General features: G+C 48.7%; 2 protein-coding genes across 2 annotated transcripts; both read left to right on the top strand.

The window, feature by feature from the left end:
- The first annotated feature begins 16,143 nt into the window (after positions 1-16,143).
- Positions 16,144-17,882, top strand: LOC114700430 (interleukin-3-like). Its single transcript, XM_028880061.1, has 4 exons — positions 16,144-16,311; positions 16,408-16,449; positions 17,585-17,623; positions 17,745-17,882. Exons 1-4 carry the CDS (start codon positions 16,144-16,146, stop codon positions 17,880-17,882), a joined length of 387 nt encoding a protein of 128 aa, XP_028735894.1.
- Positions 17,883-32,520: 14,638 nt separating this feature from the next.
- Csf2 (colony stimulating factor 2) lies at positions 32,521-34,730 on the top strand. Its single transcript, XM_037201369.1, has 4 exons — positions 32,521-32,718; positions 32,791-32,832; positions 33,543-33,659; positions 34,360-34,730. The coding sequence occupies exons 1-4, from the start codon at positions 32,551-32,553 to the stop codon at positions 34,465-34,467; spliced, it is 435 nt and encodes a 144-aa protein (XP_037057264.1). The 5' UTR covers positions 32,521-32,550; the 3' UTR covers positions 34,468-34,730.
- Positions 34,731-71,266: the final 36,536 nt, after the last annotated feature.

Here is a 71,266-nt window from a genome sequence, read left to right as displayed (position 1 = left end):
ATAAGGTTTGAATAACACACCAAGATCACCTGGTCAACGAATGTGTATAAAATGCTGCATCCAGCAACAAAAGATTGTAGGCTATTTATAAATATACGTAGGACATTTATAAAAATTGACCATACACCACAAACCTTAGAAAACTTGAAAGCATGGCATTATCTATCATTCTTCAATATGGTAACTATTAGGCATACACCAGACACTTGGAATATGACTTGTCCTAGGATGGTGGTGCATGTGGAATATATACACTGTATTTTGAAGGCTTTGTCCAAGGAAGGAGGATGTAAATAGTTGTGTAAATACACAACACACATATTTTAGATCTGTTACATTAAACTGAATAGATTATGAAATTAATTTCTTCTTGCTCCTTCTTACTTTTTTAAAAACTAAGCATGTGTGTATGCATGCACATACATACACGCCCACACCCACACACACCAGTGCATGTGTGGAGGTCAGTGGACAGCATGCAGGAAGGTAGTCTAGTCCCTCCTTTCATCATGTGGTTTCTGGGACTTGAACTTGGGTCCTCAGGCTTGTTTCCAAGCATTCTTATCTGCTAAGCTATCTCATTGACCCCATCCTTTTTCATTTAAAAAACACAGCTATTAACAAATTTAAAATGACACATGGGTTTACATTGTGTTTTCATTGAATAGCACTGACATGGGGCACATTCTTTGACCTTAATGCAATTAAGTAGGACTCAGTAGTGAAACATACGACTCAAAAACAAGAAAACTAAGAACATCCAAACATTGTTAATGAAAAACATACTTCAAAAGTTTGTCTGATACAAAGAAGATATAAAAATGAAGCTCAGAAAATGCTAGAATTGAATAATAGCATATAACATATAACATCACATTTTGTGGGATGCTACTGCATAGAACACCATTCACAGCAAGGGCTACAAACTCCACCCCAGTGGCCAAATCGAGATCACACATTTAGTTTGTAAATAAAGTTTTACTAAGACACGTTCTGTCTTGTTTCTTGAGACAAGCTCTCACTCTAGCCCAGGTGGCCCTTTAACTCACTATGTAGCTCAGACAGGTCTTGAACTTGCTATGATCTTCTTGCTTCAGCCACCCAAGCATGGAGATTACAAGCATAAGTCACCAATTCTGGAAAGACACACACACATTTACATTGATTTGTTGCCTACCACTGCTTATGTTCTGCACCAACAGGATTGTGTACTCTAGCTGTGGGAGGCCTGACATGCCAGATATATTCACATCTGCCCTTTACAGAACAAAGCTGACTCGATACCATATATATGGCATGATAGATATCTATATACACACATGTATAGAGATATGAAAAATAATAAAGGATGGAAGTTAAAACATTAAGAATCTATGTTAAGAAATTTGACAAAGAACAGCAAATCAAACCCAAAGAAAATAGTAAATAAGAGAAGGCAATGAGGGAAAATGTTGTGTAATAGAGGAATGACAAAGCTCAACATTTTGTTGAAGAAACGAAAACAATGACCATGTACGTCTCCAGTGGAGAGACGGAACTAACAGGGCCTTCAAGCATTACTACACGGGCGACACAGATTAAACAGAGAAGCTCCTGTTTTCTTTCCCTCCCGGTTTTAGTCTTTCAAGACAGGGTTTCTCTGTGTAACAGTCCTGGCTGTCCAAGAACTCACTCTGTAGACTAAACTGGTCTCGAACTCACAGAGATCTGCCTGCCTCTGCCTCAGAGTTCTAGGATTAAAGGCATGTTGCCACCACCACCTGGCAAAGCTCATATTTAAAATTTTTATTACATTCATTCATTTGTATGTGCAATGTGTGTGTGTGTGTGTGTGTGTGTGTGTGTGTGTGTACAAGTGCACACATGCATGTGCACACACATACATGGGCGTGCTATGGCACATATGTGGTGATCAGAAGACATTATGGGAATTAGTTCTTTCTTTCTACCGTGTGTACCCTAGGGATAAAACTCAGTTCATCAGGCTTGGTAGCAAGTGCCTTTGTCCACTGAGCCATCTCTCTGGCCTAAGAAGCTCCTATTTCAAAAGCTATATACTAGCAAAACTGAGAAATAGGATGTCAAAGTAACAGAAAAGTACAGTTTCAAATTGGTATAAGAAAAAATGAAAATAGACGAATAATTGTATAACCTATATAAACATTGTATCCAGTAAGAGCGCTCTCACCCCCAGATGACTCCAGCGCCGCATGCTATCAAATACATCAGAAAGATATGGTTCCTGTTCAGATAGACTCTTCTGGAAACTACAGCATGAGGAAATGGAGCCATGACACCAAAACTGGGAAGAGAGAACAGGACACTACAACCAGAGAGACCGGAGACTGTACTGTCCCACCCAAGGCACGTCCGGAATGGAAGAGCTATGACTGAAGAAAGGTTCAAGGCAGATGATGCTGCACTGCCCAGCACAGCTCCCTCACTCAGCAAACGATTCTTCCTTGTATGAATGAACGAACGAATGGATGGATGGATGATGGATGATACCAGGATAACATGTGTAAACTGAAGTTTTCCCAGGCAAACCAAGATATACAGCTCCCCAAACCTCACATGTGAAGTCCAAACAAAACCTAAAAAATAAGATATAAAAACTAGCAGTACATAAAAGCGGTCACAGTGGATTTATCTGGACTATGGATTATTTGAATAACTAGGATTTGTGTGATCCATTACATTAGAAGATAAAAGAAGAAAATATCTGTGATGGTCTCACTATATGTGGAACAATCAACATGTGTTCACCCTAAAAATTCTTAGCAAACTTAGGAATCAAGGGGAACTTCCTTAATCTGATAAAACGTATCTGCCATCGCCTGAGAGGAAACATCATGCTTAATGGTAAAACGATGAGATGTTTTACTCTGAAGTCTGTAATGAGACAAGGATTCCTGAACACATGACTTCACGCGGCAAAATGCAGGATCCTGACCTGTGCAGTGAGGAAAGACAAGGAAGTAAAATGTATGAAAACAGGAAACGTTGACAGAAATCGTCATAGATGGATGATCTATGAATGTTGTTTTCAGTAATATTCCTAAATGCCAAATTTAAATCCGATGAACGTTGTATAAGCCTTGTGCTGAAAAAAAAAAAAAAAAACTTTACTGAGAGAATTTTTTCAGAGCTGAGGACCGAACCCAGGGCCTTGCGCTTGGCTAGGCAAGTGCTCTGCCCCTGAGCTAAATCCCCAACCCTGATGTAATTTAATATCTATTTATTTTTATCTTAGGTGTATAGCTGCTTTGCCTGCTTATATGTATGTACACTATGTGCACATCACAGAGGCCAGAAAAAGGTGTCAGATTTCCTGGAACTGGAGTTATAGGTAGCTGTGAACTGCCATGTGAGTACTGGGAATCAAATGCAGGTCCTCTGCAAGAACAAATATGCTTAATTACTGAGCCAGCTCTCCGGTTCCAATCGAGAGATATTAAAGAAATAAAAACAGATGTGTAGCTGGAAGTTTCTTCAGTCCTTCCTAGCCCTGTGGTCGAGATGAATATCTCCCATCCGCGTCTAGCAGCCGCGTGGTCCCAAGTAAACACACAGAGACTTATATTATTTACAAGCTGTATGGCCTATGGGTCAGGCTTCTTGCTAGCTAGCTCCTATAACTTAACTCAACTCATCTCTATTAATCTGTAAGTTGCCATGTGGCTGTGATATTACTGGTCTGCTGCCATCTTGTTGCTCTTTGGGCGGCGGGCTGGTGCCTCCCTGCTCTACCTTACTTCATTTGTCTCGTCTTTAGTTTGAGTGTACCGCCTAAACTTATCCTGCCCTGCCATAGGCCAATGCAGCTTTATTTATCAACCAATCAGAGCAACGCATATCCACAGAGTACAGAAAGACACCCCTTTCCGTACTTTCTTTCTAAAAAGATAGAGCATTTTCTTTCTTTTTAGTTTTTTAATTGCAGTTATCTAGTGCATGTGTTCACACATGTGTGCATAGGAGCACCTCCCCCCCACACACATGTGCATGCACAAATGTGCCTGTCACTATGTACTAGTGGTAGTCAGACAATTATTTGTGTGATTCAGCTCCCTTCTTCCACCATGTGGTTGCCTGGGGTTGAATTTCGGCCATCAGGCTTGGTGGTGAGCACCTTTACTCACTGAGAATCTCATCTGGGCAGACAATTCAGTGGGTGAAGTGTTCGCTGATCATGGATGAGGACCTGAGTTTGGAGACTCTGCGATGCATGTAAGAAAGAAAAGAAAGACAGCTGTGGAGTCACAAACCCGTCACCCCAGAGCTGGAGGGGGAGAGGTGCAGAGGCAGGCCGACTTTTGCAGCTGTTGGTCAGCCAGTCTAGACAGCTGAGCTCTCAAAAACGTCAAAAAAAAAAAATAAAAAACAACGACCTGCACCACCGCACACACACACACACACACACACACACACACACACACACACACACATACAGAAAGAAAACCTTGAAGGAAAAAGACAAAAATGGGATAATTTTCTCTACCATACACCAAGATGTATTATGAAGACATCTGTGATGCTGTAATGTTAGTTCAAGGAGGGATGCCTGGAACAGTGCTAACAGACTAGAGAGCAAGGAAAGACCCACACCCACACCCTTGAACCTTTGAAATATGACAGAGGCAGCAAGGCAAATCAGTAGAGAAAAGGCGGCCTTTGAGACAGTAAAGGTGGAACAAATGAGCATTACTATGGAAACAATTCAATCAAAGGCTGGTTCACACAGCCCCGAGAGATTAAAGGTGTCACTATGAAAGGCAAAACCACAGAGCTTTCAGACAGTTCAGAAGAAAAAGGCCTCAGGACTCCGAGGTTCAGATGGAACTCCTTCACAAGATAAAGGGGCCCATAGAGTTTGAACTACCTTAAAATTCAGAACTTCAGTTCCTTAAAAGATGCACAGAGTGAAAAGACGAGCTGAGTGGGGGCGGGATGGGGGGGGGAGATGCTGGTGACGGAGATAATTCACAGTTTTAGCATCCAGGGTGTTTAGAGTATTCCAAGAAAGGAGATGACAAATGAGTTCCTAGCAAGCCAGCCAAACCCCTGAGCACCGTGGAAGTTCAACTGGTCGGTCAGTGTGTGAAGAGGCTGGGGAGAAGGCCTAGTTTGATTTTCTGAGGCTGCGATAAAACAACTAGGGAAAGACAGGGCTTGTAGATCACATTCCATGATGAGGGAAGCCAGAGCAGGAGCTGGAGGCCGGCACTGAAGCAGAGACCACGGAGGAGTGCTGCTTACCAGCTTGCTCCCCTTGGTTTTTTGTACAATTCGGAACCACCTGCCCAGGTGTGGCACTGCCTACAGTAGACTGGGCACCCTCCCTCAGCCATTACTCTAGAATGATCCACAGCCATGCAACAAGTCAATATGACGGAGGCAACTCCTCACCTGAGGTTCCCTCATCCCAGGTTTGTGGGGATGTTTGTGGCAAGTTGACAAAACCAATGGCTTAGCTCCTAGGAGCAACTGGAGTTTGGTTCCCAGCCTATGCCAGGCTCTCGTAACCATCTGTAACTCCAGCTCCAGGAGACCCGACCCCCCTTCTGTTCTCCTCAGGCACCTGTACCCATGCACACATACCCATTTACAGACATACAGGATAAACATCCTTCAAAAAAAATTTGAGGCCTGGTGGGTGGTGGTGCACGCCTTTAATTCCAGCACTCAGGAGGCAGAGCCAGGCGGACCACTGTAAGTTCAAGGCCAGCCTGGTCTACAGAGCAAGATCCAGGACAGACACCAAAACTACACAGAGAAACCCTGTCTCAAAAAACCAAAAAAAAAAAAAAAAAAACAAAAAACCAAAACAAAAAACAACAAACAAAAAAACCCAACCAATCAAAAAAACTTTAAAAAGAAAAACAAAAATCTTGGAAAAGGCTCTCAACATTGTTGGTAATCAGCACAAAACATATGCAGGCCATCATGAGATATCATCTATGACCAGTATAAATAAAAATAATTTGATAACTTCAGACAGTTTTACACATTGACAAAGGATGTTAGGCAAGAGGGGTTCTTAAATACCACTGAGCAGAGTATAAATTATACAAGTTGGCGAGACTGTTTAACATCACGCAGTAACACTGAACATATTATGTGACATATAAGGTCAAATAATATATGACACATAATATAACATATTAAAATATATAGTAAACAAAGGCTTTGCCTTCCAGTCCTAGAGGTGAGGAACCCTAAGGTCAAGGTATTGGCGGAGCTGCATTATTTAGGAAGAATCTTACACACAGAGAGAGGACTGCAAGGGTGGACACTGGCACAGGGGAGAACAGGCATTGCACTCCCGGCAGGTGAGAGGCCAGAGGTGATGCAGAAGAGGGAATACCAGCTGAGACTCAAGACACGGAGGAGCTTGTCAGACTAGAAAGCAGCTGAGGGTCCCCAGGTTGAAGATGATGATCCAAACCACAAGAGACTCCTGGCCTCCAAAGCCACTTCCCATTTGCTATTGGTGACTTCATGACTCTGCTGACATGGACATCCAGACAGAAACAAAGTGTGGTCTTTCCAGACCATGGACTCTTACTAAACATAGCTGGAACCTCGCCCCAGCCTCATTAGAGTGCTTGACATTTATTGAATATGACTCAGTAGTTCAATCTGAAAAAGTTCTCATTGCTGAAAAGGCCCATTGTAAGCCTGTGAGACCCAGCACACGAGGCAGTGCCTGGGCCACATTAGTGCATGGCAGTTAGGCAGATGTTTTAACACTGGACTCCTGCAAACCGCAGGTGAGCCCTAGAAGAGGTCACCTGAGCCCTTCCCTGACTGTGACCGGCTCATTCTGGTTCACCTGGGATGCTCTTCATTTTCTAAAATTGAAAGTCGAGCCTGTGTACCTGCCCAGCCTGGTGAGTACAGCTCTCACCCCTCACCAAGGCAGCTTCGTTCTGCAGCAGAGTGGGATATAATCACAGAAATCCACAACCGGTCAAATGCAGACAACCGACTATAGGATGCCCGGCCCCGGGGCTGAAGCCTCCAGGTTCCGGACTGCTCATCACACATCCCCAGCTGCTGCAATTCACAGCTACCCACCATCTGCCCTGGAACCTAAGGGTCATGAGTGGAGGCCACTCCTGACCCTCAAAACACCTGAGCTAGATCGGCAGGCCTGAGCTAAGCTGGAGTCCTTCCTAGGGGTAGGTTCAGCCCCCGCAAAGGTAGAGATTCTGGCAACTTCTTGAACAGAGTCTGGCAGAAGAGGGGGTCTGAAAGAAGGGCTTTCTCTGAGAAGATGGGGACAGCCTGGGATCTTCCATTTGATGCTCTCCTATTAAATTGACATCTTATAATTATACATACATGTGGGGCTACAGTGTAATGTTTCTACTGACACAATGTGTTATGTTAAATCAGGGTCACTAGCTTAGCCATGAACTTAAATATCTATCATTTCTTAGATGGGTTATTAAAAATCCTCTTTATTGGCTGAAAAAAGATACTACTGTCTGCCATTTATGACTCCCCCACTGTGTGCAGAACATTAAACATCTGCTAATGACTGACTGCCTTTTGTGTCTCCCAGAGCAATAGATCAGGTCTCAGTCAGCATCCTGTTAAATTCTTATCTAGTCTTGAGGGGATGGATTAGCACCAGCAGACAGCCTCGGGCTGACAGCATCCTTGAGAGAAGACATCACTGAGGTCATCCAGTGTCTGTCCATCAGAGCTGTTTTATATGGAGCTTCACGGGACAGCTTCAGAACATGAAAAAATGGGAGCATGGTTCACGCTTTGTGATGCAGGCTCCTAGGAATTAGAGGTGTGGCTCCAGACTCTGGCTCCCAGAGCTGGAGAAACTCTTCATCGGAGCTAAGGGAGTTCGGAGAGCAAGATTACACAATGAAAGGGACCAATTGTTCCCTAGACCACAAGCAGCCCTATGAGTCCTCAGTGGGATGTTCATAGGAAGAAAGACTCGGCTAAGCTCTTGGGGCCTGGCCTGGTCCTGGTGGACCAGCCGTAAGTCACTGAAAAGGAAAGAACAGAACATAAGAATCTAGAAAGCTGCCGGGATGGCTGAAAGAGGCAGGGCCTGAGAGTTGTGATAGGAATTTGGGTGGGAAGCCTCGGTCCACAATACCGGGTGACTGAAGGAACCACGGGAAGCGGAGCAGAGGGGCACTAGGAGGCTGGTATGGCCGTGAGGAGAGGCATAAGGCAGGGTGGGGCTGATGGTGGTAATGGAGTCTGGGACAGGGCTGGGTGAGCCCACTGAGGAGACAAGACAGAAATACCAGGAAATACTGGACGAGAAAGTCCCAGAAGGAATCAAAGAAATTAACTGTGGAGCAGAAAGCATGACCTTGGCTGAGTCAAAGCGAGACAACTTCTGGAAAGTCAACACTGAAGACGAAATTATTCCTTACAAAGCTTGTGAAGGTACACTTTAGCTATCTGAAATGCAAATTAAAATGGCTATGTGCTTCCTCTGAGAGTTCAGAGCCTCCCCAACGGGCAACACCACTAGAACAAGTATGAGCACAATGCGGGGGGTGGAGGGGTGGGGGTGGGGTGGGGGGGGTGGGGATGGGGGTGGGGGAGTGGGTGGGTGGGGGGGGTGGGGGAGGTTCACAATAAACAAACTACTACAAACACTGAGACTGCACTCGAGGCCTCTGAAGCCAGGGCCTCAGGCACGTGTGATCCGGCATGGCAAGGAGGAAGACTAGTGCCCACATTCTATACCCGGCTCCAAGCTAGGGGACCTCAGAGGACAAAGTCCTGGGCGAGTTGCTCAGTGCTTTAGCAAGACTGGGAGATAATACGGAGTTTTCAGAGAAATACTCGTTTCCCTGAGTAAGCTGAATACACTAGGAAGCCAGACAAGGTGTGGAGAAGGGGGAAGGGCAGGTGCCGGGTAGGGCAGCCTATCAGAGGTGTTCATGCCATAGCTGACCCAAATATAACCAAGTCCAAGCGCATGACAAGGGGTACCATGTAGGGATCTGGGGGTGGTCCCGGCTCACATCTTCCCCAATAAGCCCAGTATGGGGGTGTGGGGACATGGGGAATGGTGAAGCTTGAGGAGAAAATTCAGAAGAAGGAATTGACATCTTTTCTCGGTGTGTAATTTTTCTGACAAGGACATTGGTGTATGTATCATTTTCTGAAACTTACCATGGGTAAAAATTTATTATTATTATTACTATTATTATTGAAATAGAATGGCATCAGTTTCTCCTTTTCCTCCTTCCAGCCTCATGTTTCTCTGCAAGGTGATAGCCTTTTTCTTTTATTATTATTGTTACATATATTTGTTTATAGAAATATATATATAAAACACTTGCTGAATCTGTTTTTGTTGCTTGAATATATATGATTTCATGGCTGATTACTTTGCATTAACCAAAAAGGGGGCCTGGAAGAGGTTAATTCTTTTCCTAGAAGTCATCAGTTGCCTATAGATCCTTGTCTAGAGTTGAACCCCACAAAATTTCCCCCCTTTCACATTCTCATGCCCAGTGATACTCCAGTTGTTCCAGCCTTGTTTGTGTGGCCACTGGAAACCGAGGCAGCTTTGCAGGGCTAGTGAGGTCTTGGACCTTAGAAAAGAATCTACCACGGTCACTTGGCTAGACAAGCCTATCTCCTTACTATGTTCTAAATCGTATCCTTAACCCTACAGAAAAGTGTAGCCATCAGCCCTCATCAAGGAAATTGCTCTTTACAGCAAATAGAGGTCATCATAGAAAAACCACAACTGGGCACAATGCAGAGATTATGGGTAGCCGGCCCCAAATGGATACATTCACGCCACAGCTCCCGTATCTGTGGCTCAGGGAACATCACGGAAGGCAGATGGAAAGTCTGTAAGAGCCAGCACAGCAGAAGTCTGCTGTGAAACAGTCTCTCCATGGGTAAAATTTGAAAAGGTGTTTGGAAAGGTTTCCTCACCAAGGAAAGGGAGAGTTGGCTATTTCCAGGAAGAATGGGCACCGGTGAAGGGCAGCCAGTGTCTATGTTCACACAGGCCTGTCTTTGCCCAGACTCAGCCAAGTTCTGGTTCTGCCATCTTGAAAGGAACTCTGACCTGCAAGCTGCTTCTTCTGTCTCTGCCCGAGAGGCAGAAAGAAGTTTGCCTGGCAACGTCATCTACACAGCTACCTGGACGAGCATTTGCTGAGGGCCTGAAATTATGAGTCATTAGCTTGTAAGCCTCAAATTTTTCACCCTTTGAGAACGGAGAACTCAGAGCTGAGGACTCTGCATCTCTGCTCCTTCCTCAGCTCTTGGTTTTGTGCAAGATAAATATGACAAACCCAAACAGAATGTGTGTTCCCAATGTTCGTATCCCAGGTAGGCACCAAGAGAATGACAGTCACCGTCAAGAGAGTGTCAGGTCCATCGGTCATTACGGACAATAGGAACAAGGCGGCCACTCCCAGTTACCCAAATCTTAGAAACACCTGCAGCCCTAACCCCACCTCTGCTAGGGAGCACGTCCTCTGCCTTGCTCCAGCCATCCTTCGGGGGTCAGTGGTCTCTTCTGCCTGTCCTCTCAACAGTCGAGGCTCTGCTCCATACTTGAGACACAACGACAGTGGCCAGCAGGAAGGTGCTGAGCCCCAGTATTAGAATTTTGGGCTTTCCTGCCAGAGAAGCTTTTGTTCTTAGACTCCACTTTCTGTAGGGCCAGAGAAGAACTCAGCTATGCCCTGGCCTGGGTGTAAGTCAAGTTGTCTAAGCGCATCATTCCAAATAGAGATTATGCACCTGTCTTCACTACCAGTGGTCAAGTACTAGGATTAGCCCAGGGCCTGTGAAGCCTGTGTCTCTATAGCATGGGATGGAAAGCTGAGGGAAGATGGGTGAAGTCTCTGGGGGAAGGCTGCAGAGCCTTGTGGGGCAGCAATCTAGGCCTTCCTGTCTGGACCACCCAATGGGCCGTTTCCTGAGCCTCTCACTCAAGTGGGCACAGGATACCTACCTGGTGATGCCGCTGAGCCATCCAGGGGCCCCAAGCTGCCTACTGTAGAGACAAAACCAGGCCATGTGGTCAGGGCCACCAGCGGAAGCACAACTGAGGTCATGGGCAGACAATATCTGTCATGTGATGCCATGGAGAGAGTAGCAGAGGAGCTTGTCATAGCCACTGAGGCCTGTGAGTCCCTGCCAGCGGTGGATACCTCAGAAAATTCCACTGGCCTATGGGGGCGGGGGATGACAAGAAGCAGGTGTGACTCTCTAGTCACCCGGGCCCCTAGGGTGATTACCCTGACCCTGTACCACATAATGGACCCAGTGAGGCCAGAGGAGATTGTTCAGATGAGGCCCAGAGACCACAAAACTTCCAGGGCCTCTGTGCCACATTGCTGGCCTTAGCCTAGCCAGGCAGTCTGTCAGGCATGCCTTAGCCGAGAGAGAAAGCGCGAGAAACTGCAGCCTCTGGGAGATAGTCATCAGCCCGCCTGTGGAAGAGACTTCCCGGTTGGGCTGACGCAAGTATCAGGGGTGGAATAATCACTGTCTTCCAGGGGTTTAGACACCAGCAAGGCCCACGGGGAAGGGAGGAAGTGGGTTTCTGTGATTTTACCAAAGCTGTTTCTGTAGATTAAGACCTCAAAGAAGACTCCTAGGGAGGCACAAGTTCCGCTTCTTGCTAAAATGACATCATAGAGGTGACAAGTACCCAGTTACCTGCAGTGGGGGTAGCTGGGTGGCCCCCTGACAATCACGCTGGTTGTATAGGACTGGGATTTCTCATTGTCCCTGGTTCCCTGGGCAGCAGCAGGTATCAAGTTGCATACAACGGGTCTCTCCTGGGACCACATCTGCCTCCTTTGAGGCAGGCCTTTACTCCCTTCAAGCTTTTGTGGCCTGCTCTCTTGGGCCTAGCACCCTGCCTCAGGGGTGTTCCATTCCTCTGACCATCAGAGGTGTGGGTCTTCCCAACTAACTCACTCTCTTGACACTAGGCTATCAAAAACCCTCAAGGTCACCTCAGAAAACAAACTCAGGCCACTCAACCCTACTGTCCCTCCACCTCTGACTCCATCTCCTTCAGGGTCTGACCTATCTCAGAGAAGACACAGAAGCCATTTTTCCCCTCTTCACATTAAACCTGGGACCCCAACACGCTATACCTTCTGCACCAGACAGGTGGGACCCTCACAGGCAGCCTTGTCCTAAGGTCTCTGTCAAGGGGATGCTGTGACCTCTGGTGAGGGGGTCCTTCCTGTGTAAGTCCCATGAGGCATGTGTTCACCCGGCACCCAGGTGAACAGGCGTATCTTGTACACTGCCAGCCGGTTTGTCCCTGTCTGGCAAGGTCCTTCTCTAAATCTCTGACTCTGCTAGCTGCCCCCATGCTTCAGAGACTCTTGTAGAGGACCTGGGTTCAGTTCTCCACACCCACATGGCGGCTCACAACTATCTGTATCTCCAGTTCCAGGAGGACCAACACCTTCTTCTGGTTTCTGCAGGTACTGGGCAGGCACATGGCACACATCCATACATGCAGGCAAAACACCACACGCACAGAGTAAATATACAAAGTGAGAACAAATTTTAAAAAAGACACACTTGGAGAGTCTTCTGTTTTCTTGCTCGTTCCTCAGCCCAAGGCCACTGGCTTCCACCCAACATCACAGTGTGGCTGTTTCCAGAAGCTTCAAGACATCGAAATAAGACACGTCCTCCTCATGCTACTGGCCCCTCCAGCCATGCCGCATCATCTCCTAAATCCGCCCCTTTCTGTGCTGTGGAGGGGACACCTGCCTCTGGGGCCAGACTGACCTATTCACATTCAGTCCTGGTGATGTCACCTCAGCCCAGACTCTCTGAACCTCAGTGTCCTCATCTGTAAAATGGAGGTAATGATAGCCCTGCCTGATAGGCCTATTGCTGTCACTTCACCATGACAAGGACTTCGCTCGTGACACCTCCTAAGTGCCGCATGATAGACTTAGCTACGACAGCCCTGAGCACCAGCCCTGAGCACCATCTAGATCTCCCCATCCCCATCAGAACCGAGTCCAGCCTCTCCACTCTTTAGGCCCAGAGGGATCCCCCAAGCCCTCCTCTGACTGCTTCCCAATGTCTCAGCCATCTCAAACTAGACAAAGCTTCCTGGGACACTTGACTGTATCCTCCTCTTGCTGGTAACCAACATGTTTTAATGCTATAGCATGAAGAATCATTCCCTTTCGATAAACTTTATAATTACTTTTATTGATTGAAAGTGTCGTTATTAGTATTTGAGATAGCTTCTTGTCACATTGCCCAAGCGGCTTCAAACTCCTGTGCTCAGATGATCCTCCTGCCTCTGGGCAGCTGGGACTACAGGTCAGCTACCATATCCAGCTTAGTATCATATTTCCAATAAGAAATAAACCCAACTAATGCCAACGTTCCCTCCTTTCCCTTTTCTCTTTAAAAACAAAAAGCAAAAAACCTGGTTTCTTTCTTTGTGTGTGTGCGCTAGATGTGTACATGTATATATGCATGTGTATACATGTATGATGTGTATTGTATGTGAACGTAAGTGGTGCATGCATATGTGTGTACATGCATGTGTGTGCACCTGTGTGTGTGCATATGTGTGCCTGTGCAACTGTGTACATGTGTGCAGAAGGTACCTATGCCAGTACACACACATGAGGCCAGAGGAGGACCTCTGGTGCCCTGCTCTATCCTCCCCACCTTAAGAGGATATCTCCCACTATACCTGGAGCTGGGCTGGCAGCCAGCAAGCCCTGCAATCCTGTCTGTGGTTTGCCGTGCTTGGATTACAGGCACACGTGGCTGGCTATGCCTGGTGGCACACGTGGCTGTGCCTGGCTTTTTATGTGGGCGTTGGAGATTCAAGTGCTCTTACACGCTAGGCATCTTCCTGGTCCCTGCCATTTTTTTTTTTTTTTCTAAACACCAGTGCGGATTCATTGTACAAAAGGAAAGGTCTCATTGTGGCATTTTCATAAACCTTGCTCGTACCCTACCGCCCCCACTGTCTCTACACGTCCACCAGTGCTGTCGGCAGGTCTTCATCGCTACAACACAAAACCAGGACTTTTAAGCAGGCAAACAACATACGGAAGAATGCTTTGCCACCACAGCTTTAAAACTCTTAGTTTTGGAGCTGGGCATAGTGGTGCACGCCTTTAATCCCAACACTCAGGAGGCAGAGGCAGGCAGATCTCTGTGAGTTCAAGGCCAGCCTGGTCTACAGAGTGAGTTCCAGGACAGCCAAGACTAAACAGAGAAACCCTATCTCGAAAAGCCAAATCCCTCCTCCCCCCACAAAAAAGTTCATTGTTTTTGTTTTGAATTCTCTCTCTCTCAAAAAAAAAATCTTACTTACATAAAAACAGAGATTTTCCTCAGTGAGGAATCACACTCTGCATGCTCCAGTCTCCAAAGCGCTTATACCAAAAGTAAGAGCAAGCAATGGTAGGGAGCCCAGGGAACAAAGCCCAGCCCTGGAGCACTGGGGACCTGGCCTGAGTTAAAGTCACTGGTAGGTTTGAATCAGAGCTCCTCAAATGCCACCGAGGGTCTCACCAGAATGAAAACCTTTGGTTCTGAAAGCCGAGGGTGCCATGCTGACATTGCAGTCCTGAGGACCCCAGAAAGAGGAATGGGGCGTTAGTCCACCTTTCCTCGAGGCTGGGGTCTGTTTTATCTACGGTGCCTGCACACAGCAATTGCAAGTCATTTGGCTGGGTAATGCCTCCTGGGCTCTCAGACTAGTCACAAGACTCCCCCATGCTGCCTACTGAGATTTCCCTTAGTTATGGAGCATGCTCTTATCCAGGAGTCAAGGCCCCTAGCACAAGCTCTGCTTGGCTGGGCTGGGAGTTCACGGGCCATAGACACTAGTCCCCTCAATCGAAGCCTTTACTTCCCTTGCCGCTACATCCTTATCTTTCACCATAGTTGCTTCTGCTCTGAAGACAGAAGCACTCAATTTCCCCTGCCTCAGCACAACGTGCTAGTCTTCATCTTCATCTCCCCATGCTGATCACATCATACCACATCCCAACCCAAGGCCTCGTTTCTCCACCGGATTCCCCGTAGCCCAGCCCGGTTATCTTGAAGAAACATTTTTCTAGCTCCATCACATACATCTTCTTAGCAAAACTCCAGCTCCCCATGTGTCATGGCCTGTTGACATGCCTCATGGGCAAGGGAGCCACCTCATCCTTCAGGGACTGTTCCCTGGCTCTCTACCCTTCTGGCTTTCCCACTTTCTGAATGTGGTTTCTTAGGTCCTTTGTGGACTCCCCCATAACTGTCCCTGTTCGCTTCCCACCTCTGCAGGCCAGCACCTCTGCATTCATGCTCCAGGGCAGACTGGAAGGTAAAGCCCTCACTATAGCTTTCCTTCAGGGAGTTGCTCTCCTCTCTCCTCTCTCCATGTACCCCCCTCGCTCAAACTTGTCAACGCCACCTGCTAAGCCTTCCAGAACCATGCTTCCTCCAACTCCCAGTGACATTATTCTTGAGGACCACCTTCGTCCTTAAGTCTCCAAGGACTTGTAGCCATATCTCCATCAAGGGCTTTCTCCTCTAGACATGGGCCTCAGCACATTGTCCCACTGCACTGTCCTGACATTAGATTAATTTAAGAGAAGGCTGAGCTCCATCTGCCACCTGCCAGGAATAAGGGTCAAGGGAGAAGCTGCCTAAAGACCTAACTAGCTCTAGCTACCACCTGCCAGAGTGCTTGACTGTGGGTCAGAACACCCACCAAGCTCAAGTCTTCTGCAGTGACTCCGGTGGTCACCTCCACCAGGTGGAGCTCAGTAAGGATCGGGTTTGTACAAGGGATGGTAGGGGAGGTCCCACTGCACAGAGGGCCCGAGCTGGCTCAGAGCCAGGCCACTGCCACCACCCTTTTCCACTCCATCCATCTCTATGACAAAGGAAGGCGATGGCCTTTGAATAAGCAGTCTTGCTTCCCATGTCGATGATCTCGAGTACTAGAAAGTGATGAATAAGTCTGTGGTTTGCTATGGAGGTTCCATGTCAGATAAAGCTCCTTCCGATGCCTACCCCCTCCCCCCACCGCCCCGCCCCTACAAGTTGTAAGCGCATATAAGGTGGAGGCCACTGTGGCTTCTTCAGAATCCGCTTGAAGGACCCGAACGAGACACAATGGTTCTTGCCAGCTCCACCACCACCAGAGTCCTCTCCATGCTGCTCCTGCTCCCGATGCTGTTCCACGGGGCACTCCAGACTCCAGTCGGTCCCTCAGCTCCCTCGGGCACAGCCAGCACGCTGAGCTGCTCCTCAATTGCCAAGGAGATTATGAAGAAGCTCAACGTGAGTATCTGGCTGAGGTTGGCCTGGTGAAGGCTGGCTCCAATGGGTGCCTCAGGCTCACAAGCTCCTTGGTTCTTTCTCTCTGTGTCTCCACAGGCATCCAGACTCGATGACGTGGATGCCAGATATCGACTCAGGGTAAGAGCTTGGCCTGGCTTTGGGGCATACTTGGGTCGCATCCATCTCCTGCCTGGGTGACTTCAGCCATGTCACACTCCACTCTGCCTTGTTCAGTGTTTGCATCTGTCTCAGTGGGGCTGTCAAGAGAACCGCCAAATGACTCTCTAGGCCTTACCCTTAGCTGGGGTTCAGAACATGCCACAGCCTTGGCTGGAAAAAGGAAAGTTGTATTTTAGGATATACAATGAAATGACAGCTATGGGTGAACCTGTCACAAGCCTCTGGCTCCAGGTTCAGTGGGGAGAGCCATGGACTGGCAAATGGGCTGTCCTCTGTGACCCTGTCTTGTGTCCTTCGCCCTCCTTAAAGCTGTTCATGTTTTCCACTTCCACCAGCCCCAGACATTACGTTCTTAGTTCCAGCCAGATGCAATGGCTCTGGCTTGTCTTCGTTTGCTTGGACCTAACATGAAGTCCTTTCCAAGCCTGCTGGATGTCTACTGGTCCCCTCCTTGGGGGCATGCTAGGGTCCACAAGGGTTTTCTTCTAGGTGTCTAGAAATTCTTGTTTGGGTTGAAGCGTTAACCTTGGCATCTGGCATCTTCGGCATAAGTATTTCCCCTGGCCAATTCTCTGCCTATTCCAGAGCTTGTCTGGGGAGGTGTGTTTTCCTCAAGTACAGACAAATCTGCCCAGGCTCTTCACACAGCCCACAGACAGCCAGGGGTTAGGACTTGGTGCCTGGGAGGGGCAGGTCCTTGCCTTGGGACATGCACTTGCTCTTGGGTCCCAAGAAGGGACCAGGAATGAGGCTGTTCAAAGAAACCTCTAACAGCAGGCTCCGCTCCCTAGCTCTCACACTCCTTAGCTCTCACATTCCCCAGCTTTTACCTCCCCAGTCCGCCCCCGCAGCTCTTACATGGAGGATTCTTTGCCCTCTCAGAATAACGCCTCGCAGAGAGCAAACCTGTGCGAATTCCTGAAAATGAGAAATCAATTGAATATAAAGGATATCAAGACCAATCTTGAGGTGTGTGGAACTGCTAAGGGCTTAGGGGATCCCTGCCTTCCTTCTTCCCAGCATTTGGTGCGGAGGGAAGCAGGGCCTGCTCCTTTTTTGAGGGATCTGACTGTGTCTTGGTGTCTCTCCACAGAACCTTGAGCGTTGCCTGCCGGTTGTGAATACCTCCGAGGTAAGCTGCTCTTCTCTCTACATGCCCTGTAGCATGTCTTTACCCACAACCAGACTTATAGCTTGCTATGGCCCTCAGCAGCCTGTTTACCTCTAATGCCATTTTCTCCGGTCCTTCACAGAAGACAGAAATCATCCTTGAAAATAATCCAGCTGACTTCCAGACTAAACTAAAGTACTATGTGAGCCAACTTAGGAATCTGCAGCGAACACCTCGTCCAACATCTGACTCTGCTTTCTGCCCTGAGTCCAAGGAATGATAAAACAACAGATCGACTGGAATCTGAATGTCCCTCTTGGTCCATGCCAGGAGGGAGATTTCATTTTGCCCAGTAGCATCAGATGTATGATCAACTTATCTACTCCCTGAATTATGTTCCCATTTTATTCCATCGAGGCTATTTATTTATGTATTTATGTATTTATTTATTTATTACCTTCTGCAATGTGAAGTATATCTATTTTAGCTGAGGAGTGGTTTCTCCATGTTTTGAAAGAAAAACATGACTCCAAGGGAGATGGGGACATGTCCCTTTGTTCCTTGTGTTTTAACAGGCTTTTAAACACTTGTGGAAATGAATAATAAATTATTATATAAATAATAAATTATAATAAATAATTTTGAACAAATGAGCTTTTTTTGGTCCAGTGTCTTAGTTTGGCTTCGTCTCTGTGACAGTCTGGGTGAGACTTGTGGGTCATGATCTTTGGGTGCAGGATAGAGCCTGCCCCCTGAGCTCCTTCTCCTATCACCTTCCTGCCATCCCCTGCACAGAGGAATGACCTCAACTCCCACATCACAAGCAGCCACACAGCATGCAATGTGTGCCAGATCTTGGTCTGGACATTTAACCTGTGCTATTGAATACTTTCCTCATCCTAAACCAGAGTGTGCGATTTCTGTTTCATGGGAATACTGAAGTCCAGTGTGGCAAAGCAATGGCCCAGTAAACACAGCTTCTAAGAAGTGCCCCAACTCTAGGACTCAGGCTTGGCTCCTCTGGATCATTATGCTGAGGACTGAAATCCCATGGAATGCCACCCCTAGTGGTCACGCTTAAAACTGCAACAGTACCCGCAACTCCTTCCCTAATGGAAACCTGGTACCAGTCTCTGAATTCCCACATGGCGGTGCCCTCTGAGGATGCAGGCTACTCAGACTCATAAACTGTACTCTTTCCAGAAGTTTCCATGCCTGCCTGGGCTTCTGGCTTCTCTTGGCTGATTTAGTTTTCCTACCTCCGTGCCTGACTCCAGACTGGCCCTGGGATACATGGCTTAGTGAGCCAGACTGAGCTTTCAAAATGCATCTTTAACCATTAACCCCAAATCTTTGGGGCCTTCATGGGCTTGTCCACCAGTCTGTATACTCCTTCATCTCTTATACTTCCTCATGTTTACGAACCTCTTGGGATCGCCAACAAATGTGGCTTCCCAGACCTTCCCCCACCTTAAACCCCTCACCCACCTTAGCTCGGTCCTACTGTAGGACCAACACTGCTACTTCTGAATTGTCCAAGTTGACTCGTGAGGGGCTCTTCTCTGAAAGGGAAGGGCAGACAGCTTATGATATCCGGTTCTAGAAACCAGCCTGGATGGTGGAGACTTGGGATTCAGTCTGCCGCCTGACTTTTTGGTCCTGTGTATCTCCCTGTCTGGCTCCCTGAACCCTGCTTGGCGAGTCCTCAAGCCTAGGAAATGGGCTGGGATGGGGGGCGCGGGGGGGGGGGGGGGCGGGGGGGGGGGCAACAGGACAAGAGGCCAGATAAGCCTTCCTCCTCTGTCACCTTACTAGGAAGTAGTAGCCTCCCTGATTCCTGAAGAGTCCCCTAAAGGCAGCTTTGGGGACTGACACCAGACTCTGGAGCTCATTCTGCTTTATTTTATTTTTCTTTTCTATCTTTATCTCCTTAAGTTCCAAGTGAGGAACAGCCCAGTTGCTTGAAGATGTACGAGGATGTGGGCAATTTATCTGCTACCAGCTCAGAAATGTATTCTTCTACATCCCTCCTCCCAAATACACTTTTAAATTCCCAAAGAAATAAACCTCTTCTCCCTCCCTCCTCCTCCTCCCCATCCTGACATACCGGTACTCGAAAGCCTTGGGGTGCTCAGAGGGCAGAGAAGAGACATTACTGCAGTTCTTGAAATGACCACTAGGTGGAGATATGCCCCTAGTCTTAGGGTGCACCTAAGAACTATGGGGAAGATGGGGTCGGGGGTGTCCAGTTAACTTGGAATCTAGACCGGATTCCCCAATTCAGGCCACTTTTACCCACTTGCCTTCACTCACAGATTTTTTTGGGGGGGGGGGGTCTGGTTCTATTTTCAACCTGAGACGGTATCTGTGCTCCCCTCCATGTCCCTCTGATGACTCATAGCTTGCTTTCCTCTGTGGTCTGCTACCTGCTGCCTGCTGCCCTGGTCAGCCATGTTTCTCCCATAACTAGTCCACAGGGCCAGAGTCAGTGGTGATCTGAGATCAGCTCATACTGGCTCATGGAGCCAAGTGTTAAATGTTTAAAAAATAAATTCTAGAACTTCAGGGTAAGGTGGTAGATTAGAAGCAGCATGTGTATGCAGAGATGAAAACTAGATAAAACCACAATAGATCTATTCACATATGAAAAGGAGCTAAAGAAAACAGAAATAAGCTGACTAGGAGTTTCTTCACAAAGGAGCCACGTCAGCCATAACTCCGCTCCTGCTGGCCAGCTGCAAATTGAGGGTAGGTGGAAACCCCAAGAGCTAGAGAGAGGTGGAAACCCCAAGAGCTAGAGAGAGGGGGCCCAGGCTCTGGAAACATAACCAGAGGTTGGATAAAGCATGCGTAGATTGTGGCTGGTGCAACTCAGAGACCAGAGGCTGAGACCAGGAGATACCCACCGGAAGAGACAACATCCCCTCCCCCACCACTGCCTGTGAGCTGCACTGGACTATGAGAGTGCTGTGGGACCTTGATGGCACACAAAGGTAAGCTCATGTGTGCAGGCCTCACACCCTCTGGAACCTGCCACCCAAAGCCCCGGGGCCTTAAAACACCAGAGGCAAGATTGGAGCTAACAAGCAGCAGGCCTCAGAGCAGGGGATGCCGGCAGAGGGTGGATTTTAGTGGCTGAGATCTTCCTCACTTGGAAGGACACACTGACTTGACTTGTTGAGACTAGCAGCCCCTCCCCACTTGTGGAGACTGATACACTCACAGTCCTTTTTCTGCAGGAGTTTCTCTGCTCCTCACAACTCAAGCCTGAGGCTCTCCTTCTCATTCCTACCTCTCACTACCTCTTTCCTCTTTTCTCCATTTCTTCCCCATTTCACCAGTTACACCTTGATCCCCTTAGCCCTAAAAGAAATGATAAAACACACTTTATTAGGGACACCCCCCACCTTCAAGTGCACAAATGTCTTCTGCATGCCAACACCAGGACAACTGTTAACTCATGTACGTTACCAATGTTGCCTCCCTTCTTAATAACAGCAGGTGTAGCCAGCTCACCAGGAAGACTCACATTAAGTAAAACCAGGAACAAGAGTAGGGGAAAGTAAAAACTGAAGGACATATCTATCCTGGCAGATTCATAAAAGACAACCAAGAATCACCCAAACGATGAGACTACACCCGTTCCAGCTCACAACTCCTCTGTCTGAAGAAAATGAAACAGCTGAAATGCTAGAAGATCACAGAGTCCAGCCTCATCACGGATAAGTAACTACATAAAGCTCTCCCCGGCTCCCACTGCCCAAAGCAGTGAAGAAATCAATGCAGGACTGAAATAAAACGACCAGTAACTCGGAGGAGAAACTCAAAACCACGGAGAAACAAAAATCCAGCAAGGACATTGCAAGACTGAAAAAGAACCAAACAGAAAAGTTTAGAAATGAAAGAATCAATAAATCAAATGAAAAAGACAGTGGATGGGGCGGGGAGACGGCTCAGTGGACAGAGGTGCTTGTGTGAGGGTCTAAGAACCTAGGTTTGATCCCTGGAACCCACCCACAAGGTGACAGGAGAGATCCAACTCCCAAGAGTTGTTCTCTGACCTCCGCACTTGCACTGTGGCACACATGCGGCTGCATTCACACACACACACACACACACACACACACACACACACACACACACACTTTAAAAATCAGAGTGGACAAGAAAAAACAAGCTGAAGAATGAATTTCAGGGAGAGAGAACAGGTCATGATAACACATGCAGATATACATAAAGATGACATGAGAAGACATGGCCCAAACTTCCCAGAACTCAGGTATACATTCAAGAGAGCAAAGACTGAAGGGGCAGTAAAAATTCTCCCAGGAAAGAAAGTCCCGAACTTCGAGGGTTCACTGTCAAATTCTCCCAGACCCTTAAAGAAGCGCTAACTCCAATCTCCTACAAACTGTCCATAAAACAGAAAGGAACAGTTAACAGAGAATAACAGCACTACAAAATTCAGTACAAACCCAGGATTACCCTGACATCAAAGCCAGATAAGGATACAACAAACAGTTCACTGGCCAGTTTCCCTAGTGAACACACACACACACACACACACACACACACACACACACACACACACACACCTGTATGTGGAGAAAGAGAAACTCTTACTTATTGGGAGTATAAATTGGCACAGCCACTATGGAAATCGACGATATGGAAGCCTCTCAAAAAAACAAAAAGTGGAACTACCATGTGACCACGTCCATATCTAAAAGACTCTAAGTCCTACCGCAGAGACACTTGCACATCCTTGCTATTCACTTTAGCCAGGAAATGGAGCAGGCCTAGATGTCCATCAACAGAGGAGTAGACAAAGCAGATGTGGTTTACATAGTGGAGTTTTGTGTAGCCATAAAGAAAAATGAAATCATGAGATTTCCAGGGGGCGAAAAAGCATAGAATTGGAAATTACTATATTAAGAGAAGTAATCGAGACTTAGAAAGACAAATATCACTTACTTTCTCCCTAATGAAGGTCCTGTATTTTAATCTTTATACGTGTCTATATGTGGGTGTGGTTATAGGTCATGAATCTAGAAAGGGGACCATAAGAGGGACACAGAGGTCTTACGAGAGGTGAGAGGGGACAGTGGGTAATAGAATAGCTTCCAAAGCAGAATCAGGGGAAGGGGACCAACAGGAGCAGCATGGGGGAGGCTGAGGGCGGGGATGGGGTTTCAAAGAAAGTGTGCTTGAAATCTCATAATGAAATCCCCTACCTTGTGTGCTAATATTTTAACCTCTAAAAAAGACATAATAATTGCCAGACAACAGTCAGTGATCTGTAGCACGACAGCTATCAGTCTCAGTGATAGAATCTACAACCGTGCCGACTGGGAAAGGTTTCCTGTGTTAGTTTACTTCTCTGCTGTGGTCACGCACTGGCCAAAAGCAACTTGCGGAGGAGGAAAGGGTCTCTTCATCCAGCTGTCACCAAGCGAGCCCAAGCAGGAACTCGAGGCAGGAACCTGGAGGCAGGAACGGAAGCAGAGACCAAGAAGGAATGCTGCTTACCGGCTCGCTCAGTCTGCCTTCTTATCGGACACTGACCATCTGCCTTCTTATAGGACCGTGGCGATCTGCCCACCTACAGTGGGCTGGACCCTCCCACATCAATCATTAATCAAGAAACCCCCCCTCAGACCCGCCCACAGCCAATCTGATGGAGGCATTTCTTCAACTGAGGTTTCCTCTTCCCAGGTGACTGTGTCAACTTGACAAGAAGCTAATTAGCACACCTTCCCAGAGACTCCTTCCTGGAATTCTGCTTCCCTTTTACCAGCTGCCAGAGCCTCCCTCATTGAGAGTGGGGCAGCAGTCCATCCATCATTTTAGTCTTGCCCAGTATCTCACTGAAGGACCCACTTCATGAAGCTCCTGTCCCATGGCTGTGAATTCTCTCCAGCTGAAGGGCACTATGTTCCCACAGTGCCTTGCAGTTCATGGTGCACACTGGCTAAGCACCCGTGTGGGAGGCTCTGTTCTAGCCTTGTGGACCTGTCAGTGAACTAAATAGAGTGACCTCTGGGGGATTACTTTAGATTGGTTTGTGAAAGTCTCTGTGAGGAAGCTGACATATAAGTGGAGACCTGAGTGACAAGAATGTGCCAGCTGTGTGACTATCAGGGGGGGTGGGAAAGCTATGGGCAGAGGGAACAACACCCCGGTACCACAATGCGCAGAAGGGCCTGGGATGTCTGCCATCCCCCAGCCTCTCTGCTTCTGTCCCCAGTTCTGGGCTGGGCACTGGGGTACTCCAGGTCTGTACTGCTGAGGAAACTAATGAGCAGAAGTTAGTGACTGGGTCAGACACAGACCCGGTGCAGGAGGATGTGCAGGTGTGAGGAGAGAGGTCAGAAGCACAAGGTCCATTAGGTCCATTACAGGCATGGAGTGGCAGATGGAGGTGATGTTCCTGAAGTGGGAATGAGCCTTCGCAGACATCCTGTGGACACATTAATGTCCTTCTGGAATTGTCCAGTCTGCAGCCTACAGCCAGCTTGAGTCAGGAACGACTCAATGTCTCACTTAAGTTTACTTTTGGCCGCAAACCTCAGACCCTATCTGGGGACAGCACAGCCTGGCCCAAACATAGCCCTGGGTTGGAGTCCAGAATCGAGTTGTGGTCGGTTCTTGGTAGGATTTGGGGAGTGTCTATATGCTTTGGATTTAGATTGAATGTGTACTCCTAAGTACTTGTGTAACGGTATTTGCTAGTGGGGTTTTGAAAAAGAGATCAAGTGCATAGGGGCTCGTAAGTGGGAATGATGTCTTAAATAAAGGATGTCTGGGCTAGAGAGACACCTCAGCAGTTAGGAGCATGGACTGCTCTTGTGGAGTTCATGTCCTAACTCCTATGTCGGGTGGCTCACCACTGCCCGTGGTGCCAGCACCAAGGAATCTAGCGCCTTCTTCTGGCCCCTGAGGGTACTTGCACTAATATGCACGTAACCCTCCTCCCCCCCACATAATTAAAAACAAATCTTGAAAAAATACCCCTGGAAGTTCCTCAAGTCCCCCTTTCATGTGATGACAGTGTGACAGCTGCCTGTGAACCTGGAGGCAGGCTAAAGAGCACAGAGCTGTTAGTTCCTGCTCTGTGGACTTTCCAGCCTCCACAGCTATGAAAGGAAGAAAGAAAGAAAGAAAGAAAGAAAGAAAGAAGAAAGAAAGAAAGAAAGAAAGGAAGAAGGAAGGAAGGAAGAAGAAGGAGAGGAAGGAACGAAGACAAGACAAGACAAGACAAGAAAAGAAAAAAAGAAAAATCTCTATTGTGCCCAATCCTTTATAAGGCCAGACAGACAGGCCTTTGCCATGCCCAGCCACTGGCAGGAAAGGTGCTGACCCCCTGATCCAACAGGAGGCAGGGCTGACTTGCATCCTCCCTGCAGCTGTCATGGTACCCAGACTGTCCTCTGTGCTAGGTCAATAAGTCCAAAGGGCAGCAGAGGGCAGCAACAGTCCATGGCAAATCCTAGAGCGGGCCACCTTCCTGTATCTGAGGTGCCCCTTCTGGGGAGTAGGTCACACCAGCTAATCAGGAGTTTCACTTTCATCTTTTATCTTAACTTTACAAGTACAGCTTTTCACTGGGGGGGGGGGGGGGGGGGACGGGGACGGGACCAGATGGAAAGCATATCTTTTCTTCACCAAAAAAATAAATAAATAAATAAAAATATGGAAACCCAGAAAAATGAATCAAAGGGAAATTTCCAGAAAGGCAAGTATCTAAGGGAGGTAGAAATAGAGAACCTGGTTAAACTCACCCCACAATTCAAACCCTCCTAGACTAGGAAGAGTTCTTCTCTCCCTGGCTTTGAATTCCCACTTGAATCAGTTGCTGAGGCTTCCCCAAGCAGAGACAGGGTTAATGAGATACAGGTTAGAACCTTTGGGGGCCTCCAGTCAACCGGCATGATCCAGGGACGGGGGTCAGTGCAGGACAAAAGGGATGGATGAATGCTGATCTCAGGTGCTTCCCACTGGAAGGGATGTCCAGGAGCTCACCCAAGCAGCAGGACTCCACCAGGCACGAGAGGATGGGCAAGCTGCAGGGAGGAGTCAGGCAGATGGCACTGAGCATCACAGGTGTGGGCATCTAACAGCGTAGGATGAATTAGGCACAGGGGGCGTCTAATCACACTGGACCATTCAGTGGGACTGAGTACCAGGTGACCAAGGTGGAGGTCGGACCCCTTCTGGCCTCAACTGGTCCCTTCACCTCATTCATGCTTCCCCACTCCAGGATGGTCCAGCCAGCATGACAACCATGGAGAGGAGAAAACGGGATGACCAAGGCCTGGGGTGTGGTAGGTGTAGAGGTGCAGAGAGTTAGGATGGGACCTTGAAGATACTGAGCTCACACCAACAGGAAAGAGCCAGGGCAGAGGAAGGGAGCTGCAGGCAGAAGCAGAGACAAGCACTGAAGAAGGGAGGGGGGCGTCTTCCTGCGATGATGAGGGCACATGGCGGAAAGCGACATCTGGGCTGAGGGGATGGAGTTCTCATGGGGTGAGTAGGGTGACCTTTCTCCTTTGAAGCCTTGAAGTTGGGCTGGTGGATGTGGATGTGTACTGGGCAAAGACGCTGTCTTCCTGGAGTGAAAAGGGATGCAGACAATCCCCACAAGGACTGAAGAAGTCTAGGATCACCCCTACTATGATGGTGGAGAGACCGAGGCAGGGTGTAATTCAGACAATGGGACTCACAGGCTGCTGAAGCCCTAAGCCACAGTGTGTCTGCTGGTATAAGAATACAATAAGAGCCTTTCACCTGACCCAGGGCCCTCCTGGGGTCTCCCCCTGTCTGGACATGGGCCTCCACTGATAGCTTGTGATGTACCACATTCTCCAAGATGCAGCCTGAGTGTGCACCTGTCTGCATTCGCCGAACAGCTGTCACTCAGCTCTGTCTGCATTCGCCGGACAACCCCCATATACACTTTAACGTGGTTTTTGATCCCCTTTTTCTAGTTCCCTGCCTCCCCTTACACCACCATAGTTGAGATCCCTCTGTGACTGCCTCTGTGTCATCAAATCCCGCTTCGTGCCTCAGAGACAATGTTCATTAGCTCCTCGCAGTCCCCACCGTCACTGGTGGTCATGGCTTCCTCTATTTCTCACGGCCTCTGAAGACCCCAGGGCCACCTTCCACTTCCAGCCTGGGTCATGCCAACATTTCCACCTCCCTGGGCACTCCATGATCTCCAGAGTGTGTAGAGTTCTAGTCTCGGGACTTCTTACTGTCCCCCTCAGATGGGAGGCTTCAACCTTGGCTCTTGGGACTTCCTTTAGTAGATTCTCCGGTTGAACCTTGCTAGGAGTGCCCAGGGCTGTCCTGGAGACTAGTCTGGACAGCACAGATGGCTGATGTGGAGACAGGGTGCCTCTATGAGCAGGGAGCTCGGGACATGTTAGAGAAAAGGCTGGATGCTAGGGGTTCATGTCTGGCAGCAGGACATGGGTCTCCCTTCTTTTCCTCTTCCAGGAGCATACGCTGTGACATACTTTGTGTCCTGGCCCCATGTGCTGGGGTGAGTGCGGTAATAAAAATATTGAACAGCTAGGCCAAATGAGATGGCTTGGCGGCACCTGCCATCCGAGTTTGATCTCTAGGACTCGCAACAGTGGGGAAAAGCACTTGCTGCCACACCTGATGACCTGAGGTCTATCCTGGGCACTCATGGTGGAAGGAGAGAGCTGTCCTCTGACCCCTACACACAAGCCATGGCATGCATGCACCACACCAATAAATAAGTGAATATTGGAAAAAATTAATAAATAGACAGCCACTGCTAGCCTTCGGCAGGACTATGTGCTTCGAATCCAGAGGGGCAGAAAGCCACCTGGGCCGAGCAATATTGCTAAATTTGATATCCCTGCCCTCCTCAAGCAAACAGAGTTAGGCTGCTTATGCCTACAGGGCATCTACAGGGCATGGCCCTGGGTGTCTGATCACCTATAACTGCCTCCTCCTAGCCAGGATAGGGGGCAGGAATAGGGGAGACGGTCTTGTTTCCTAATTGGCTCTTTACAGGAAAATGGGTGCAGCCCAGCCACTTTGCAGCCTGCCCAGATTCCTGCACAGCACTGCACAGGCTGCCTTTGCCTCTTGAGGGTATGCATGGGGACATCTTAAAGCAGGCTGCATGGGGATTATATTTCTCCATCGGGGACAATTTAATCTATCTGTCCTTCATGCAGAATGCCGACCTGCCCAGATCCCGGTGATGATTTCCTCTCTTTGACAGTCTGGGAAACTGAGGCTGGAACGGAGTCCTGCCAGCTAGCCCAAACAGAAAACCGAATCAGAAAAATCTTCATCCACTAAGCGCTTGGCAACATTTAGGAAGTACCTTTGGTGCCAATCTGCAGGCATCTCCGCAGTGGCCTGCAGAGGTCTCCATCCCCCTGTGAAGATGAAGAGTGGGCCCAGAGAAGGACAGTGGTTCGGAAGCACAGTGGCCAGGCTCTGCACCCACGGCCGTCGAGACTGCTGCTTGCTAGGGGGTGCATCAGGGACTTGGCACCCCCTCCCAGGACACACATAGTCTAGGAGTGTGGGAACTGGTGTGTATTTAGAGGGGAGTAGTTAGGAAGCTGTGGTCCTAGGGATGGGAGGTCCCCAAGGACGCCTTCCTGCCTCCAGTAGGCACTCCCAACTTATGGGTACCTTTGATGACCTCTGTCGGCCTTCAGCTGGGCCTTGCCCATGAGAGGGACCATAGAGACTGGGGGGGGGGTTGCTGAAGGGACATTGACAGCAGCTGGGATGGGGGTGAGTACCCAGAAACAAGGACCCTGTGAACAAAAGGTCAGAGCCTTCTGGGACCTGAAATCCTGAGAGGCAATTGACATGCTGGTCCAGACAGGGGCTTGGGGAGAGTGAGGGAGCCTGGAAGATCCAAACACTCCTATGAGTGGCTCCTTCCGGGACTCTGTCCTGCTGAAAATAAAGCAGCAATTGCCACTTCAGTTGTGACCCCCTCAGTTCCTGAAGCTGGCAAGTGCCAGAGCCAATCCAGGGTCTGTGACTCCCGCTGCACCTAGAGCGGGAAGAAGGGCCCTCAGCTCGCTGGGATGCTGTAACGGCTTCTAGCCTCATTTCTCCTCCTTTTTTTTTTTTTTTTTTGAATATGTATTCCCAATGATTCTTTCAAGGAGGGCAAATAAAGGCAGTGTCCCCTCTAGGTGCCCGATGATCTCTCAGTTGGCGATAAGGCTTGGGGCAGAGATTCAGGGGTGGGGCACGATCCTAACCCTGGAGGGAGAATCCTGGGTAAAGGAAAGGCCAGGCAGTGGCAGGGCATTGTGGGAGGCAGACCTGGTGCTTTCATGGGTTGTGTGCCCACAGGACTTACCTGTCTGTGTGGGGCTGGCATAGTTGCTAGGTCCTGGGGAGGCAGCAAGGAGCCCTAAGAGCAAGAAATGAAACCAATAAGGTCTTATTTACCCTTGATCCATCCTCAAAAGCCAGCATCCCACTGGGACACCCCAGTGCCCTTCCAGGGTTAGGCCTTAAGCGCTGGACCAAAATATTGACCAACTGTTTTGGGATATTATTGGCTTTCCCCTTGCCTCATGTAGCCCAGTATGGCTGACATCCCAAACCTTACTGCTAGTTTGTATTTCCCCCACTGAAGCAAATGATCCCTAACTCAGCTGGCCGACCTGGACCCTGAGCTTCAGAGACACCTCCTTCGCCGACTGCCCCAATCACTCCCACCACGGCTTTCTTCATGGCTGTTTGATTTTTGTGCATATCTTTGTTGGCACTCTCAGCCACGTGCCTGTGAATGGAGGCCTGGTGGTCCCTGTCCTCTGTCCCCTAGGGACACAGACACAAGCTCTCTGAGAGCCAAGAGCATATTGTACACCCTCCTGGAGGCTTGGCTGAATGGATTTGTCAGGATTCATCAGTGCCAGGGGCCTGAGGATACCCAGGTAGCTGGGACAGAACTAGAGGGAAATTTGGCCTTTTAAAATGTATTTGGGGAGGCAGGGGTCAGAGAATGTGGGAGGGGTCATCTTGGACCGGAGACACCAAAGGCTGGAGTTGTGGCTCTGTGTGTCTGGTGTGGCAGTGAGGGATAAGACCACCTTCCCAGGGAAGCACAAGCCATCCAGGGTGTTGTATCACAGTCTCAGAGTGGGCAAAACTCCATAAGCTTTGACCTGGATGGAGGCTATCTCCCTACCACCTTCACCACATCTGTCCAGAAAGATGCTCCTGGGGACTGGGACAGGACAAGGCCCAACAGTCCTCCAACATTCCAGAAATTCTGGATCTTCTGCAAGGTTAGGACTTCCCCAGGATGGGGAAGGTATCAGAATGCTGCCCCCCCACCCCTCAGGAAAGTCTTTCTATAAACTTTCCAGCGGCAGACACAGCATCCATCAAGTGGATGATGCAATGGAAGTCAGGGAGCGGTACTTTCCTGGGATATTCCAGAATTCACGGTGGCTGAATAGAGAGACAAGAGTCCAAGCCTGGGGCATAGCAATGTCTAGATAGATGGCAGAATCTGCTGGGAAAATTCTCCTTCAGCTCCAAGATGTCCTTGGGACAGTCACAGGCCACTCATGCCTTCCTGCCAATGTAGAAGTGTCCCTTTATAGCTGCTCTGATGGACAAGTGTGCTAGGCCCACGATTTTCTGGACCAGGCAGGTGACCAGAATTTCCTGAGTTACCCTCCAGGGTAGTAGAAAGCATCCGAGTGCAAGAATAGGTGTGAGTTCAGGTCCTGGCTCTGCTGACAGCCTTGCCTGTGGACCGAGCTGAAAGTGGTCTCCTGGACCTCAGACCCCATTGAGGACAAAGACCTCCCTAAGGAGTGTCCGTCGCGAGGATGAGCCAGACCATCTGAGATGCTCATGTGTCTGTCCTGTGGGATGTGAGGGACGTTGGGGCCCATTTCCTTCCCCCAGTGAAGACTTCCTCTTGTGATAAGGATCCAGGGGCAGCCACTGATTCTGGTTCCCCCAGGGCCCATGTCAAGGGACACTCCCAGGAAACTCCTTTCAGAGGGTTCTCTCCTGGCCTTGTGGGTCACTCCACCCATCTGGTCCCCACCTCCGCCCCGCCACGGCCCCACCGAGGCCCTTGAGTCAGCAAGGCTGTCTGATGTTATTGCCGCTTCTTTCCACGCATGCAATCTAGGAATCCCTGCCCGTGTTACCGCCTCCACCCTGATGTCATCTTTCTAGGAGAAAGATACGTATCTGCCCACAAACTGCATCCCCAAACCCTTGGAGCTCTGCCCGTATGCACTGACTTTGGCTTTTCTCCCTTTCTGCTATTCCCCAAGGCTTTTGGCCACCCTGCCACGTGTTGGGTCCGGGGAAACATGTCTTTAGCAGCCGTTCTGACCCTCGGTCTTTCTTCCTGAATGACTCTGGTGGCCTTGTCCTGAGTTCCACCTGTTATCTGACCCATGAAAGTCCTCACTTGTGTCCAATTTCAACAGTCCACTGAATCAGCTCCTTGGGCCTGAAAACACCTTGCTTAGCCCAGAGGCCTCCTCTCCTATCAAAAGGGCACTGCCAGAAACCCAAAGGCTCTCACAAAGCAGGCGAAATAAGTGGGGCTCACATTAGAGGCACCTTTATGTAGCACCTCCTCTATCTTGACACGTTCCTGTGAGTGCATGCACATCTAGCCCCACCAGCAAACCCAGAGAGACCTATGCAGCGCCATGCCCTCCGACTTCCTGCACGGGAGGTGTGGGCCGGATCCCTTGTGCAAACAGAAACACGTGCTGTCTTCTCCAGAACCCATTGTGAAAATCAAACACTTGTTAGCCCCTCAAGAGCCTGCCGCTTTTCCAGAAGCAGTTCCTGCTTCCACAGAAAGGCCTCCTGAGGGGGAGGTGGGCTGGAGCAAGGGGCTGTTCAGGAAACTACTAAGCCCGGGAGAACTTGCTGGAGAAGCCAGAGCCCCCTGTGCCCGATACCCGGCAGCTACCATCTTGCAGTCAGCCTCAGAGGCTCCAGGTGGGACCGATAGCAGTGGTATGCCCTCTTTGAAGGGGCAGGCTGACCTGAAGAGGGAAAAGAGGCTCACATAACTCAGAGGGCCAGAATCAGCAGTCAGATTGGGGGGCCTGACCTGCCCCAGCCGGGAGCTCCAGCCACGCTGTGAACCTTTAGGATTGAACATGCCTTTGTAAACTGGGATTGTAAGAAGTCGGTTGGGATGGCACCATAAGAGAACGTGCTGTAGTCAGGGGCTGGCTTCTATACCCTTCGATGCCATTCCCTCTGCTCTCAAGGTCAGGGCGATGGGGGGTGGCGAGGAGGCTCGGCTGGGCCGAGTTTGCCCATGACTCTGTGTCCTCAATGGGAGTCTGTGGAGACCATCCTAGAACTGTGCCATTTGGCTAGACTTTATCTAATTAGATAATGGGATGGGCTTGTGAGAGGTCCAAATCTCAGAAGAAGACTGGGGAGAGAATGGGACAGGGCTGGGGCTGGAATGAGCCACCATCAAAGGTACGGCTTGCCTTGAGGCCTCCAGGGACAGCAGGCGGGATGCAAGCAGGAGCCCCACTCCGTGTCTCCCAAGCCCCGCCCCAGGCACTCCAGGCCAGGAAGTCCAAATTTGCCTGGAGGCCTCTCAGAAGGGGAGGCTAGCCAGAGGATAGCTGGGTCAGACTGCCCAGGCAGGGTGGGAGAGCCCCCCAAGGAAGCCGGCAGGTGGGTTGCCAGTTCTTGGAAGGGTTCATTAATGAAAAGCCCCAAGCCTGACAACCTGGGGGAAGGCTCACTGGCCCCATGTGTAGCTGATAAGGGCCAGGAGATTCCACAACTCAGGTAGTTCCCCCGCCCCCCTGGAGTTCTGTGGTCACCATTAATCATTTCCTCTAACTGTGTATATAAGAGCTCTTCTGCAGTGAGCCCAGTACTCAGAGAGAAAGGCTAAGGTCCTGGGGAGGATGTGGCTGAAGATCTTACTTTTCCTTGGCATTGTGGTCTGTAGCTTTTCTGCTCCCACTCCCTCACCCGCCCCTGTCACCCAGCCCTGGAATCATGTCAGTGCCATCAAAGAAGCCCTGATCCTCCTGGACAACGCGCCTGACATGGAGGTGAGTGAGGGAGAGAGAGTTTGGCTGTTCCCAGACCACCTGCTGGCCCCCTGCCTGTCAGCTTGGTAACATGGCACTTTCCTTTTACAGGACGAAGATGTCGAAATTGTCTCTGAAGAGTTCTCTGTCCAGGTAAGCTGCTTCTCTCTGATGGAGCTTCCCAGGGTCCCTGCAGAGCTGTTTTAAATAGCCCTTTGCAAGGTTGTCTTAACTGCCACCAGCTGACTGCTGGGCGGAGGGGGCAGAGTCTGGGTAGTCAAGATGTCCATAGCCATTCCTCTGCGGCAGTCATGTGCACGCTTTTATCGTCCATAGCCATGCCCCTGTGGCGGGCAGTCATGTGCAGTCTTTTATCAACTGAGCAATAAGTTTGGGCAGAGCTAACATTCAAAGGTCAGGGGACCTGCAGGGGATGATGGGAAAGTGAGAGTCACTTTATGAGATGGTCTTGTTTACCTTGAAGTCTTCACTGTGCCTTTTGGCCATGGAGAGAGGATATTGACGACAGAAGGGGTACAGAGGGGTTTGTGGAACAAGGCTTGCCCACAAAGAGGCTTGGGGGATTTCCCCACTCTGTCCAGCCCCTTCTCCTAGAATAGTAGCAAGCAGCCTTCGCTTGCAAAGTTAGGGGGCTTGGAACTGGGAATCTCTTGAGGTAACAGGCTGTAGAATGTGGCTGGGACAGCTGAGAGTAGCCTGGGCCAGGCAGGGAGAAGGGCAGTGGTCAGTGTTATGACTAGACCCTGTACCACTCGGTGGGAACATAAAGGAGTGCAGAGAAAGTAGCCTGTATTCTGTGAGCACTTGGCCTTTGCTTATCAATGAATGGATACTTCTCGCAGAAATGTGTGCAGGAACGCCTGCAGTTATATGAGAAGGGCCTACGGGGCAACCTCACCAAACTCAAGGGCACCTTGAAAATGATGGCCAGCCACTACCAGAACTGCTCCACAATCCTGGTGAGTACACAGCATTAGGGTCCCAAAGCAGGACTGTTTCAGTCTGGGAGGGTGAGGCCAGTGAGGAGGGATCCTGACAAGTGTCATTGGACAGGTCACAGGAGCCCCTCAAGAACAGGCCATGGCTCCCGTTCATCCCCAGAGGCGAAGCGGAGGATCAGCAGAGCCTGCTGCTCCCGGCAGGAGCAGGAACCACCCGCCCTTGTCATACATGTCATTATCAGTCGTGAGGTCAGAGGTGAGGCAAGCCCGAGGAAACTCAGAGCCTGTCCAAGCCCAGAAGAGCTAGCACCTAGGCACCACTTCCTGACAGGGCTTTCCTGTGGGGTGCCCATATTCCATGGATACAGGGATGGGGCTCCTAGAATGGGCAGACACCCCAAATATTCTCCTTTTCTTTTCCTCATGGAAGAGTAAGTCCTGTGCTTTCTTAAGAGGCAAGGAGATGCCTCCAGCTGGCCGCCTGCCTCTCACCTGGAACCAAAGAGGCCGCCCCATGAATCTACAGACGGGGCAGGCCTTCTGTCAGGGCACAGTCCCTGGATGCCATTGGCAAATCTGTGCATGCCCTAGGCAGCAGTATAGTCACCTGATCCTCTGAGTTCTCAGTGGTACAAAGAACTACACAGCTACTTCCTGTGTCATCCACTCACCTGGACTCAAGTGCTTTTGTTTTTCTCTTCTTCCTTATTCCCTTCAGAGAAGTGACTGTAAGACACACATCACCACATATGACGACTTCGTAGACAACCTCAGAGACTTTCTGACCACCATTCCCTTTGACTGCTGGAAGCCAGTCCAGAAATGAGGCGGCCCAGGGCAGCTCGGATCCAACCTCTCAGATTGCGGCTTTTGCTCCTGTAACATGAGCCAGGAAAGCAGGAGTTCTGCCTCGAAGGGACCAAGGACGGGCCACAGCGACATCTGGGGGCAGTACAGACCTTCTCTGAAAATACTGACTCTGTCACAGCAGCCAGGGGCAAATGAGGGATATTTTCTATTGATAGGGACCAGTAATATTTATTTATATATTTATACATTTTTTTAAAAAAATATTTATTTATTTATTTATTTAAGCTCACAACTGTATTTATTCAGGATGTCTATTACCCTAATAATAAATTATTCAAACTTGTGTTTGTGTGGTTATCTGGTTTATTTTTAAGAGGGGAGGAATTGGGGTGGTAGGGGGTGGTAGGGTGGCTCCTGAGGTAGGGAATTGATGAGGGCCAACGCTGTCATGGTCAGAGGGAGGTAAGATCAAGGCCTGGGAACAGTACTCATATGCCTTGGTAGAACTTCTGGGGTGCTCAAGAGTTTCTGCTCCAGAGAAAGGACTTAGGGTTCACCAGGAAGTCGAAGTAACCGGTTCACAGACCTGGCCCAGAGAAGGGGTGTCATCCTTTCTAGGAAATAAGGGGCTTCTGGGGCTGGTGGTCACTGCCTAAACAAGTCAACCCTAGCATCCAGCAAAACTACTGTCTCCCTTTGAGACCATGGACTCGGTGTCCCTATTCTGTCCTCACACTTGGGGCCTCAACCACTTAAAGTAAATCAGCAAATAGACTAACTGTTCAGAGAAAAGAAACCAAACCACAGGGGTCAGAGCTCAGCATATTCACCCAACTTTCCCCCAAATGGGTGATCTTAATCTTTAGCAGTCAGAATGTCAGTTTGGTGTATGTTGAGGCATAGCTATAAGGTGACACTTTTCTTAATAGGTTTTTATTTTGCCATTAAATTTTGACTCTCACTGGTATTTCCTACTAAAATCCACAGCCTTGGGGCTAAAAAAAATGTAGTTATCTTATCTTGGCTTGACAACCAGGCTGAAGATCTTATCCCAATTTGCTACCCTGTGTTTCTTCTAAGGACCACCAGGAAGTGAGTGTGTGCCCAAAGCTGGGGATTGGGCAGTGGAACCAGCCTTCTTCCTGCAGTGACCTGAGGAAGCTGGCTGTTTAAGGTCCCTGCAGGTGCTAGGATGCAGTGATCACCCACCGATCCCTGTGCTCCAGCCTGTATAGCATGATGGCTCCGTTCCAGCCAGACATCTGCTTCAGGCAAAAAGACCATGACACCATTTGCAATGCAAATAAAAATCCTTAGAGCAATCCCAAATCTCAGCAAAGAGAAGAATCCATGGAGCAATAAGATCCCCTCTGTCTTCTTCAGAAGCCATGGATAACTGATAAGCGGCATCTACATTTCATTAGACTCATATGCGCATTTGAAGGTGCCCTTCCACTGAAAGGCTGGCAGCGAGTCACCTCTGAGACTATGCATCTCTGTGTGTTCCTGACTTTTGTACTTTGGGGGTCAGAAAGCCATTGTGCCCCAACGAAGGTATTGCTCTCCAGAGCAACTGCCATTGGCTCTCCAGAAAAATCACATGACTCTCTGTGCTGATATTGAGCAAGAACTGCCTGAGGACTAGAAGACTTACCACGTAGGTCTGTCTTTCCATCTATCACTGCACACTCATGCCTGTGACCCTTCACAACCAACTTCTCTTATTTTCGGGGCTACTTCAGTAGACCCCAGAACACCAGTAAGGTAAGAAGCATCTAATGCCTTTGACCTTTATGACCACAGCTGAATGGGGAGAGAGGGATTGCCTTGACCAGCAAATAGGGTGGAGATAAAAATGAGAAATGCTGAGGACTGGGGAACAGAACCTCTGGCTTGGTCAATAGACAAGCCAGTGGCCAAGTGCCAAACTTTGCCAGGCTCTCCAGACACCATCCCAACATAGCCATTCCAAGGGAAGATGAAGGTATCCATTGCCTCCACTGCACAGCCTGCAGATCCACAAGTCTCCTGTAAGGTCTTTGGTCCAGGGTGAGCAGGGGTGGGTGAGGAGGGTGTCTGTTAGTATTCTTCGGTGCAGGCCCACCACCCCAGGGCCCCTACCTGTTTCGGGAGCTTTGCTATGGAAAGTTTACAAAGGACTTTACCTCTGCCCTGAAGGAGCTGTCTGATAGATATGACAAGCAGGACCCACACTCAACAAAAATTTGCAAGGACATGAAACTCCACACAGAAATCTGCATAAAGCTGGAAGTTGCTGCTTGCTTTTAGGGGAACCCGAGACTCCGTTTGCTTGCACAACAGCGCGGGATCCAGAGAGACAGAGGTCTTTGAACATTACTTGCCTCTTCCAAGGTGGGGGAGTCAAGCCATACAGGTATCCTTTGGGATCATCTCAAAAGCCAAAAGAAATCTCCTCATTGACAGGTTGAAGAGTGAGTAGAAAACTGTATGGAGTTGGGGGAGGGGGTCAGTTCAAGGATACTTCTGGGGGGCCTTTGCCTGTGTCCTATCCAGGATCCATGTGGGACAGGTCTGAGACAGGTCAAAAAGGTTGGTCAATAACTCAGCTGGACAAAGGAAAACCAAGCCCGTTCCAGGTTGCTACACCCCTGAGGAAGGCAAGTTTCCTTTTTTTGTTTTTCCTGTGAAGAAGATGATTTTAATCATGTGTTTCTCCAGCCTCCAGATCCACCAGAAGACTGTACTACTGAGCAAAGTGATTTCTCAAAGTTCAAGGAAGCCTTAAGAAGAGTTGTCAGCCAGGTGGTGGTGGCACACCTTTAATCCCAGCACTCGGGAGGCAGAGCCAGGCGGATCTCTGTGAGTTCAAGGCAGCCTGGGCTATAGAGTGAGTTCCAGGACAGGCACAAAGCTACACAGAGAAATCCTGTCTTGAAAAACAAAACAAAAAAAGAAAAAAAAAAAGAAGAAGAGTTGTCATCTCCATAGAAGGATGGAAATCATGTCAGAAGACCAAGGGCAACTTCTGGGGCTCCATCTTTTCCCGGGGTTGGAGGGGGTCTCAGAAATGATTTGCAATGGGTAGAGAAGAGATGGGACTCTGGTGCTGGGCTGGGAGACGAGGCTGTAGGTGAGCCATAGTGGAGAATACCTGAGACTACACATCTGTAACTTATCTGTTAGTGCCTGCTGCTTCAATAAAGCCTGAGTGTGAAAAAACTGGGTACAACCTTGTCTGGGGCCTCATGGACTGGGAGGGGGGAGGGAGGAAGCATGAAACACTTTCAGCATGAAGCACTTGACCTGGAGTCCTCCACACAGGAAGTACTCCTTTGATTGCTTCCTGTTCCCTCATCTGATCCAAATCTGATCTTTTCCCAGAATCCCCTTCTCAGCCCAATACCTACCCAACTCTAAGACCCAAGCATGAAACACATGGCTTAAATCACTTCCTCCCTTGTTCTCAACCACAGCTCCTGGGCAGCTCCACAGATCCACCTCCACTTGTCCCTGACCCAGAGTGGGGTCAGAGGGACTTTCATGCTACCTACTGAAGACTAGGTACAGTGTAGGACATGGCCAGAAAGGATGCCCACAGAGCTCAGGAATCCTTACACCCCCAGCTCTCCCAGCACCAGAAGAGGGTTATCTACCCACTGAGTAAAAGCCCCTCATCTGGCCTATATAACACTTCCCAACACACCCTCCCAACACTTCCTGGGTGTCTGGTATGACATCTTATCTTTGACCCTTAACACTTTCATCTCCCACACTCACAGCCAGTTTTGCTTAGGTCTTGAAGTGCTGGCAGAAAGAACTCCCAAACTCTAACCTCCACCCTCAATACCAACCCTCCCCCTAATCTTTTGGACAGTTCATTGGGGGTGCCTGGGATTACCCTACAATTCAAACAGCTCCCAACAACCCAAAGCTCTGAGACCAGAGCTTCACCAAGCGGGGATAGAAAAGGCTCTGTTTATCCTGAAGTGCAATTAGCTGCCATGAGACAATATCTGCCTCCTGACAGGCTGTGTCCAGCTATGGAGGCCATCCGCACACCTGCCATCCCTGCCAATGGACGCTGGGCCACAACTTCTCATCTCTGTCTGAAGATACCAGATACCACAAAGGCCAGGGATCAGAAGTGTGCCCAGGCAAAGTTGTCTAGGTATCTCAGAACACAGGAGACAATTCTGTGGCTCTGGGTCAGGTGTCAGGAGCTGCTGCAGGGGCAGGGGCCAAGGCTGGTTTCAGCTTGGAGAAAGACGTGGTCTGACTCCTAAAGGCTGTGAGCTCTTGAGTGAATGGCATGGATACTCAGCATTCCTAAGGCCACTCCTCTGTAACTAACAGTCAAGTCTGGCTAGGGCTGCTGGGACATCCTTCCAGGACCCACTCCTTTATGTCCTTAGCTTCCTGTGAGTTGGTGTATGGGTTCCCTGACCTTGAACTCCTGACAAAGCCTGAGGCACCTGTAATGGAATTGCGAACTTGTCACCTCCACTGTTTACTAAGTGACCTTGGATGAATCCCTTAGTCACTTAGCTACAGAGTTCACAAAGGTAGGATGAACTTCGGCACTGGAGGCCACACCTCAGCCTGAGTACAAGGGCTTCAGTCAAGCTGAACTGTTGCAGAGCATCAGGCTTACTCAGGGGACACTGAGGTCAGAGAGGCTAACAGCACGTGGAGCTGGGAAGAAGGCACAGGCACAAAGGGGATGAACTATCCCAAGTCCTTAGTCAAAGTCACCAGACAGCCACCCACGAAGACACAGGCCCTGCAGTGAGGGTCTCCTGGGTTTTCTATGCTCCACAGTTTTCCCTCTAGGTAGGCTCAGCTCTGCATGTGGTGGTGGGAAGTATCCTGGGGCTGCACACACACAGGTACTGTTCCCGAGAGCCGTGTGTCCCAGTCCACAGCTCCCTGCACTTGGGTTTAAGAAGACATTGCTCTAGTGAAAAGCTGGGACTCTGGGATGGATACTCAGTCCACAAAACATGGCCTTGACCTGACATGGTCTGGGTTAAGCCTGGGGCACTTCCTTTCCCTAATAGGCCAGGGACCAGGATGAGATTGTAGCTTCTATAGACAGCACCCAAGAGTAGGCCTGGCTCGGACGAAACGTGTTTGGCTTCTCTGAGCGCATTTCGAGCCCAGGAGGGACAGTAGGGCTGGCTGGCTGACAGACTCATCCACTTATCCTGACTTTCTAGAATACCGGAATAGCCCCACTCATCCTAGAGGCCTCCTGGGTATTTTTCCTCACAGTTATCAACAGGACTCTAAGAAATCTTGAGAGAAGCCATAGGAGCCTTGCTCATGATGGGCCTGAGAACTGGACCAGCCCGTAGACAGCCCCATGCAGGCTTTGAACACAGTGTGGTCACAGAGAGGTAACACAGGAGGGAAGATTCACCCACAAGAAGGGACAATCTGTCTGTCTAGGATACAGAATGATAGACTCTATAATGGCTAGCCTTGGTTGCCAACTTCATGCACCTGGGGAAGAGGAACCTCAACCGAGGAATCGTCTCTCTCAATTTGCCTGTGGGCATATCTATAGGGTATTTTCTTCATTGCCCATTGATGTAGGAGGTCCCACCCCAGACAGATGATGCCAACCCCTGGTTGGCCTGGGCTGAGAAGAAAAGGTAACTGAACAAGCCAGTAAGCAATGTTGTCTCTGCGCCCGTTCCTGCCTTGGATTCCTACAGTGACGGGCTTCAACCTGTAAACAGGATAAACTCCTCTACCAGGTTGGTTTCGGTCATGATGTTTATCACAGCAACAGAACCCCAAACTAGAACAGACACCAGGTTACCATGGCAACTCGGAGAGACTGCTGTGAAAGGCCCAACATGGTACCCACGCTGAAATGACCCCACATGGGCCAAGAGATGGAACTGGGACAAGATGTGAGGAGAGGTGAAGAGAGACCTTTCTCCGTGACTGCCTGCAGAGAGATGCTGCATCCAAGGTCAGTGGACATCACTGGATCACTTTCCCTTTGCTGATGATAAATTTGCATTTTCAACATCCCTGCATAGCATCTGAAGAGTCCCCCAAGGAGTCATTCAGCCAAGATGCCGCGGTGAGCTTGCAATGGCTAATGGAACAGATCCTCCCAGAGGACTGGGGCAGGAGACAAGACGCCACTCAGCCTGGACCCTGAAGAGGTTAATTGGCTCTTCACTGGTAGTAGACAGCACCATCCCTGGAGTGTACCTGGAAGGGGGGGCAAGGTATCATTTGGCATCCTCTACCTCCCCACCACCAGAATCTTAGGTATTGACAGCCCTCAGGCTGCCCATGTGGCCTGTGGCACCAGCCCCTAAATGTTCTGGACTGGCCCTGGAAACCAGGTGTGCCATGTTCCTGAGCCCTTCTTGTGATTCCTGGCTGCCTGCATACATAGGTGTTTGGTGGCCTGCGTCTGTATGAAGGAAGTGGAGGACAGGGTAAGGGGGATGACTTTGTGGGTAGAGTGCTTGCCATGTAAGCATCTGGACCCGAGTTCAGATCTTCAGTGCTCATGTAATAGGCTGAGTGTGGTGGTGGGAACCTCAAACCCAATGCTGGGAGGCAGAGACAGGAGAATTCTGGGGACTCTTGGTCAGCCAGTCTAGCCAATCAGATAGCTTCGTGGTCAGTGAGTTACCTGTCTCAAAAAATAAGGTGTCGAGTGACATCGGGTATCAACTGCTGGCCCTTACTTGAGAGTGTACACACACGTATACACACACACACACAACCACACACACACACACACACACACAGCAGAGGCAGGGCCACAGGGATCAAGTACAGGCTGTATCCACACAACAGCAGGTTTGTGTTGAGGCACATGTCAATCATTATGGATCCTGCAGTTCCTGACCTGGAACCTTTCACACTGTTTCAGTTAAGACATACTGGGTTGGTTTTGCCCTCTGGCCTCATGTTTCTTATATGTGCGGTGGGGTACAGGCATGAGCAGAGGGGCTCCAGCCCCAGCCAGCCCACCCTGACACAAGAGGCCCAGAAGCTGTAGTGACTGAGAGAGAGAGAGAGAGAGAGAGAGAGAGAGAGAGAGAGAGAGAGAGAGAGAGCCCAGTGCAGGCACAGGGGGGCCACCTGCTCATGGCACACAGGGCTGCTGAGTAACAGCAGGCCCTAGGATAGGGACTCGGCCCAGGGGAGACTTTGGGCCTACATTCTCTAGAAGCTCCCCACCTTCACACCTCAGAGAGATGGGGACTTCCTCAGAATAACATAGGAGGTGAGCCAGACAGAATTCTTAGCCTGGCCCATAGGAGCCCCCTCGGTGGGCCTTCAGGAGGGCTGCTGGGTGCAGGCCTCGCCCTCACAAATGGATGACCAATTTCCCTGCTGTGAAGAGACCCCGAGACCCGAGCTGCCCGGAAAGCTGCAGTTTCAGGGGTATTTTTCACTGTGGTTTGAGATGTGAGGAGGGAGACAGTTTCATGTTGCTGCCGCTGATGTTATCACCACACTGACTGGCTCTGTCAGCCTGTAACGATGAACAGCGCCCTTGCCCTTTCCCTCTGAGGGACCGTGAGCAAGCAGCCCGGGGCCTGAGATCAGTGCCACCTGGGCCTTATCCCGGGGGTGGGGGGGGAGCTGGCCTGCTACACAGTGCTCTACATGTCCATCATCAGTGTACAGTCAAGTCTGTAAAATGTGCACAACTTAGACTTTTCACAAATATCCACATCCCTAGAACCAACATCCAGAGAGTAGAACATTTCCCAGCAGCCACTAAGTGCCTCCACTATCCCATCATGAAACAGTTTTTGCTGTTCCCGGACTTCATTTTGGTGGAAGCCTGCATTCATATTGTCTTAAAAGGTCTGAGCTCCTGTTGCCGTGTCGTATCACAGTGTACAACCATCCCACGATTGACTCAACTTCAATTTTTTTACACTTTCTTATTTAGTGTGGGAGGATTACATGTGGGCCACTGGGTAGTCAGAGACAACGTGTGGGAGTGGGTTCTTTCCTTCAACCACGTGGGGCCTGGGGACCGAACTCGGGTCTTCAGGCTTCATGGCAAGCGAGCCATCTCACCAGGCCAGCTATCTCGCAGTTTATTTCTCCGTTTTACTGTCGGTGGACACTTAGTCTGTTTCCATCTATAATAAAGCCACCTTGGGCATTCTGTACGTGTGTTTGGGTCCTTAATGTTTCTGCTTTTTGTTTGTTTTAATTCTGAGTTTGGTGTGGAACTGCTGGTCACAAGACATGCACGTTAGGTTTAAGAGAGGGCGCTAAACATTTTTCTAAGGCAGGCTTTGCGAAGCAAGATTTTTTGGCTAGACACTGCTTACCCATCCCCAACATTGGGTCTCCTCTCCTTTTTACAGGCTGCTTCCCAAGCACTTATATCACTAGGAAGTTCCCCACCCCACTGTCCATCTTCTCTGTCAACTTTCTGACAATTCCAACTGTCAGGAAACAAAACACAAATCTGATTGAACCCTAACTCATTTTCCTGGGGCCACAGGCCTGCCCTGGGAAGCAAGACTTACAGGCCAAGGTGATGTGTGCACAATGTCTCGAGACTACTAGGTGGTTTATGGTTTTCTAGTGCCCATACCCACCTTTCCAATCTCATGGCTAGGAAGATGTTACCTTCATTTCCAATATCTCCCTATGGGAGGTCAAAAGGGTTCATACAGGGTCCCTTGACAGATACAAGTGATTGCCAGGGCCTTCGTGTGACCTTTGTTGATGAGATTCAGGCCTCAGAGCCTCTGGAAGACTCCAGGGAACTTAGCCTGCTTCTATCCTCTGTAGACAGACCATGCCAAGGGACAGAGCCCCTGGGCACGGTCCTGGGTTCCTCTTGGGAGGCTGGCAGTCACAGTCCCCTGTCAGTGCCCTACTGTGTCCTGAAGTATTCACTTCCCTGGCCTCATTTACCTCTGCCTACTTCTCTCTGTCCTTACGGCCTTACTCCAACCCACCTCACGAATGCAGGTACCACAGACTTTCAGAGGCTCGCACCTCCCATTCTCCTCTCTACAGCTGCCACCCATTAATTCACCCTGAAAGTATTTATGAATGCCTATGGAATATCAGGACCATGGCAGGCACTGTGGGACTCTGAACCCTGGAGGTGTTCACATTTTAGGGCACTGCCACGCTGGGCTGCCTGCTAACTCAGGGTGAGCTCTGACCTGGCATAAGACACTGCTCTCCCACTCCGGCCCCCACAGTCTCACTGCTTTCCACCCTGTCGCCTCACATTAGCCCTGAGCCTCAGAACACAAGCCAGCTGCAGTTCTGCCCACCGGCCCTTCTACCTGGAATGTACTCCAGCCAAGTAGCTGACATCTGGCTCCTAAGAAGACAGAGTAAGATTCAGGGAGGTGAGGAGATGCCCCACTGGGTACTGCTTCCTCAACATCCACCCTGGAGCTCATTCCTGGTCCCAGAGGTGCACTGTCACCTGCTTTGCTGGGGATGAGGGGTTTCTGCCCTATCCCTCCGTCTGAGGAGGCTCTCACCCTCTAGGTTCCACATATGGCTATTTCCCAGTGAGGAAATAAGCCTTTCCTCGCCTCTGATTTGAAGAAACACTCACAGATGTCAGGGAAACGGGGCAGGAGAGGTAATGAAAAGCTTCCAAGGTTTAGAAAATGCTCTTTGTGGGTTGGTAAGATGGTTCAGCAGGCAAAGATGTCGGCTACCGAGCATGACCACTGGAAGTCAGTTCTCCAAGATCCATGTAGTGGAAGAAGAGAACCAAAGATGTCTTCTGACCTCCACACGTGCACTTCGGCATGAGTGAAAAGTAAACAGAGGGTGAGGGTGGGGGGGATACATTTAAAAAACTTTTTAAAAGAAAGAAAATGTCCTTTGGGGCAAAGGCTCCCTGGGAGCTCTGAAAGGGTACTAGAGCACAGACAGGATGCTGTTATGCACGTGAGAGGTGAGCCAGGAGGATGCTCTGGGCCCGGAGCCCACAGCTAGCTCTTTTCCCACTTAGTGGACCTGGGAACCACCTCAAAGGAAGCAGCAGGATGGAGAGAAGCCCAGCTCTTTGGCAATCTGTCACACTTCCTCCAGCCCAGAAGCTGGGGCAGCCCCAAGCTCTCCTGGCACCTGCCCAGCCTTTTCCTCTAGCCAGGGTGAGGTCATGTGCTGGGAGCGGTGGCCAGGGAGACAGCAATTGCTCCCAGGGCCATAGCTCCAAGTCAGAAATGACATAACAACAGGATAACTCACCATCCCGTTCTCTCCACACCCAAGAAACCCCGACTTCCAGTCCAGGTCCCTTCCCCCACTGGGTCCTCTCCAGGCACTTTCTGATAGTCTTTTTCAAGTCCTAAATGGAAGCACAAGTTCTGTATTCCATCAAGCCTTGGGGCAGGGCTGTGGATCTGATAGACACTGACACCCCACCCAGGGACTCAACTTCCCCTTGAGGTGCATCCCAACCAACGTAGAAATGAGAGGGAAATACACACCTCTGCTTGTGCCTGGCGCATGGCTACATCAAAGATTCCTGTGCCTGTGGGCACCATGGACAGACAGACACTGGAACTCTGGGAACAAACTGAAGGGCTAAGATGAGTCCCATGGTGGGAAGGAGTGTCTTCCCTGAGAACTCACAGGTTGAGGGCCCGTAAGTCACAGGGAAGCAGACAGATGGACATCAAAGGTCCATGACAGTGCATGAGAAACAGATACATGGACAGATAGATGGACATGACCGACAGCCAGAGCTGGAAGGGTCAGATGGAGAGACCAGTTGGGAACTTGGGCAGTGACCTATTGAACGACAGAAAGGGAGGTCATGAGACAGAGAACTTCTAGCATGGAGGGCGCAGCTGAGAGAGGAGGCTCCTGGGATAGCTGCAGTCACAGCTCCATCAGACACAGCAGCAGTCATCCTGTTCACAGTCCCCCTTCCTCTCCACACCCAAGAGAGCTCTGCTGGAACGACCTCTCACCTCTAGGTCATTTCTCTCGCCGGGACAGTTTGGGGCCCGGGCCACCATTAATAGATGACAGTTCTGTCTCTGAACACAGAAGGCTCAAAGGTTCCCGCTTGGACACAGTGATCAGATACACTGAGACTCTGGGGGGCCCTTCTATCCATGTTTGCAATGCTCCCGACAAGTGCACACGCGCGCGCGCGCGCGTGCGCGCGCGCGCACACACACACACACACACACACACACACACACACACGTATGTGTTAAATTCAGGATTCAGCTGTCTGGGTGGGAAGGAGGGAGGTAGCAGGAGCAAACGAAGGAGAACCTGGTCTGCAAGGCAGTCGTGACAAGTATCTCAGCTGACCCAGGGAGGAATTCCAGAGCCGGCACAGCCTGCCAGTTTCCCTGTGACAGGGTGAGGAAGTAGAGCCCGTGTGTCTTCGTGTTGATATGGAACTGGATGTAAGTTGCCCGTGGAAGGAGGCATGACCTCATATGTGACAATTTTCTTCAGCTCAGGAAATTCCCAAGGACGAATGGCTGCCAAAAACTGTCATCTTCCAACAGAGTCTGCAAACATGGACACGCTCTTGACGCTCGAAGGACATTCTGGGTAACATATTTCAGTACCTACCACAGTCTACCCCACTGCCCCGCCCCTCTCTCTCTGTCTCTCCTTTCTTTCTTTCTTTCTTTCTTTCTTTCTTTCTTTCTTTCTTTTTTCTTTCTTTCTTTCTTTCTTTCTTTCTTTCTTTCTTTCTTTCTTTCTTTCCTTTCTCTCTCTCCCCCTCCTCTTTCCTTCCTTGCTTCCTTCTTTCCTTCCTTCCTTCCTGGTTCTTTTAAGGAATAATACTAAAATAAAACATAATAAAAAACTAACATATCAAAGCCAGACAAAACAAACAAACAAACAGAAGGAAAAGAACCCAAGAAAAAGCAGAAGTATCAGAGGTCCACTCATTGGCACACTCAAGAATCCCATAAAAGCTCTAAACTGGAAGCCATAGCATATATGCAGAGGACCTGGTGCAGATCCATGCGGGCTCTGTGCATGCTACTTCAGTCTCTCTGAGTTCACATGAACTTTGCTCATGTTCATTTAGACGGCCTTGCTTTCTTGGTGTCCTCCACCCTCTCTGGCTCTTACACTCTTTCTGCCTCCTCTTCCATGGGGTTCCCTGAGCCCCAAGAGGAGGGATTTGATGGAGACATCCCATTCAGGGCTGAGTGTTCTAAGGCCCCTCACTCTCTACATATTGTCTGGCTGTGGGTCTTTGTATTTTTTCCCATCTGAGGCAGGAGGAAGGGTCTCTGATGATGGTTGAGCAAGGCACAGATGTATGAGAATAGCAGAATGTCATTTATTGCTAATCTTTTTTTTAGAACAATATTATTTGGTTTTACCCTAGCCCCCAAGGTAATCTAGTCTCTGGTTCATGGTCACCCAAGCAGTGTTGGGTGTAGGTTCCATCTCGTGGAGTGGGTCTTAAGTCAAATCAGATATAAATTGATTATTCCCACAAGATTCACGACACCATTGCATTAGCATGTCTTGCAGGTAGGACACCACTGTAGATCTGAGGGTTTATGGCTGGTTTGGCGTTACGTTTCTCTTTCGAATCACACAAAATATCTTCCTGTACCTGGAATGTAGGGTGAAGGCTCCATGTAGGCACCAGCTCAACTTCTCCAGGTTCGATGAGTTGTGTAGGTGTCGGCTTCAGCAATGGGGCCTTGCCATCAGTCTGTGGAGAGCAAGCTATGTCTTGGCAACAGCTTGGGTTGTTTGGGGATTCCCATGGGACCCTTTTGGCTAACAACTCAATTAGATGTAATCAAATCCCAGTACTGGAAGCTTCATTTGCTAACAAAAGAGAGCCAGTTGGGTCTCCCCCATTATGTGGCAGCTTCATCTAGATTGCCTTCATATATATATATGTAAACACACACACACAATTTTTTTAGGAAGTTTCTATGGTATTTGGTTTCCATATTACCCCTCAAGTGGCCCTTCCTTCAGCTGTCTCTCCCTATATTCTCTCTCCTTGTCCCTGTCTCCCTCCCCCTCCCCACTTGATCCTCCTATTCCAGCCCCCACCCCATCCATCTAGAACTATCTATTCTATTTCTCTTTCCAAATGAGATCTGTATGTTCTCCCAGTCCCTCACACTATTAGGCCCACTTCCCATAAGTCCCAGAATTCCAGAGCAGCACTATTGACAACTGCCTAAGTCCTAACCTGCAATGTTTTCAAAGTGTCATGTTGTAAGTACTCTGTCACCAGGTTTCAAGCTACCAGTGGCTTCAAAACAGCCTGGCAGAAATTTAGCAATGAGCTCTCACACTTAAGTAGCTAGCCCAGCACAACTGCGATGTCATTGGCCATCTCTCACTGAGGGAAATTGGAACGGGGAAAGTTGGTAATGAATTAGAGCGGATCTCATGACCACCACAGATATCAATCATTTCCTCTTCTGCTCTCTATTCCAGCTTCCCTTCAACCTTGGCACCGGTCTTCATCTGGCCCCTTGCCGGTGGCGTCTATGAGTTGTCTGATCCCAGGTCTCCTCTTATCTCAAGGTGAAGTTGCCACATAGAAAAAAGAAATACTGGGAGCCTGGGAAGATGGCTTTACCAACTTAAACTGCTTGTCACATTTATGTAAGGATCTGAGTTCAAATCCTTGGCACCCATGTTTACAAAACAACAACAGCAACAAGTTTATAAAAACCCGTCAAGTATGCTGACACGTGCCTGAATCTCAATGCTGGGGAGTCGGAGACAGGAAGACCCTGGGGGTCGCTGGCCAGCCAGTCCAGCTGAATTGGCGAGTTCAGGTTCAGTGAGGCTTTGTCTCATGACACAAAGTAGAGGACAACTGAAGAAGACATCTGACATCACCCTTTGGCCTCTACAAGGCGAGCATGTGTGCGTGCGTGCACGTGTGCGTGTGTGCGTGCGTGTACAATACATGTACCAAAGTCCTGAAGTCCTGAAGCTGATCACTTGGGAGAGGAGATGCATCCCTCTCACTCCCATGGTACAGCCTGATCTCTTCCTTTTGATCAGCGTAAGCACTCCCACCTGGATGGTGACTCTTCTCTCCCTGGGCAGAAGGAAGCTGGAGTGCTCTGGCAGCAGCGTTCACTGTAGTCCAACAGGATTCTTGCTTTGGCCTTCGATGGAAATACTTCTTCTCAGGGAACCAAGACCACAGAGCACTGATGGAGGCAAAAAATATTCCAAATGGTTCACCAGGGATGATCCTATCAGGAACCATTCCTGCTTCTATCCCAAGATGCTTGTGTATAGCCTATTACACCGTTTAATTAACGGTAAGAATTGTGTCCTTGAGGAGCCTGCAAAATGTCACTTCCAGCTTGTTCTTCCATGATGCCTTCCATTGGTCATTGCCCAACATGCTATCAGATGACAGCATTTACGTGGTGCGGTCTGTGGGGAGCAGCGATTCCATGGTTTCGGACTCTCACCTTCAATGCTGATGTATTATGTGGAGTCCTATACCAGTAGACCAAAAACTCTGAAAGGCCCTGGACAGTGGTGTTGTATGAGTCCCTGCAGAGAAAGGCAAATCATGAGGGTTGGACTGATCAACCGAGGCTTTTCCTGAGGCTCTGATGTATGGAGAAGGACCACACTTGGCAAAGCCAGGGATAGCCGAGGCCAGGGCCTTGGGAGTTTGTCCCTGAGGCCTTGATGAGTGGGAAAGCAACCGTGTTCCTTCTGTTAAGCCAAGAATGTTCATGGACAGAGATGGTAATAGCCTGTGGCTTCAGATCCAGAGGACCCAGACCTTACTACCATATGGGGCTATGGTTATCAGTCCCAGGCTGCTGCTGTGTGCTCCATCTGTAATGTTCTTGAGATAACTCTGTGCTCCCCTTAGGCAACATTGTTTGACTCAGTCCCATTTTATGACAGTTTCTGCTATCTTCATCCCATTTCTCCTATGGAAATAGTATATAAGATGCTATACTTCTTAATAAGCTTGCTTGGCATAAGGCATAACTTTGGCAAGACCTGATCCCAAACTTATCTGTCTCCTTATCTTCTGATCCCCTGATCCCCTTTCCCAGGACCCTGTCCCTGAAGAACGACCTGTTGGTCCAGGTCACAAACCCATATCTGGAATGCATGTTTATCTTTTAAAAATGACTCGTTGACTCTTCCAGGTTATAAGAGATAGAGCTAGTTAACTAACAACCACATAGTTTATTGATAACTTCAAAATCCAGTATTATATCTGCATGTATTTATGCATGTGTGCATGGTCCTCATTAGTTGGCATTAAAGGATCACTCATGAAGCGATAGGTATGAGCCAGGAGGAAAGTTTGGGTGTCATGAGATGGACAGTGCGGGCTTGTATGATTCGTACTATCTCCAGTCCTGTTGATGTTGAGTACAAGTGTATTATCTCTAGCTTATGATCAACTGTTGCTGCACTCCGGTTTTTGAGGAATCTACTCTGGGTAGTTCTTGCTGTATAGACACTTCATCAGGCCTTCTAAATTCACCAGGGTTCAGCAGTCTGACAGGTGCTGTTTTCCAAAAGGTGTATAATTTCCAATATAGATGTGGATGCTTTTTAGCATACAATCAGATGTCTTTGTGGGCCACATGTGGAACTATTTGAACCCTGGCCTGAAAATACTACAGAGATCTTTCCCTGCCTAGCTGCCCACCCAAAGGGGGCAGGATTTTATGTAACTGCCAGATATATGGGTCAAAGTAATAACCTCAGGTTATTAACCTCTATAATAGGTTACATCTGTCACCCTAGAAAGCATGCCACAGCTGTTCTTTCTTCAAGAAGGGAAACACACAATGTCATAATTTGCCACACACTTCTTAGGAAATTTCCTGGCATGCTCCAGGATCCATGATCATGATCTCTAAACAGCTTACTGGTGTGATAGCCTCTGGTGCCCAAAAGGCTCATCTCCTGGACTACCTATGCCTTGCTATAGCTAACTGGTCTAATGTTATTGATAGGCCAAACCAGTAGGATATTATAAAGGATGTTCCAGAAAGTTCAGGCCTTTAGAACCTTATAGCAAAGGTCAAGAATTTTGAATTAAGCTTCTCTGTCAAGAATGAAACAATAGATAGAATGAAAAAATAGTGTCAAGAAGCAACTGCCCATTGCCAGCTAGTTATACATTGCAAGACATGCTATCTAAGTAATGGTACAATTGCTAACTTTGATAAATAAAACCATTATATTCAAGACCATTTGGATCTTGATGGTCAATGAAGTGAGATGCTCAGATCCTTTTGTCTTATGATCCTGCTGTGCAATACCTAAGATAGGCTGTTTTTTTTTTTTTTTTTTGCAGAAAGAGAATTTGAGGTTCCTTAACCTTACTATATGATTCAGCAATGTGAGTTTGCTATATTTTTATGTTTTTACTGGAGGGCCTATGGCCTGCAGTGTTCGGTATGACTCAGCTAAGAATCCACTTCACTCAGCCACTATTACCTACTCAACAAGAGGGTTGTCATGCTGACGTCTAGGTAATGTCACTCATTCTGTGCTCTGTGTCCTCATGTTTGGCATCCTTTTTTTATGAGCATGTAGTAACAAATACAACAGTCCGGGCAAGTGATGGTGCTGCACGCTGCTTTAATCCCACGTGCTCAGGCAGCGAGTGAGGCAGAGCCAGGTGGATCTCTGTGAGTTTGAGGCCAGCCTGGTCTGCAGAGAAAGTTCCAGAACAGCCATGGCTGTTACACAGAGAAACTCTGTTTAAAAAACAAACAAACAAACAAACAAACAAAATCCACCTTACTGTGTTAGTTACTTTTCTTTCACGATCATAAGACACCATGACCAAGGTAACATAGAGAAGAAAGGGGTTTATTGGGGGCTTTCAGTTCAGGGGAGTCCATGACCATCACAGCAGGCACACATGGCGCTGGAGCAGTAGCTGAGAGCTTACACCTCTATCCACAAGCGTGAGTGTTGTTTGAATCTTAGATGGTCTTTTAATAGAAAACCTGGTGCTAGATATGGGGGTAAAAGCTGAAATGTCAGAGAAGCAGAGCAAGCCACAGCCACCACCTGTTACTTCACCAACTCCTTGAATCCTCAGACTGAAAGCCTCTGAGTCCTCACCTGAAAGGGTCTCAGCTGAACTGCTTTAGTTCCTGTTTCCTCATGCCTTATATACCTTTCTCCGCCCTGCCGTCACTTCCTGGGATTATAAGCGTGTGTGCTTCCCAGTACTGGGATTAAAGGTGTGAGCCACCACTGCCTGGCTCTGTTTGCAGTGTGGCCTTGAACTCACAGAGAACCAGGCAGATCTCTGCTTCCCGAGTGATAGGATTAAAGGTGTGTGCCACCACTGTCTGGCCTCTATGTCTAATCTAGTGGCTGGCTCTGTCCTCTGATCTCCAGGCAAGCTTTATTGGGGTACACAATATATCACTACACGTGAGGCAGAGAGAGAGAGAGAGAGAGAGAGAGAGAGAGAGAGAGAGAGAGAGAGAGAGAGAGAGAGAGAGCTAACTGGAAACAGCATGGGTTTTTGAAACATCAAAGCCTACTCCCAGTGATACACCTCCTTCCAATAAGACGACACCTCCTAACCCTTCCCAAGCAGTTCCACTAATTAGGGACCAAACATTCAAATATATGAGCCTACAGGGGCCATTCTCATTCAAATCACCACAAGACAGAAAGCAACTTAGGGGGAAAAGGGTTTTAGCTCTCAATTCCAGATTACAGTCCCCGACAGCAGGTAAGTCCCACTAGCAAGGGGACTTAAGAAAGCTGGTCACATTCACAGCCAAGAGCAGAAAGGGGACAGATGGCTAGCACTCCGTTCCTGTTCTCTACTCTTACACAGTCCAGGACCCAGCCGCAAGGAATGGTGTTGCCCACATTCAGGGTGGTTCTTCTCACCTCAATTAACCCAGTTACAGAAAACATGGACGGGTCAAGCTCATCTGAGCAGTCCCTCATTGGGACTCTCCTCCCCAGTGGTTCTAGGTTTCATTAAGTTTAAGAATAAAACTAACTATCACACCATCCATGATTGATTCTTTTGACTGCAAACAATGAGTAGTTTGGGAGCTGGAAAGATGACTCTGTGGTGTCAAGGACCCAGGTTCAAATCTCAGCATGTACATGGTGGCTCACAATAACTCATGCTCATAACTCTAGCTCCAGGGAACCCGGTGCCCTCCTTTGACTCTCACAAACACTAGGCATGCACACAGCACACACACATACATACATACATACATACATACATACAGGCAAAACATTCATTCACATAAAAAAGTAAATAAAAAAAAAGAATGAGCAGTTACTTGTTGGTCTCTAATCTATTTTGATGCTAAGGATGCTATGTTCCATGGACCATCTTCATAGCTTGCTGTGAGTCAGGCCCTCACTGCTATCACTCTAATTTTGCCAGCTATTATTGGGCTACATACCATCATCAGTAGTTATTTCAGAATCCCATCATCCCATCACTAATAGTGATGCTAGTTCTCTGAAGACCTGTCCTATTGTATGCAATATTGCAATATCGTAGCAATATTGATACCTTTTTTCCCAGAACATTCCTTCCTATTCTGGTATCTTCTAGACCCTCAGACTTTTTTTTTTAAGCCTTGCTTGGCATATCTACTCTTGCGCACCCAATTCCTGGCAATTTTTATACTTCTACAGCAATTCTGGCATTTCTAGGTCACATAATGTGTGCCACCTTTCCCTCAATGCTTCTAGGAGCCACTGTATCAATGTTCATACCTTATTGGGCCTTGCTTTAGTTTTAAACCCTGTATCCTTGGAGAGTCCTCCTGAAACAATGAGTGTTTCCATCCAGACTTATATTTGACCATTGGCCTCAAATCACTTCCTACACATTCTCTCTCAATTCTTGCTGGTTCTTGATAGCAAGGATGCATGCATCTTCCTCCATGTCCTTTTTTCCAGTTATCAACTGTGATAGTTGGTTTTAATGTCAACATTTTTGAATCACCTGAGCTGGGAGCCTGATTTGAGGAATTGTCCTGGTTGCCTTCACTGACATGGGATGAGCCCCTCTAAATGTGGGCAATCTGGTAGCAGATCAAAAAGACATGGCTGACCAAAGGTCACTTGCCTTTTGCTTGCTTGGTCTCCCATCTTGCTGCCAAATTGATCCATCTTATTGTTGCTGCTTATTCCTCTACTGGTAGTAAAATAGGTGTTCCTAGACTGCCTTCACTGACTAGGGACCAGTGGCTCTCCAAAAACCCTCCAGGTCTTCAGCACCAGATTGGGATTACTAAGGCAACCAGCCAGTAAGCCTCATTACTGTGGTTCCTGTCTCCAAGTTCTGACCTTAAGTTCCTGCCTTAGCTTTCCTCAATGATGGATGGTAACTTGTAAAATAATAAATTATTTCCTCCCCATGTTGCTTTTGATCATTGTATTTATCACAGCAAATTAGAACTTTAATTGGGCACATCCAGCCAGGTTATAGTGACTGTAGTTATTGGCCTACTGTCCAAGAGGAGATGTGGAAGCAGAAGACAGAGGCTCTGCATTATCTTTTTGAAGCAAGAGGGACTGTCTGTCTCAAGAGAGTTGAACAAGTTACTTTTGAAGTTCTGGGGTTTGAGAGGAGTCAGGGGGTTCAAGATTTTCAGTGCAGCAGAACTCCCTAGATTGTGTGTAAAGATCTTGTTCTTTCTCGATGGAGGCTCCATCCTTGGCATAGGGTAGAGCTGGGAGTTTGCCCACTGGAGCCCATCTATTTCTGCTGCTTTATCAAAATATCTGAAGCTGGGTATTTGTAAAGAAAAGGACTGTATCTCACAGCTCTGGAGGCTTCGAGGCCAAGCAACATGGTGCTAATGTGGGCAAGCCCCTCCCCCCCTTGCCGCCAGCTATATTACATCATGGTGGTTGGAATCTTGGCTGGAGTGTGTGCAACAAGAAGAGAACACGTGAGAAGACAGGAAGCCAGAGAGAAAGAGAGAGATTCATGGATTAGGCGTGATGTTTTATAACAGCTCACTCTTGTGAGAACAAATGAGTCACTCCACAAGACCAGTGGCAACCCTTTCCAAGGGCAGCACCCCTACCCATGACCTAGTTACCTCTTAGTGGGTCCATCACCTTCCAAGGACTAAGCTTCCAATGTTGGAAGCCATGGGGTACACACTCAAACTGTGTCCCAGACATAAACATTGCTATTGACAAGTCTTGGACTTGACTCTCAACCTTTTCTTCTCTCCTGTAAGAGGCAAGAGCTGTTTCTCAGCACTAACGAGGCCTTTCACATTTAGATTTTCACTGGCAATTGATCACTCCAGTCCCTTCGTTATCTTTTCCTGAGACTCAGTTAAACTTGCCAATACTATTGTCTCCATAGTAGGGAATTCCCTGTATTTCTCCAACATCTGGAGCCACGCACGAGCTAATGCCTCCTCTGCTAACATGGGTGAAAGTTTTAACAATTGCATCAGAGGTTGCTTCACCTGCCTCTTGGGATGGGTCCTCACTGATAGCCAGATAAGGGGCGAATCCAGCTCAAGACCCCAAACATTGCCTACACCCACTTCTCCTCCCAATCATTCTTGGAACGAGATGGTATAGATTAGGTGCTGTCGGAAGCGGACTCTGAGTCATACAGGACCTTTACCATAAAGAGCATTTGTGGTTGGGTCCTGTGGAAAAGGAAGGCCCGAAGCAGGATTGGGTAGGAGGAGCGATTGAGCTGTCATGCTTTTTTTGCTGTTCTCCCAGCTGAGCCCCCCAAGAACTGTCCTTAGGATAGTCCCTTAGAGTTTTCTAAAAGATCAGTGGGTGTGGGCTACATTAAGCAACTTTGTAAATACAAGCCAACCCTAAAGAGGGTTGACAGCAGTGGCTATCTTTTGAAGACCTCCCAATAGCTTGTAGAAATTCTTCACTCCTCACGGAAGGCTTGAAATACCCCAATCTTGTGGGGGCATTCCCAAAACTATCTCAAAATGCCATGGACAAACCTGGCCCCTAGGCAAATGAGTCAGAAGCCTGATTACAACCTTTACAATGAGATTCCATTGCTTTAGGGAAACAGCCCAAGTGCCTATCAACTGATGAAAGAATAGAGGAGATACTCACATACACAGCAGGATAGCACTCGGCCATCAAAAAGAAGAAATTCTGCCATTTATAGCATGGCTAGAACTGGGCTTCATTGTGGCCAATGAAATAAGCAAGCCACAGAAAGACAAACACCACCTGGTCTCAGCCACCCGTGGGATCTACAAATGTAGATCTCACAGAAGCTGGCAGTGCCATGGTGGGTTACAAGAGGACAGCATGGAGGAAAAGAAGAATTGGCCACTGGGCACCAAGTTACACTCTGATGGGAGCAAGACACTGAGGTACTGCTGTACTGTGGAGTAACTCCAGGGGACACCTGTAGGGCACAAGTTTGAAAATGCTAGAATGGATTTTGAAAGCTTACAGTTGTGAGAAGGGATGCGTGTTTGAGAAGATGAATATATTCCACCTGATTTACATAATGCATATGTGCATTAAACATTACATGGCAACCCCATTAACATGTACAACATTTAAGTTTTGTGTATCAGTTGAATAAACAAAAAACAAACTAATTCCTCAAACTAATGAGGAAAACAAAGTTTCCATTGCTTTATCTTAGGTTTCTTTCCTTTGGGGACACACCCAGGTCAGAGAAGACCTTCTCTCTTCCATTCTCAGGCATGCAGCAGCTCCTCAAGGGAAATGGCTTTGGGATGACCCCCTTTCCCCTCTAATATTGGATGTCCACTGTATCTCAGCCACCAAGTGCCATAGACACCTCATAGTCACTTGCCCCTATTAACAGTGAGCAGATTCAGCCCCACCTCAGTTGGGGGTGGGGTACTGTGCTTGAGAACAGTTGTCTTAAGCAGGTACATATAAAAAAAAAAAAAATGTCTAAGCAGGTACATACTATCAGGGAGGTCTGTGCGGGGAGGAAGAGTCATCTCGTAGGAGATAATGAGCATGCCTGTGGTGGGATCCCTTGGGGGAGTCATTCATTCATTCCAGATGGTCTAGTGAGAGCTTGACAGGGATAGGCTGAAGTCATCTCCGAGAACTCTGGATCAACAGCTCATGGTTAAGATGGCCCCATGACAAAGAAGGCCAAGCAGAGACATGTCTTGGGATACCACTCATCTGTGATGCTGCTCAGGAGGTGGCAGGTTAAGAAAGAGCAGGGACACTGGTCAGAGGGTGCAAGCCATACTGTGGCTTTCAGACCATCAGCCTGAGACCTCCAGAACAGGATCCCTAGCCCAAGACATTTGCAAACCTGGAAGTTGAAGAGAGAAAGGAGAAGCTTCAGAAGAATCCAGGAAGAGCTGGTCATAGAGAACAATGAGAACTAGTTGGGGCAAAGGGTGAGTTCTCCATGGAAGCACCCCTGATCCTAGAGGGAGCAGTTCAGTGTGAAGGTGAGGTGGGGAGTCTTTGGGCAGGTGGGGGACATGGAGAGATGATGTGTGTAGAAAGATTCTAGATACTTTAGACTTGAGTTGTGGGCCTTTGGATAGGCTGGACAGTGGCAGAATTCAGAGAAGGGCAACCTCAGGCCTACAGGTCACATCAACTGTTCCACGCTGAGCTTCCCCCAGGCCTTCGCTAGAACAGGGTGGATAGGAACAGGTCAGATGATAACTCATGCCTGGGTTTCCCCAAGGGGCAAGTCTGACCAGTCCACCGGTCCATTCTGGCAGCTCCTAGTTCTCAGTCAGGACTACATCCATCTGTTTCCACGGCTCTTCTACAGGGAAACCCCAGCCCTGGGCAAACAGACCCCTACTTCCTGACTAAGGCCTCCAGAATTTGGGCCAGGAGCTAGGGTGGGGCTAGTCACTGAGTCAGGACAGTGGTTTTCGAGCTTCCTTAGCTTACCTCCCCAGGCATCCTCACTCCCCTGCATGATGACCCTGATAGGAGTGAGGACCTGAAGCCCAGGAGTCACTGGAATGACTTCTGTTACTTCTTTAAGACTCACCACAGCCGTGTGAATGAAAGAGAGAGGGAGGGAGAGAGAGGGACATGACCCCATCTCACAGATGACGTAATCGAAGCTATGAGCAGAGACGCATGACCTGTCCAGGATCACACACCCAGAGAATGGCAGAAATGGGACCCGATCCAAAGCCTCTGAAGCTCACCAGGTGCTTGTCTGTCCCACTGCGGGCCACTCAGCACTGTAGGACATGGCACTGAGAGGCACACCAGGCCCTGTGATACTGTACGGCTGCCAGATAGATGTTGGGCCCTCCAGTGTCTGCCCTCCACCTGATGTGGCCAACTTCAGCTTGAGCTCTTCCCGTCAGCCTCCCCCAGCCCAGGCTGCCTCTCCAACCTGCAATCTCAACCCTCTAGCCCTTCACTCCTCCAGGAGACTGGAGCTCCTCATACCTGCCAGTGTGGGTAGAGCCGATTTTACCAATGGAAAGACTATAAAGGGCGGGGGGGGGGCAAGGGTAGAAAATACAAGGGTCTAATACCCCCAGGGCAGCCCCCAAGTGTCCAGGCGTGAGCATTAAAAGGGACAGAAGCTCTGCATCTTGACCACTTGAGAGGACAAGTGTGAGGCCTGTGGGACAGCCCCAGATTAAGGGCCTTCAGAGGGGATCTCCTCTCCAGGCTCTCCACAGGAAGCATGTGGGGGTGTCAGCCAGCCTCTGGGGTCTGGGCATCCCCAGGGAGAAGCACAGGGGTGGCTGGCAGCCTCCATTTCCCAGCCTCTGGCCTTTTTCCCATTCTTATCTCCAGAGTCTAACTTCCTGTTGCTTTGAAAAAGTCACGCAGCTGCCGCCAGACCAAAAGGCCTCTGCTTCTGGGACCACAGGATACCTCACTCGCCACACAGCAGCACCCAGATCATCCGGGGTCAGCTCAGCAGCCCAGCAGCTGGTCACGTAGATCTTCTGAAGGACCCATCCACCCATCCATTCAGTAAACATATAGCCCCGGTGGATCTGGAACTTCTGATCCTCCTGTCTCAAGCTCTCAAGCCCTGCGATTCTAGGAATGCATCACCACTCCTGGCTTTACACACTGCTGGAGCTCAAACCCAGGGCTTTGTGCACTCTACAGACTGAGCTACATCCTCAGCATGGAGTCAGTCTTGACATCCGGCAAGTATCTTTCTTTCTGGATCTTTGTTACCCTGAACCGTGAGAACAGAGAGATCAGTATCAATGCTGCTGCCCACTGCCTACCACTCAGCACTTGACCTGCCTTTGATCTGAGCTAACACCTAAAGTGACACCCACTGTAGCTGCAGGATATTGCTCATCAGCTGGCCCAGCTGGCATCCTATTGGTGTGAAGCAGCATCTGAGCTCCCAGCTCCAGGGGAGCAAGGAGCGCGGGTCTTTCACGAGGTTAGTGATCCATGCGGGCTTGCTGGAAGACTCCCTGGAAAAGAGCCAACATCTACTGGAGTCCCACAGCTCACCACTGGTAGAGCAATCCTCTCCACTGACTTTCCAAGCCCCTTCAAGGCTAAAGCAGGAGGGCCAGGGATGCTCACACCAACCGGGCAGCATTGCCAGTGTGAAAGTTACAGTGTAATGGAGTATCAGGAAGAGAGAGGAATACTGTGGGAGCACTCCGTGTTGGCGCAAAAGTGATCATCAAAGTCACTGTCTTCTGCAAACTGTGGATGCGCCAGGTGGGGTGGATGCCTATGATCAGGTAGTTATGACACCCCACATTGGAATGCGAGTTCAGAGAGTGTGTAACACTGTAACATTTTCAAGAGCAGCGCTGCTCTGGACTCTAACAATGAGCCCAGCAGGATTCAAAAGGGACGTTTTCCTAGAAACTGATACCCCAGCTTCAAGGCCAGTACAAGGATGCTCACTTTTTATACCTTTTTATAGCTTCCTTGAGAGACCCCTTGGAAAGCTGGCCTGTCTCATAACCTCCTTTAGAGGCCAAGGAAGCCTGGCTATTTGGGCCTCACTTGCTAATTAATAACTGTGGTGCCTGGCACCCACAAACCAAATCTCCAGAATTTAACCAATCCAGAAGATAGCCCTGTTCTCATGTGTGCCAGCTCTACAAGAGGCCCTTAAGCAGAGCCCTTGGATACAAAAAATCATTATCTAGTTATCTTAGAACTCTCAAAGATGTCCCAATTTACCTGGTAGCCTCACACTGCCAAGCAGAATAGAGAGCAACAATGTGATTCTCAGTTTGCTTATACATTTCTTCCAGGTATAAAGGCCCTCTAAGAATCAGGTGAGTGAGCAAAAGTGAGCACCAAAGAGGGAGATCTTAAATGGCTCCAACTCACACTTCCCATTTATCCTATCCCATTCAAATTACAAGGTTATCTGGCTCTCGGACAAAGCAACCATAGCCACTGAACACAGTTCATCGTCTAAGTAGCACCTAATCTCACTGAAACATTGCCAAGAGATCACAAAAATTAGCCACAAAAGTCAAGTATGGCAGCGCACATCTGTCATCCCAGCTCCGAGAAGGCAGGGATAGGAATATCCCCAGCCTTTACCAGCCTTTGAGCTCAGATTCAGTAAGAGATCCTGCCGCAAAACAGAAAGGGTGGAGAGCAATAGGAAGACCCCTGGCTGACCTCTGGCCTACACAAGCACACAATGTCAAAGCAGAAAAACAGACAGACAAGAAAAACAACAACAACAACAACAACAACAACTAACCATTCAATTGTCTTTTTTTCTTTTTTCTTTTCTTTTCTTTTCTTTTTTTTTTTTTTTTTTGCCAATCGTCTTAATAATGATACAAGTCTATGGTTAAACATTTCAAAAAAGAAAACTTTGAACATCCCTTATGTAGAGATGACACTTCAGGTGCCTCGGGTTCTCTGACAACAGAATCCAGTACGGATCCATTCCCTTACGGATGCGTAACTTCTTCTGTTTTTGTGCATTCATCAACTAATCAACTATAGTGTGTCACGTGCCAGCAATGTCACTCAGAGTCAAATGACTAAAAGAACTCAGAGAAAGTTGTCACCTGGTGTTACATTAGCTAATGATCTTTTGATGAGAGGAACTTCCAGAGGAGTTCCTTCCCCTTCTAGCACACAGAAGCACGTCTTGAGCTGCTGAGATGGCATTTATAATGGCTGAGCCAAAGAGATGGCTCAGCAGGTGAAGGTGTTTGTTGCCAAGCCTGAGTTCAACCCCTGGTACCCACGTGATAAAAGGAGAGAACCAACTCTCTCAAATTGTCCTCTGCCATCCATACAAGCAATGTGGCATGCATGTGCACACACACACAAACACACACACACACACACACAAACACACACACACACACACACTAAATAAATAAAAATTATAAATTTAAAACACCATAGCTAACACTTATCAGACACGTGGGAGGCACAGTACTGCTAAGACTTTTCCAAACACTGATTCACTAAAGTCATGAGAAAAAGCATCTCTGAGTCTTTGTTCTTCACTAGAAAGTGGGAGTGACGCGTACCAGTCTCACGGGTGATCTGTCAAGAGTTACAAGGCAGTTAGAGCGGCCTTGGGGATGTGAATGAGATGCTGTCATGGGGATGAACAGGGCACGCCTCCTGTTCTCTGACATCTGAGGGACAGAAGGGAAGGGCAAAGGCACAGGAGAGGCTGCTAGTGACACAGAGACCCTCAGCCACCCGCCCCCATGTCAGCATCGCTGAGAGACCTCTGACAAATCCAACGGCCCTGTTGTCAGCAGCCAAAGTTCTCTGAAGGGCAAGAAAATCACCCCAGAGGAGGAGGCTGTTTGGGCTTCAGATTAGCTCATTGTTGCTATAGAAACCTGCTTGGGGACCCCCAGTGGCTCACAGTTCATCCAGTCTGGTGTATGATGAATGAGGGAGAGAGAAAGTGGTTCCATGTCCCCCGTCTGCTAGCTGATCTTGCCACACCCGGTAACATTCTCATTTTTCTCTGTCTGTCTGTCTCTCCCTCCCTCTCCCTCCATCTCCCTGTTTCTTTGTCTCTATGTCTATCTCCTGTTTCTCTGACTCATGTTCTCTCTCTCTCTCTCTCTCTCTCTCTCTCTCTCTCTCCTCCCTCCCTCCCTCCCTCCCTCCTCTCTCTCTCTCTCTCTCTCTCTCTCTCTCTCTCTCTCTCTCTCTCTCTCTCAGGGTCTCTCATGTAGTCCAGGCTGGTTACAAACTCACTATGCAGCGAAGGACGACTTTCTCATCCTCCTGCCTCCAACCTCCTGAGCACTGGCACTATAGGTAGGTGCCAGCAGACCTGTTCTACGCAGTGCTGGGGATCAAACGCAGGGCTTCGTGTGTGCTAGGCGCACACTCGGTGTGTTTTTTGATATGCTCTGAACTGAGCTCCTGAAGGTCCCTCAAGCCTGTCTTCCCAGCTACTCAGAACTCAGCCCTCAGAGCCTTTGACTCAGCTCTCTCTGCCTTTTGCACCTCCAACCCAGCAGCCCCCGAGGGCTCTCTTTTCAAAGCATATCTAGAACCCAGCATTTCTCACCACTGCTCCCAATGTGGTTCAAGTCATGGCTCTCAATGGCTAGTACCCACTTGCATTGGCACCCTGCTCTCAATGTAACAACCAGCGTACTCCTATTACAATGCTGGTCAGATGGTGCCACCCTGTCCAGAACCCTCCAGGGGCCCCCGGGCTTTGGCACAGACTCTGGTGGCCTACAAGTTCCCTTTATCCTCCCATCACCTCCCTGACTCCATCCTCTTCCTCTTCCAACCACTCTGATCTCTTGGCAGTTCTTAGAGCACATCAGCCCCAGGGCCTTTGCACGCTCTCTTCCTTTTTCCAACTCCTTAACGACCTCCAAATCTTAGCTCAGATGTTATCTCCTTAGAGACCTTCCATGTTCACACTACTCAGGATTTCAGCCTCCTCCACCCTCACTCCAGAGCTGTTCCCCTTATTTTCCTGTTTGTGTAGGCAAGCACTCTACACTGAGTTACATCCCCAACCGTCTGTGCTGGTTTTATGTCAACTCAACACCAGCTATAGTTATGGAGAGGAGGGAATCTCGCCTGAGAAAATGCCTCTATAAGACTGAGCTGCAGTGAAGCCTGTAGGGCATTTTCTTAATTAGTGATCAACGGGGGAGGTCCAGCCCATTGCAGATGTGACCACCCTGGGCAGGTGGTCCTGGGTTCTAGAAGAAAGCAGGCTGAGCAAGCCAGTAAGCAGCACCCCTCCATGGCCTCTGCATCAGCTCCTGTCTCCAGGTTCCTGCCGTGTTTGAGTTCCCATCCCGACTTCCTTCAGTGATGGACTGTGATGTGGAAGCATGAGCCAACTGAACCCTTTGCTTGCTTGCCTTTGGTCATGGTGTTTCATCATAGCACTGGTAACCCTAACTAAGACACCATTGTTCTGTATGCCTCTGCACTTACCTCCTCCCAAGGTGTCAATGGGTTTATTCTAACTTGGTATCTTCCATGATTTCTTTTTACATTTTTACAGACATGTATTTTACTTTTAATTATGTGTATGTGTGTGGGTATGTACACATGAATACAGATGTCCACGGAGAAAAAAGAGGGCATCAGATTCCTAGGAGCTAGAATTACAGGCAGTTGTGAGTTGCCTGATGTGGGTACTGGGAACTGAACTTGGGTCTTCTGCAAGAGCATATGCACATTTAACTGATGAGAAGCCATCTCTCTAGCCAAACATGATATGTTTTTTTTTTAATTCTTTAATTACAACTTAAAATAAAAAAAATGTTTTGTTTTGTGTGTGTTTAGTTTTGTTTGAGACATGGTTTCAACTGTGTATCCCTGGCTGGCCTGGAACTCACTATGTAGATCAGAATGACCTCAAAGTCACAGAGATCTGCCTACTTCTGCTTCCCCGGTGCTGGTCTTACAAGTGTGAACCATCATGTCCAACTCAGACACACACACACACACACACACACACACACACACACACACACACACACACGCAAGAATACTTAACTGCATCCTCTATTCATCACTCCCAAGTGCCCAAACCAGCACCCAGCACCCAGAGATGCCCAGGCAGAATGAATGAACTTAGCAGGGTGAACTATTTATTAGGGAATTGCCCGAATCTTGCAGCAGGATTCAGTCAGGAATTGAAGGCAGAAATCTTGGACTCTACAGATAAGGCTATTTCCACCAAGTTGCTTGCCCTGCCCCACACAACCTGCTCCCAACAGAACAAGACAATGAAGAGCAGTTGACTTGTGGGACTTCTGGTCTCTTGACAATCAGGGAACACGTATACTTGGTCCTATTGTATCCTCAGCTAGGTTCAGTAAACAATGGCAGGGCCCACTGTGGTCTTGACTCACTGAGAAGGTTATTGGCTGTGGTCAGCACTGTTGATTAAGGTGGGGATGTGTGAGAAACTGAAAAGTATGTCTACTTCAGAAGGTTTCAGCCACGTCAAGGGCTAACTCACCTGTGTTGTCTAAGAGACTTCCACACCAATGCGTATACTTGCTTTTTGGAGGATGGGTGATGGTTACCGGTTGTCCTCTCAGTTTCTTGTCTGTGGTTTGAACTCCATTCACCCTCATTCACCTGCCAAGCCTTCCTCTGAACTGGCACTGGGCACACTGCCCACTGAGTGTAGCTCCTGCCTCCATAAATGGGTTTATTCCCCATTCAGAATTCCCCATGCTGAGAAAGCTTTTCCCTATAAGACAGGCCAAAGCTTTGATGTTAATTTGCTTCCCAGACCACTCCTCTGACATATAGCAGTATCAAATGGTCCACAGGAAGATGGGTGGGTATCTTTCATCACTTCACAGGCCTTGACAGAGTCCTGCATGTTCCAAAATAGACAGGACACCAGGCCAGTCAGGAGTCCCTCCAGAATCACGGCAATGACCTAGGTCTTTGGAGAAAAAATGGCTGACTTTCAATTCAACAATCAACAGCAACATATAGTCCAAATGACCCTAAACAAACACTAGGAAAAGTCTCCCACTCTGACAAGTCACTTGACTGCCCCCATGGGTTTGAGGCTGGGTGTCTTAACCTCTAGATGTGGTGGCACTCTGTGGAGTAGGAATGTTTCTCAGAAACACCAGAGAGTTCAGGAGCTGTGATGAGACCCTCTAGGATCTGCAGATGAATTCCCAGAGGGCTGGATCACACTGAAGGCCCTGGAGATCCAGGTGTGACCACAGGCTAACACGACCCCGTCTGTCTAATGGGCAAGAGCTCTGAGGCCATGTGATTTCCTGAGAGTGTCACCAGGCAGTCCCCCAGGGGTGCCTGCATCCTCAGGCTCTCTCTCTCTCTAAATAGAGCATCTGCAGAAAGGCCGCAGGCTGGGGATGTTTTCTCTTTGGTAAACTTTATCAAAGCTACTGTTCCCATACCCTTCCATGAGATGATGAGAGCTCTCTCGGCCGGGAAGGATGAAGTACTGAAGGGGTTGGAACGGGGCTGTGAGGCCAACATATAGAGTCATAGAAGACCAGATGTGTGTGCCCAGGGCCTCCCTGGTTCCAGCGATGGCCGAGGAGGCAAGGCTACAGACAGACTCTTGGAGCCATCCTCCACACTTTGAGCCTTCTGCAACAGAGGGGCTGGGGGCCGGGGGGTGGGGCAGGGGTCACTTTCGTGACTAATAACCCAATCATGGAAAATGACAGTTTCCTGAGCTACTCTACCAGAGGTGGCCACAAAACTCTTTATGATGTGGCCAAAAATTCCTCCTGTCGCCACAGCCCTAGAAAGTGGGTCAAAGGCATCTTCTCTGGAGCTCTCAAAGCAGGGCTTAGCTCACACCATCTGCTGTGTGTCACCAACCTGAAAACACTGGGCTGCTTTGACAACAAGGTCTCCCTCCCTGGTGTGAGCTCAGCCTTGACTCGGAGTCAGTCATCAGTCCTGTCCTGCTTGCTCCTTCTCAGGGGCATGATAAGTTACGGGAGTCACAAAGGCTGTCTGGTGTGTGTCTCTGGAACCGTGTACATGGTGTCTCTGAGGTCTGCAGAAGTAACTCCTCACGAGACACTTGCAAATGGCCCAGGACTATGCCAGCCTAAATATCTGTCATCCAAGATGACATGCTCTTTTTCTCTCTCCGTGCATGTGTGCACGTTCACTGGTGTGTGTGTGTGTGTGTGTGTGTGTGTGTGTGTGTGTGTGTGTGTGTGTGGTGTGGTGTGGCTGGGTATAGAGGTCATAGGTGTTGTTCATCAGGTGCTATCCACCTTGTTTTATTTTGTGACAGGGTCTCTCCACATCTGGAACTCACCTATTAGTTTTGGCTGTCTTCACTTCTCTGACACTTGATAACATGCAGGCCTGTGTCACCACTCCTGGGTTTTTGTTTGTTTGATTTTTTTGTTTTGTTTTGTTTTTGCACGTGGTTCTGGGAATTAAACTCAGGTCCTCACGCTCACACAGTAAGTACTTTACCCACTGAGCCAGCTCCCCAACCCAACGACAGGTTCCTTTGGCTTGAAGCTTCACCTGATCTCAGTCAAATCCGCCGGGTCTACCCTCCACCTTCTAAGCTGTCCTTCCTTTACCCTGGAGTGGGGCAAATGGTGGGTCAGGAACTGACTGATTTGAACAGTGCTTTCCCTGGCCTCAGGTGAGTGACAGCAGCTGACAGCTGGCTGCTAGATCCAATGCATGCAGAGCTCTCCCCCTGAACAGCAGGCATCCCACTGACAGGATGGTACAGCATCCCATTGACAGGATGGTACAGCATCCCATTGACAGGATGGTACAGCATCCCATTGACAGAATGGTACAGCATCCCATTGACAGGATGGTACAGCTTGCAGCTGGTCCGCGTTTGGTACCGGAATGGATGGTAGGCCCTGGGTCCTCTCTCTCAGCACACCGGGATTTTGGGGATCACATCCTGTTGTAAGGGTTACTGTGGAAGTCCTAGAAATGGAACAACGGATTGAACTGTGGTGGAGGACCTTTGTGGAGGTGAGCAAGGAGCTCTGGCTTCAGGCAGTGGAAGAACAAAGTGCTCAGCTCTGGGAGTTCCATCCAGTTAGGCCTCAGTGCCAGCAGGTCTCTCCTGCTCTGATACCCCAGCTTTCAGCAGGGCCCCAGGACCGAAGCAGGGATGGGATCTCCAGTGTGGACAGCCAATGGGTCTGAGGAGAACTTGGGTCTGAAAGGCTCAGGATGGGTTGACCTAAATGGCTGTCATCCAAGATGACATTTCCTTTGGCCCAGAAGCCTCAGTCTCTGGCCATGACTGGCCGAGGGCTGATGGTCCTGTCCTGACAGGACCCCGAGAAGCCTCTAGTTAGTCTTTAGCTAGGGACAAGAATGCCTGTGTCTGCCTGGCCTAGTGCCAGGCTCATGCTGATTCATAGAACTCTGCTTGGAGTCTGGGGCCACAGTGATTCAGGCAGCCTGGAATCCAGGGAAAACCAGCTTCGCTTTCCACCAGAGAGAGCAGCCCAGCTGGGTATGAGCTCACTGGCCAGACAGTGACAGGGACAGAGGGAAACTGCCCATCCCTTCTAAGCAAGAAGAATAAGGGGCTGAGCTTTGAGCCTGAAACATTCTTTGAAAACCCCATATCAACCTACCTAAAATTAGCTTTCGGCATCTCAATCACTTCCTGTTACAAAAACCGCAGGCCTGATGCTTCAACTCATCACCCTGCCTGCTCAAAGGGAGTTGGGGGGCTGGTGATGGAGGGGTGCTGCACACTAAAGACTGTTATGGTTCAAAAGAGACGTAGGAATTGGGAGCCCCTCACAGCAGAAGGACTGATAAGCAAGGTCCATGAAGGTCGCTGCTGCAGGGACAGGACCATTGTGAGCAAGTATGTGCAAGTATGTGCACAGCACATGCACGGACAGCCAGACCCACATGATTGTAGACACAGATCGGAGTCTTCTCCCTTTCTGCAGAAGGTCCACATGGACGGCTTCAGCACATCTCTGCTGTGGCTCTTCTTTCTGTTTGTTTTAGAGACAGGGTCTCTCTCCAGAGCCCGGGCTATCCTAGAACTCACTATGTAGACCAGGCTGACCTTGAATTCACTATCTAGACCCGACTGGCCTTGAATTCACAGAGACCTACCTGCCTCTGCCTCCCAAGTGCAAGAATTAGAGGCATGTGCTATCACACCCGGCTACTGTGGCTCTTCTAAATACAGAATGTGTGAAGAGAGGAGGACAGGTGTCTGGCCTGCTTGCAGCACCTATAGTTCTTGATTTCTCAAACTTTCTAACAGGCTATGAACAAGAAAGTTTAGCCCTGTGCTTAGCACCTGGCCTTAAGTCTTCATTTCAGCAACTGCCCAGTGTTTTCTGTGTCGGGGCAACCAGGTGGAACATGGGCTGGGTACCTGAAGCAAGTCAGAGGCCACCTTTGTGTGTGAGGAGCTGAAGGGGAGGGAGCTATTTGAATCTCCAAACTCTTCAGAAACCTGTTATTCTTCTTCCCTTAGGCCATGCCCTGATCCTAGCTCCAGATGTGGACTGTGGGTTGCCAGCAGCTGAGGACAGATGAGCGGCATTGTCATGTAAGAGGAACTGATCATCTGTCACAAACCTGGTGAATCTCAGTGCCATCCAAAGCAGGAGGTATGCACCTGATTGTTTTATTAAGTGTGCTGCTGTTCCCCCAGGACCCTTAGCAGTGACACCTGGCATCCAGAAGTTTCTTAGTAGATGCCTATGAGGTAACAACAACAACAACAACAACAACAACAACCCAGAGATGGAAGACTGGATGATGTTAGCACTGAGAAACACAGACTATCCACCAGCTCCCAACCTGGGCACAGAAGCATCAAGTCACTGAGTAACGCTTCTACAGCATGGTTGCTGAGGCAGCAGGTAGCTGGCTGCTTCCATAGGAGGGATCTGACGGGGTGGCCTTGTGGTAGTGGTTTCATCCCATAAGCACAATGGCGGACACCAGATAAATCATCTTCAGAGTGATAGAAACCTGGCATCCAAAAGGAGTCTTTCCATAATGATGACAACTGTGCCCATTACACCCCTCACAGCTTCATGGTAAAGACACCCAAGCTCCAGGTGACGGATATGTGAGGCAACCATGCTTGTTGTCAAAGTGAGATGCCAGGTGACCCCACTCTCAGCTGTTGCTAGTGCATTTAGGAAATAATATTTCAGGTTCCCAGGAAGAGAAGTCCTGTTGTACAGTAACGACACCTTGGCCCAGGGTACTAGGGATTTGCAGGCCTCTGCCTTTGAGTATGCTTGGACAGCAGTGGTAGAGGACTTTCATCTGAGGGTGTGGAGGATCACGGAGAATCCAGAGCTCCTCACAGGCCAGCAAGGCGACTGTGAGGTTAACAAAGCAAGTGGGGGCCCCCAGCACTGGAATGGCTATTGTCTGGGTCAAGGCTAAATGGAGTCTTTCTAGAGAGCTGGACTACCTGCCATGGGGTGGTCAGCATTCTTCTATGGAACAGGCGATTTTCCATATGACTTGTTTAAGCTAGGTCCTATCTGGTCACTCAGGATCCAGTGAGGGGGTAACTCTGTCCCTCTATAACCGCACATCCCACCGAACACAAGTAATTCTAAGTTTTTTGAAACAGGATCTCAAACAGCTCAGGCTGGCCTTAAACTCAAAATGTAGCTTTAGAGGACCTTGAACTCCTGATCTTTCTGCCTCTATCTCCAAAGTGCTGGGATTACAGGTGTGTGCCACCATACCCAGTTTATACTTAGTTTTGGGGATCAAACCTGGGGCTTTGGGCATGCTAGGCAAGCATTCTCACCAACTGAGCTACATCCCCAACCCCCAAGATAGGTAATTATAATACCAAATTGTAAGTACAAAACCAGAGAGGTTCTTGGGAAAGATGGGGTGCTGTGGGTGCATAGAGAAGGCACATGCGACCCAGTCTAGGGGCAAGGTATGGTTCTGGTAGAAGCTTAGTGTGGTAGAGCTCAACAGAATCAAGCATCACGAAACTGAATGAAGAGAACAAGAGATGATGATCAATGGGCATATCCCCAGAGTTCGGGGAAATTTGACCATGGAAAATCTTCTAATGTAATTTCCCATAGTAGTAGATAGATTAAAAAATGCCATCAGAGACATCCACTATGAGGAAAACTCTGTATGCTGCTGTTGGGCTTTGGATAGGGTTGAGTGGTTCAAGAGAGCACAGAGATGGGTTACCAGGGAATAAGGAGTCTATTAGAAGAGTTAGTAATGCCATGGACAGACAGAGGGGGCAAGAGTACAGTGCGGGCACCAGAGACAGATGGCATGGTGGAGTTTCTAGAGAGAACCAGAGCCCGTATGACAGAGGAGGGAGCTTCTTCTTATCCCTTTTGAGGATGGATGAAGGTTCACAGCCAGAGCCTACAGCCAGGTTCTCTGATTCCTGGACTGGACGCAGGGAAGTGGGTGGGGAGCAGCATGTGGTACCTCGTCTATGTAAACTCACTACCCAGGTAAGAGGTCCTGGCACCAGCAAACGGACTCACAGACGGTGTCTCAGGAGATGCCTCCAGGTATCTGTGAGAGACCTGAGCAAAAGGCTGCATTCTAACATGCATCCTTACGATTAAGGCTGAGTGGTACCCTTTGAGCTCCAGGATTACATCAGGAAGCTACAGGGATGTATTTAATAGTGCAGCCCTAGAAGAGGGGCCAACCAGAAGTGAAACAATGCTGGTTGTCGGTGCTGTTTGCTCTTCAAGTATGACTAGTGAGGTCTCTGCCATTGCATTGAGATACGAAAAACAGGAATAGAATATTAAAAGTAAATTTTATAGTTTAGATCAGTGGTTCTCAACCTCCTGGTCCCAACCCTTTGGGGGGCTCAAATGACCCTTTCATAGGTTACATATCAGATATCCTGAATATCAGGTATTTATATTACAATTCATAACTGTAGCAAAATTACAGTGATGAAGTAACAATGAAAATAATTTTATGATTGGGGTCACCACAACATGAGGAACTGTATTAAGAAGTCACAGCATTAGGAAGGTTGAGAACCATTGCTTTAGATAAACTGAAAAGAACTACTGCCTATTTTATGTGAAATCAATTAATCCCCACAACTGCCTCATAAAGTAAATATTAGTGTCAAACCTAATTTTTTCAAATGAGAAAAATGACTAATAAAGATGTTTGAAAAATAAAAGAAATTAAAAAAAAAAAAAGATGTTTGAGTACTTGGCTAGCAAAGGGCCGAGCTAGACTTCAACCTCAGTAGATGTTTGACAAGTCTATGCTGCTCAGCATGGAACCACTTTGCCGCTTGGCAGTAGAAGACTACACAGGAATTCCAGATAAACAAACCAAACTGGGAATATTCCTTTACACTATCTGAATATATGTCTCTGTGATTGGTTTAATAAAGAAGCTGACTGGCCAATAGCTGGACAGGATAAAGTTATGCAGGAGATCCAAACTGAGAATGATGGGAATAAGGGGAGAGAAGACATCAGCAGAGGACACAGGAGTATAGAAAATGAGGTAACAAGCCATGAGCCATGTGGCAGAGAGTAGATAAGAAATATTGATTAATTTAAAATATGAGTTAACTAGTAACAAGCCTGAGCTATTGGCCAGGCATTTACAATTAATATTAATTTCTCTCCATGTAGGTTATTTGGGAATTGGCAGGTAAGAAAGAAAAGTCCACCAACACCAAATACCAGAGACTTTCCATATGCAAGGATGATTTCCCTTCCAAGCATCCTAAATCCCAATTCTATCAAAATCAAAATCTGCATAGGATTCCTCACATAGCTGGACAGGCTAACTGTGAAATTCATATTAAAGAAGATCTCATCTGGGGAAATGAGCATGGAAGATGCAGCCTACCTTATATTAAACTAGGAAAGACTCAACAACATGGTGCTGATGCCAAGGTAAGGAAGTGAACCCAC

Source organism: Peromyscus leucopus, chromosome 8b, assembly GCF_004664715.2.
Source record: "Peromyscus leucopus breed LL Stock chromosome 8b, UCI_PerLeu_2.1, whole genome shotgun sequence".
Taxonomy (NCBI): domain Eukaryota; kingdom Metazoa; phylum Chordata; class Mammalia; order Rodentia; family Cricetidae; genus Peromyscus; species Peromyscus leucopus.
Note: the sequence above shows the minus strand (reverse complement) of the source record. Positions and strands in the feature narration are given on the sequence as shown.

What these genes read in the sequence shown, in the direction of transcription:
- LOC114700430 (XM_028880061.1), top strand. Translation starts at nt 16,144, where the DNA reads ATGGTTCTTGCCAGCTCCACCACCACCAGAGTCCTCTCCATGCTGCTC. An exon ending in AGATTATGAAGAAGCTCAAC is followed by an intron (nt 16,312 to 16,407) that starts GTGAGTATCTGG and finishes GTGTCTCCACAG; the next exon opens with GCATCCAGACTCGATGACGT. An exon ending in CGGTTGTGAATACCTCCGAG is followed by an intron (nt 17,624 to 17,744) that starts GTAAGCTGCTCT and finishes GGTCCTTCACAG; the next exon opens with AAGACAGAAATCATCCTTGA.
- Csf2 (XM_037201369.1), top strand. Translation starts at nt 32,551, where the DNA reads ATGTGGCTGAAGATCTTACTTTTCCTTGGCATTGTGGTCTGTAGCTTT. An exon ending in CTGAAGAGTTCTCTGTCCAG is followed by an intron (nt 32,833 to 33,542) that starts GTAAGCTGCTTC and finishes TACTTCTCGCAG; the next exon opens with AAATGTGTGCAGGAACGCCT. An exon ending in AGAACTGCTCCACAATCCTG is followed by an intron (nt 33,660 to 34,359) that starts GTGAGTACACAG and finishes TATTCCCTTCAG; the next exon opens with AGAAGTGACTGTAAGACACA.